The sequence below is a fragment of the Dipodomys merriami genome, unplaced genomic scaffold (assembly GCF_024711535.1).
Source record: "Dipodomys merriami isolate MVZ:Mamm:240054 unplaced genomic scaffold, mDipMer1.0.p SCAF_1172, whole genome shotgun sequence".
In the NCBI taxonomy this organism is placed as follows: domain Eukaryota; kingdom Metazoa; phylum Chordata; class Mammalia; order Rodentia; family Heteromyidae; genus Dipodomys; species Dipodomys merriami.
Window position 1 is genome coordinate 136,373 of NW_027202463.1, and position 72,089 is coordinate 208,461.

General features: G+C 43.3%; 1 long non-coding RNA gene across 6 annotated transcripts; it reads right to left on the reverse strand.

Moving 5' to 3' along the window:
- Window positions 1–10,191: 10,191 nt before the first annotated feature.
- LOC138822910 (uncharacterized) lies at window positions 10,192–50,811 on the reverse strand. Of its 6 annotated transcripts, XR_011370674.1 has the most exons (12): window positions 50,779–50,811; window positions 50,473–50,550; window positions 48,705–49,067; window positions 44,454–44,575; window positions 42,901–42,939; window positions 36,502–36,568; window positions 36,138–36,241; window positions 33,323–33,487; window positions 29,402–29,564; window positions 28,220–28,304; window positions 11,776–11,996; window positions 10,192–10,724 (listed from the first exon to the last, which is right to left on the reverse strand). It is a non-coding gene; the product is annotated as an uncharacterized lncRNA (long non-coding RNA). The 6 variants fall into 6 exon arrangements; XR_011370676.1 differs by lacking the exon at window positions 42,901–42,939; XR_011370677.1 differs by lacking the exon at window positions 36,138–36,241.
- Window positions 50,812–72,089: the final 21,278 nt, after the last annotated feature.

A 72,089-nucleotide genomic window follows, 5' to 3' on the forward strand; every position in this document is an offset into this window, starting at 1 on the left:
AAACCTTGAACAAGGACATTCTCAACTTCACCCCAGCATAACCATTGAAGTGAGGGATTTTAAACACTTATACATTAGTACTGCTCATACTCCCCTCAGACTTCAGGATCACACATCACTTTTGACTATCAAGCCTCACTGGTTACCTGGAACTCCCAACAACAGTTTCTGCTTTCCTTTTACTTGGAGACCTGAAACTTGAAGATTAGGATTTACTTTGTTCAATTTTGAGTCTCCTCGGTATTTTTCTTTAATTTTTGTTAATCAGTTTTTAACTTGAAGTGATATTCTGCTAAGATCAAGGCAACCTAAGATATACCATATCATTTTTAATTATCTCTTTGCTTAGTTTACTTTAATCAAGGGATTAAGAAAGCTATTATAAGGTTTTTGGTGGGGGTAGCATTGAGGGGAAGGGCAAATGGACAAATGTGGTCGAAGTACTTTATGTGCTCCTACAAAAGTAAACAATGAAGGTGGGGGAAAGTGGCTCACAACTTTAATCCTATCTATTCAGAAGGTTGTAAGCAGGAAAAATCAGTGAGTCTTATCTCCAAAAAACTACCAAAAGAAAGGAAATGGATTGTAGCTCATGTGGTAGCATGCTAAGATTAAGCAAAAGGAGCATAGATATGGTACTCAGGCCCCGAGTTCAAGACCTAGAATAAGCACAAAACAAACTAACAAAACCTGCTGAAATTGCTTTAAGAAGGGTCTATGAGAGAAAAATGGTTAGGGTAGATTTGATTTGGGAACATTTGGTATCTGTCACAGTATATGCGAATAGATCCACTACAGGTTGCTCTGGAAATATTATTCCTTGTTCCATTATGAGCTATTTGGATTCACTATTTCAGTGTGAAGTGATATTTCTTGAGAGAAAATTGTCAGTTGGGAGCCCAGCACTGCTGGATCATGCCTATAGCCTTAGCTGCTCAGGAGGTGGAGATCTGAGGACCAATGTTTGAAGCCAGCCCATGAAAGAAAGTCCATGAGACTCATCTCCAAAAAACTACTAAAACACTCCTGGAAGTGGTGCTGTGACTCAAGTGGCACAGCACTAGTCTTGAGCAAAATTAGCTCAAAGACAGCACCCAAGTCCTCAGTTGTAACCCCAGGATCAGCATATACACAGAAAAATTTTAGTATGACTTCTGAACGAGGTTTTGTACCATTTTTCCATGAGTTCATTTTCAGACAGCACTATGTCCTGTGGGAGGCTTATGTGTTCTGGCTTACATGGCATTTCTATTAGATGATATGTAATAGGCATCTACACAAAATTCCCTCACTCAAATTATATTCTTCAGTTAACAATCTAACAAAAAGAATTGAATTTCCCCATTTGTTTAAGTACTCAATGAATTTAACAGTATAAATTTGTAGATTCTATTTAAGTTAGATTCAATTTCTATTAATTTACTCTTTTAAAGTTCTTATTCTTAGTTTATGTAAGTATGTATGTATGTATGTATGTATGTATGTATGTATGTATGTATGTATTTTGTTGGCCATGGGGTCTGAACAAATGGCCTGGGAGCTGTCCCTCAGCTTTTCAGCTCAAGGCTAGTGCTCTACCACTTGAGCCACAGTACCATTTTCTGCTTTTCTGCTTATGTGGTTCTGAGGAATTGAACCCAGGGCCTCATGCATGTGAGGCAAGCACTCTACCATTCAGACACCTTCCCAGCCCCTCTTTGTTTAGTTTTAAAGTGCCTTTAATGACCTTTCTTATTATAAGATGATATAATTCTATAACTATATCTAGTTTTTTTAATAGGTTGATGATTTCCCATAGATTCACAGCCATCAAAAGATACAAAGTATTTCCTTCACCCTTAAAAGAACAGCCAACTTCTGTTTCCTCAGAAGTTGCACAGAGGTTCTTCCTGCAGAGTATCCCATACTTATATCTAACACCATGTGACAGAACAGACAATAACAATGTCTTCTTATTCTGTTATCCTCAGAAAATAAAATGCTATTCAAAAAGACTTTGGACCTTTGTTTCTGTAAGGTCCGCTCCTGGATGGCCAGTGGACTCCACCCTCCTCGCAGCAAAGTCTCCACCCAGTACCTGCGTTACCTAGGCAACTAGGATACCTGGAAGGGGTCACATCTGCATCCACTGAGGTCACATCTGAATTTGATGTGGCCACACCTTTCCCCGCCCATACCCTACATAAGGCCTAACCCAGGCCCAGACGCTCTCTTGCTCCTGCTCCTGCTCCTGCTCCTGCTCCTGCTCCTGCTCCTGCTCCTGCTCCTGCTCCTGCTCCTGCTCCTGCTCCTGCTCCTGCTCTTGCTCTTGCTCTTGCTCTTTTCTTGCTCTCTCTCTTTCCCAGCCACGTGGAGTGCCAACCTTGCCTGGTCCCAGCAGGTCTACCCCTTAACCTGAATACCACGTGAGTGCTACTGTTCTTACCCCTCTCTCTGCTCTTTTCTGGCTCTTTTCTCTCTCTCTTTCCTCTCTTCCCAGCTCTCTCTCATTCCCAGGCCTTTCCCAGCCACGTGGAGTGCCAACCTTGCCTGGTCCCAGCAGGGCTACTACTATATACCACGTGCGTGCTGGTGCTGTTCTTACTCGGCTTACCTCTTTTTAGAAACCTAACATAAATGGTACCGTGACTCAGATAAAGGCTTATAGTCAGGATAGCTGGGATTTCTCTGTTTTTTGCTTCTTTTTTCATTTTTTTTGTTCTTCCCTTTTTGCTCTGATGGCCTTTTGCAAACCCGTCTGTCTGCGGCGGAATCAATGCATTGATACCATTGCTGCCTTCACATCCACGTCCACACCACTTCTCTACTCTGGTGAGTGGAGCTACTCTCTACGGTTCTCTGTTGCTCTCTCTAGAGGGCTCTGGGGGATGTCGGGACGCCGCTTCTGCCTGGTCAGCTCTCCCTCACTCACCAGACTGACTCTCCTACTCATTAATCGGGTGCTGCGAATCACGCCCAAGCCGTGAAGCCCCTTTGAAATGTCTCCTGCGCTCCCTGGAAAGCCAGAGAGCCTCATTTTTATGCCGTTCTCAGAAGTACACAGTTTTTGCTACTGCAATGGTAAATGATCAGAAGTCTGTTTACTTTCGGGCTCTCTTTGCTCTCTCTCTGCCATTCATGGGCAACTTTCTACCCTTTTTTTTTTTTTTATAACTTTTTGGCCTGTGTCTTGAAGAGTGCGACGCAGGCTGGGTCCCAGGGACCCCCCCCCCTCTAGGTTCCCTCTCAAACGCTAGCCAATGTAGGCTTAATCTATTCAGGCTTTCTTTGCATTCTTTCAGAGATTCGCCATCTTGAATTCGCCATCTTGGCCATGTGGTGGCTTAAGGATTTGGCCCCATCTGACCCTTCACCTTCCACTAAGTTTACTACTCCATCTATTCTAAGGTGCCTTGCTAACAAGTTGCTCTTTTCACAGGCCCTGGTAATGGACGCCCAACCAGCTGATATGCTTTGTTAGCAAAGATGTCTAAATGTTGTCGAAATTTTAGGTTTTAAGTTTTGCCTTTTTTGTTTTGTGTTGTGTATTCTACTACTGACTACGTGGTTCTAAAATACTGGGTATAAAATGTCATGTCAAAACCAACTTTACAATGTCGGTGTGGGGGGGGAGGGGGGTATAATTGGGTGGGGGGAGGGGGGAGGCTGGGAAGGGAGGTGAAGGGTAAACAAAGGAGGAGGCTGCAATGCTTGGTAAGAAATGTATGCATTATCCTGCCCATGTAATTGTCGCCCCTCTGTACAGTATGTTCTCAAATAAAATAAAATTAAAATAAAATAAAATAAAATACTGGGTATATCTGTGCTAAAATTCTCATCACATCTAATGAGTTTTGTCATTTCAGAATATTTGTTGGCAATTCTTGATAAGAACCAGGTAAGCTCTACTTATTCTACTTGAAATCCTTGTTGCTTTAATTGGAAATAATAAAGGGCTTTTGTGGCAAAGATTTCAGTTCAAAGCCAGCTTGGGCTAAAAAATTCCTAAGACTCTGTCTCCCAGCTAAACTCTGCAAGTGGTACTATAACTCAAAGTGGTTCCCTGCTAGCCTTGAGCAGAAGTGCTCAGGGACAGTGCCCAGGCCTTGAGTTCAAACCTCCTTGAATACTAGTGGTACTATAACTCAAAGTGGTTCAGTGCTAGCCTTGAGCAGAAGTGCTCAGGGACAGTGCCCAGGCCTTGAGTTCAAATCTTGAATACCAACTGGGACAAGCCATCCCAGCAACGAGCACCTAGACTCAGCCAGTCTGGGGAACAAGGGAACGTGGAAAGGAGTAAGAGGAGATGATGTCACATCACCTACTTTGTGCCTGCCCTTTCAAAATTAACCTGAGCCTGGAGGTCAGTAGAAGTAAGAAGCCTACCCAGCCAGTGTCTATACCTGTCTACCTATTAACTGAACAGGAATTTATATTCTTGCCTTTGTCACTTGACTTCTCTACCTAGTCGCCAGATGTCAGAAGTAACTAGGGACATTTCTAACAACATTTTCAGCCCAAGTCCTTCCCCTTGCCATTTATTTGCTCTCTAGTATTTTTTTCCAGCCCCTCAATGCTCATGAGACTTCTCCAGATTTCATCTAAGGACTCACGCCACCAAGGGACAGCTGCTGCTCACTGCCTTCTCTGGGAGGAGACCAAATTCCAGCCTTTTACCCCTATTGTCGACGCCCCTTGTCAGCAGGAAGTAGCCAGAGAGAATCCTCGCCCTATTTCATGATTATTAAAAGGCTGGAATGTAAGGTCCGCTCCTGGATGGCCAGCAGACTCCACCCTCCTCGCAGCAAAGTCTCCACCCAGTACCTGCGTTACCTAGGCAACTGGGATACCTGGAAGAGGTCACATCTGCATCCGCTGAGGTCACATCTGAATTTGATGTGGCCACACCTTTCCCCGCCCATACCCTACATAAGGCCTAACCCAGGCCCAGACGCTCTCTTGCTCTTGCTCTTGCTCTTGCTCTTCTTCTCTTCCTCTTGCTGCTCTTTTCTTGCTCTCTCTCTCTTTCCCAGCCACGTGGAGTGCCAACCTTGCCTGGTCCCAGCAGGTCTACCCCTTAACCTGAATACCACGTGAGTGCTACTGTTCTTACCCCTCTCTCTGCTCTTTTCTGGCTCTTTTCTCTCTCTCTTTCCTCTTTTCCCAGCTCTCTCTCATTCCCAGGCCTTTCCCAGCCACGTGGAGTGCCAACCTTGCCTGGTCCCAGCAGGTCTACTACCCCTTACCTGAATACCACGTGCGTGCTGGTGCAGTTCTTACTCGGCTACCTCTTTTTAAAAACCTAACAGTTTCCTCATGTTATTTATAATTTAAGGAAGCTCAATGCCAGACATTACTATTTTCTGTAGTTGTATGTTACAAGATCTACATTCATTCCCATGGAATGTTTTATTTTTGTTGGGTGTGGTGGTCCTTGTACTAGGGCTTCAACTCAGGACCTGGTAATGTCATTTCAGTTTTTTGCTCAAGGCTGGGACCCTTCCACTTGAGCTACCTCACTGCTTCTGGCTTTTTCGTGTTAACTGGAAATAAGACTGGGTAGGTTATGGAGGGGGTATGACTGTGATACATTGTATACATGTATGGGAACTTCACAACCTCCTCCTTGTACAACCAATACTTGCTAATAAAAAGAAAGATAATTAGAGGTCTAATTGTTCACAGTAAGTTTCTTGTAATTTCCCTTCTTAAATCTTTCTCATTTTTTTCATGCTAGCATGTGCTCAGTGCTGACCCTTAGCTCTTTTTCTTATGGCTAGTAAGTACTTCAGCCACAGCTCTAGTTCCAGTTTTTGCTAGTTAATTGGAAGAAAGTAACTATCTGATATTTGTGCCTAGGTTGTCTCTGAACCTCAGTACTCAGATCACAGCATCCTGAGTAGCTAGGATTACAGGTGAGAGCTACTCAGATCCTTGTTGTCTCCTAAATTATCCCATGTCCATTTCACAATGGCAGTCCATTTCCATGGTTCCCAGCTTTGCAGCAAGCGCTTAATTATAATCCAACACCAAGTCTAACCTCCACCACAGATGCTATTTTTTGTGTCATACTCTGACTATAGACACCCTTCTCCTGGCTGATGCATTGCATCAACCTAGATGGCTCTCATACTAGGCCACAAGGATAGAAAGCCAGGAAACACTAGCTTAGAAGCTGTTAAATCAGAGGAGCAAAAAGATATCATAGTGCATTCTGCTGTGATATTATTCTGACTTAAACAGCCTTGTCATCTATTACCGTAGCTTTGACATCACATTCTGAGTAGTGACTGGGTGTAAGCTGGTGTGTCAGAGCTGACTATAGTATTGTCCTGAGCCTGTGCAGACTGAAGAGACAAGCCAGTGCCAGTAGCACACACATTGGAATAACAAAGCAACCTATAGTTAGGCATTGCCATTCTTTGTTCTAGAGTAATGAATGAATGACTCTCTAATTTCTTGACAAGAAATTCCTGCAGACCCATATGCAGCTGCCTCATCAGAGCAAGTAAAGAGCCTGGTGCTGCCTGGAGGAAACACTGTGAGAAGCTGCCAGAAAGCATCTGTTTACTGGACTCATGGGGCTCCTCTGTCCTCTAGAATTAATGACAAATAAGGAGCAAACACCTCCCCCTCTAGGCAGACATACACAGGAAGAGCATTGCCACGGCACAACAGGGGACTCCCAAGACATACACCTGATCTGTGCTGTCAGAACTGAGAGGGTTTTTTTTTGGGGGGGGAGGGTCCGGTTGTGGGGCCTGAACTCTGGGCCTGTGCCCTGTCCCTCAGCTCTTCAGCTCAAGGCTAGTGCTCTACCACTTGAGCCAGAGCGCCACTTCCGGCTTATTCTATTTTGCTTATGTGGTGCTGAAGAATCGAACCCAGGGCCTCAGGCATGCAAGGCAAGCGCTCTACCACTGAGCCAACTTCCCAGCCCCAGAGCTGAGAGTTTTTAATGACACTTCATCCCACAGTGCTCTCTAAAACCCTCATCCCAGCCCTGCTCATTTCATGTCCCTGACAATGTTTATAGGCATCCCACATCCAGACTGAAGATGTTCCTTCATGTTTGGAGTAAGTCTGATCAGACTTTATATGGATCCACTGCTCAGTCAGGACTCTCGATCCCTCCCATCCCCTTTTTGATACTGTCTGTCTCTTGACCTATTCCTGTCTTCTCTTTTCAAGATTCAGTCAGGGCCGGGTACAGGTGGCTCACACCTGTAATCCTAGCTACTTAGAAGTCTGAGATCTGAGGATCGTGGTTCAAAGCCAGCCCAGGGTGGAAAGTCCGTGAGACTCCTATCTCCAATAAACCAGCAGAAAACCAGAAGTGGCTCTGTGGCTCAAGTCATAGAGTGCTAGCCTTGAGTTGAAAAGCTCAGGGACATCACCCAAGCCAAGCCCAGAGATCAAGGCCCATGACTCAAAATAAATAAATAAATAAATAAAAGAATGCAAAAACATATAAAGCTCAGAATGGCAAGCAGCTGAAAACAGGATGGGATAAACCAACATTATCTATGACAGTTTTCAGATTATGCAGAGAAATGCCTGCATTGTTGGAGCCCAAGCCCATCTGATAGCTGAGTTTTAGCTGGCTGGCATGCCCATGATGCCAGGTAATGGTATTCACAAGTTTTGTGATATTATTGGATGACACCAATAGGCTTCAAGTTGGGAACCTGAAATTTTTCTATTGATCTAAGAGGAGAAATATATCAGGACAAGAAATGGGATTAACACAATGCCAAAAGCAAAAGGCCATCCAATCCAAGGAAGACAGAATAACTCTGTCTCTGAAAAGATGATTCTCTCAAAGGAATCCTGAGCTGAGCATGGTGGTCTATGTTTGCAATCTCTGAATTTAGGAGGCTGAGTCAGAAGTTAGGTCGAGACTAGCCTAAGTTCCATGCCAAGAGAAGAACACAAAACCAAACCTCATCTTACAAAATAAAAGAAGGATTGGGAATGTGGCTTAGTAATAAAGTGCTGGCCTAGCACATACATGAAGTCCTGGGTTTGGTTCCTCAGTACCACATAAAGAGAAAAGGCTGGAAGTGGTACTGAGGCTTGAGTGGCAGAGTGCTAGTCTTGAGCAAAAGAAACTCAAAATGAATGGTGTTAGGAAAAATGTAAAATTAATGAAATAACATCTCTCTCCCTCCCCTATATCCCTTCCTGCTTTCCTCCCTCCCTCCTTTTCTCAGTACTAGGGTTTATACAAAGGATTTCATGCTTAGGCAGGTGTTTAACTCTTAATCCACACCACGGCCTTTTTGTACTTTAGTTTTTAAGTTAGGGCATCCTGTTTTCTTCCCATCCCAGGACCAGCCTCCCATCTAGCTGAGATTATTGGAATCAGCCCAGCTTGATGATTGTGATCAGATCTCACTTTTTGCCTGGGTTGGTCTTGGATTGCAGTCCTCTCAATCTATGCCTCCCAAGTCGATGGTACTACAGGAGTGATCTATCATGCTTAGCCTTTAAAATGATCACTTAGAGCTGGGCGCAAGTGGCTCCTGCCTGTAATCCTAGCCACTCAGGAAGCTGAGATCTGGTTCAAAGCCAACCAGTGCAGGAAAGACCATGAGACTCTTATCTCCAATAAACCACCAAAAAACCTAAGTGTTCCTGTGGCTCAAGTGGTAGAGTGCTAGCTTTTAGCTGAAGAGCTAAGGGACAGCAGCACCCAGGCCCAGAGTTCAAGTCCCAAGACAGACAAAAAAAATCACTTAGGAAGATAAAAAAAAAAAACCTCCTGAATTCTCACATTTATTTAAATAGCGGCTGCCAGTCATATTTTATAAAGCACTTATGGGGCCCATGAAGTCTTTTATTTTTAAAATACAATAAAATAGTACTAGAGCAGTTGGGATATTGTTCTGCCAGTAACACTACTGTAAGAGCCTCGGAGGGAGCAAGCAAGCCGGCTACAGGCCAGCGCCGCCACCGCCGCTTCTTCTGAGCAACAGTGAGAAGCAGCAAGCAGCCATGGCTGGGGCACAGGCTCCTCAGGCCAGACCCTGCAGTCAGGGAAGCCCCTCCAAATCCCTCCAGTGGCTGACCTCAGGCCTCAAAGGCTCCAGCGCCGAGCTTCCTGGGCTCATCCCTAGGCTGGAGGTGCAGTGTGAAACAGCAAAGGAGTCAGCGAGACTCCTCCAGTGTCAGGGCAACCAGGCAGGAGTGGAGCCAAATGGCCAAACTTGCAGCAGCGACTGCAGCAGTTGTTGCTGCCTCGTGCAGCATGGGCCAGGGCTCCTGCAGCTGCTCAGGCACAGCCAGAGGCGGAGAAAAACTCCAGGATTGACACAACCCCCTTCCACCCAATCGGCCTAAGATCTGGGAGCTGGATCTGGAGCAAAAGGAGAGGGGTTCAGATGGGTGTTGGAGGCATAGGCCTACAAAACCCCATCTGAGCACCTGTGTGCCCTGAGGGTGCATGCAGGCATGCATTCTTTCCTTCCAATTTATTTATTTTTGTTGGTCGTGGGGCTTGAACTCTGGGCCTGGGCGCTGTCCCTCAGCTTTTCAGCTGAAAGCAAGTGCCCTACCACCTGAGCCACAGGACCACTTCCAATTCTTCTCGGGGAGGAAGGGACACCCCTTCCTCCATGCTGGGCAAAGGTTCTGCCCCCGGTGCAAGACTCAGGTAATGGTTTGCTCAAAGTACCATTCCTGCTTCATCTACTTAACCACGTAGAACAATGCCTGGAGACTCCCCCTATGTGTAATCACCTGTGCTTTACCTACTTTTACAACCTTGATTAGTGGAACTGCTCCACATTTGTTGACAAGGATTAGCTTTTTCTGTTTAAACTCTCATTGCCTGTGCTCCCATAAAACTGTTTAACTCTCTGCCCCTGACTGAAGATTTACTTCTCCTGCTTGTGTGCTGTATATAAGCATGTGATGTTTCAATAAATTTTGTCTATACCCACATGGTGTAGTCCCTTCTTGCCTATACCACACATCGTGTCCCCAGATCCCACTGTGGAAACAGCAACAAATGGGGTTATGCCAGTCAATGCCTCTGACATCTCCCCCCTTTTTTGTTTTTTAAGTACAACTGTAAGCAAGAGATCCTTTGCAGGAGGGATTTGCAGAAACTATTTTGGAATGTAGACAGCAATATCTTGACAAGACATAATGCAATCGATCTGTAGAAACACTATGTTTAAAACTGTGCCACCAGGTACGAGGGTCCAATTGGTTTAGCACAGATGCAATTCCCTCAGCCAGACCTTCATATCCCACCCCAGGGAGTTGTGCCAAGAAAGTCTCAATGACTTCCTGCTGTAACTAGTGGATGTCCCAAGTCAAATTTCCTTGCAAGACTGGCAGGTGGTAGTGAAGTCCCTGCCAAGTAATGTTAGAAGTGTTGAATCAAGTAGGAGTGATGCACAGTTTATTGAGCTCTAATCACACTTGAAGGTTAGCTGTTTCTGCAGATCAATTATCTAGTCTCCCATCCACTGCACCCTGTGTTGCAGTGTGTTCAGACGGGAATCAATGTCCTGTTTAATATTGTGCTGATGAGTCCATAGCTGGTGACAGTCCAGCCACTTCTCTACAAAGTCCTTGGTTTGGATGGAGGAATGCAGGGCCACTCCAGCAGTCGCAGCAGTCATGGTGATAGCAATCATTTCAAGGATCACAGCTACACTCAGACCCAGGAATCTCCTAGTTCTCTTCAGCAGTTGCTGGAAGACTCCTTTCAACAAACCAACAGTGGGGCTCTCCTGCCAAGGTCGGGTGAGGTTAACAGGCACCCAGACCCCTAAGCGAGATCTTAATATCAAGAGAGACTGAGAAGGCATATTAAAAGAAATAGTATGATTTAAGCATGTAAAGAGTCCTGGCTGCGTGGGTTCTCATTGATTGACACTGTCCCTGTGGGCTAGTACATAGGAAAGTTTAATACAACCCTGTACAGTAGAAGAATGGTTCCTGTAAAATGTATAATTTGCCTCATGGGCCCTAGTAAAGTGACCAATCCAATTCTGAGTTGTATAAAATTGGGTGGCAAGTTTTATAAATGCCACTGCTCAGGCCCTAAGTGTCCCCTGAAATTTATATGTGGCCTACGAGGCACAAGGCCTCCATCATGTCAGGTGAGCAAGCCAATGGGTTCTACATGATTTATAACTCCATTGTATAGACGTCACCGTCAGAAGAATTATTAGTATACCAATCACCAACATGCTTTTCAGAATAATTGGCAATGAAACATCCATGAGGACCTCAATCTATAAATGAGATGTTATCATTATGCTGTATAATCTTTCCTCTAGGGTTTTGACACTGAGACCACTGAATAGAAACATAAACCCAATTCAATAATTAATGTCCTGGCATACTAGGTTAGGTGGTTGCCCAGTCTTATTTGTATAAGAATGATCCTGACCAATAAAATTTAAGGAACTTGTTCTGAATAGCCCCATATGATTGTTGATCTTATCATCAGGCAAGATGTATGCCCATACCTGTCTTCTGGTTGGTAAGCAAGGTGATGTCCCTAAACACAGTGGTAAAGACTCAAATCCTAAGGAAATAATATAAGGTATTCCTTCCTCACCTGGATGAGTAGGGTCTGCATGATCCCATGGTGGCGGAAAATACGTGCTGTCATTTGTATACGCCACCGGACCTTGGTCTAGCTAATCCACTAATTTTAACAATGGTGGGTGAGGGACATAGGCCCAATATGCATGTTCACTGCAGATGTATTCACAAGCAGTGCAATCACGGCCAAAACAGATATTCAGGTATTCTAGGGGTTTTTGTACTGACCAGGGTGGCTTCGGTCTTGTGTCAACACCTTATTCTGACCCCATGTTGGTGGGGTCAAGCTGGTTTTCTTAAGATAAGGATGATGGCTTCCTCGGGACTTAAAGCTTAGGTCTGCGAAGCTGCGTACTAGATCTTCTTCCTCAGGGTTGTGTTGTGTTGTTTTTGCTTCTCTGGAGGTCGGATGAGTCAAAAAGGGACCCAGATGTTGCCAGTGGATCCATCTGGAATGATAGAAACACTGTTTTCCCTTATGGGGCATTACTCTTAGTCTTCATTGATTAAATTTTTTAAACCATATGGGAATAGATAGTGAGGTGGTGCTAGAGGGATAAAATGCTTTTCAGCTTTAGTGAAAGGATCACTTTGAGTGAAATTTTAAAAATTTAAATAAGGTGAAGGCAAAAGTTTCCCTTGGGGATTCCCCTTTTTCGTTTTTTTTTTTTTTTATAATTGAAGCTTAAATGTTTTATGGGTGTGTAAACAGTTGGCATTAGTCTACACAGGTTGATTAAAGAAGTTTTCCTAGGGACTAACTTTAGTAAACTCCCCTAATATTTTTCTGGTTGTACACTGGCTTTTATAATATGGTGTGGGGTAGTTTGTCAAGGTGACAACTTTTTACTAATTACATTTTATTCCAAACTAGAGTTTAGACATAATTTTTTAACTTTTAATAGCTGTATGGACCCTGTTGGGGGGGGGGGCTATAGCAGCATAGCCTGTTTAGTACTTTGGTTTGTAAAAGATTTAAATAGTCTAGGATGTTTAAAGGTAAGATCCATAAGAAGTTCCACTTGTAGGTGTTCAGTGGCAGTTTTGTAATTGACAAACAAGTTATAAAAGCAGAACTAACAGTTAGTGATTACAAATTGCATTAAGGCAAATAGGGTGGTTGAGTCCAAACAACTGCCTGTAGACATCCTGGTATCTAGGCTGGAGATGGGGGCATTGTACCCAGCTTCAAGGCCTGGAGGTGGGACAAGTCTTACCTTGAAATTCTAGGAAAACATTACCTCCCCAAATGGGCGAAAGCATTGTTTAGCTCCTCAAATAGCCTAGGTGGGACAGCCCATCCTTTGGCATACAGATGTTTAGTGTAGCTCCTGGTGCTTAACTCTCTACTTAAGCCCTTATCTTTGAAAATTTAACATTTGGTCTAAATCCTGATATAAATGATCTTTTTAGTAATTATCAGACCACAATTTTGTTTTATTTTGGTGTTTATACCAATGTTTCTCTGCTTACCTGGGACTTATTTGTCTCAGTTAAATTTGAATTTTCTCCTTCCTTGTTCTAATTAATACCCTATCTGTTTACTTTCGATCTGGTCCTAACAATTTCATATTTTATTCTTAAACAAATTTATTTGGTTAGTGTCAGCCCAGAATTTACTGCCAATTAGGGTCTTAAGCACATACAGAGCAGTTTGGATTTAAGCTATTCCCCACATTTCACAAACTCAGCCTTTTACAGCCAACTATTACAAATGGTTGACAAGTTTTTGCCCAGTTATGCATGCTTATAAACTAGCTTGCCATGACCTCCAGCTCTGATCAATTTTAGAAGAGCCAAACATTATTGCCAAAGTCCCAGCAGTGCCTCTTTCTATGTTAGGGTAAATGCAACCTTGACATTTCCCTTGGTCACTGGACTTGAACTTAGTGCCTGAGTGCTGTTTTTCAGCTCTCCAGTACAAGGATTGCGCTTTGCCACTTCGGACTCCAAAGCAACTCTGCCCACTTTTTTGGCACTCTGCTGGCTAGTTAGAGATGATAATCTTTCTCTGCCTGGACTGGCTTTGAACTGCAGTTTGTAGATTGCTCACCTTTGGTCCTCAGCTCCACCCACATCTGGGCCCCCTCCCATTTCTGGAGTTCCCTCCATACAACTGGCCTCTCCCTCTCTCCACCCAGACCCACCAGAACTCCTATCTACCTCACTTCCTTTTCTCTCAGATACTTCTGCTACCAGGATGGTGATGGAGGTCATGTGCTCCCTCTTGGGGGAAATATGGCTCCTCTAATAAACCTTGTAATCTTTCTCCTTTGCCTGCCTGCCTCTGCATGGTCCCATAGGATGGATGTGTCTGATCCTCTTTCATTGGTGGCTCCATACTGGGATAGGTTCCCCAGTGCATTTGCTCCCCCTGCACCTCAGAAGGGAGTTCAACCAGCTTCCCTGGGACCTATTCTGAGATCCTTCACTCCAGTCACCAGAGGACCATCAAGGTAACTTCCTCCTGACTGAGCGCTCTACCAGCCCATCCAGCCCCACTAATTAATTCCCACTCCAGGGTAAGTGACAAGTTTGTCCGAGGTCGGGGTTTCTGATTCCAATATCAGTGGTAAGGCCACCTGAGCCTTTCTGGGCTAACTGAGCCCCACCCTCACCATCTGACCAAAAACTTGGCCAAGTGCTAGAATTAGCCACTAGGGGCCTACCATGGCCCAAGGACCCACCTTGGACCAACATAAGGACAGTCTCCACTGGTGGGGCCACCACCTATTCAGGAGCCAACCTGCACTGTAGAGGACACTCTACTGTAGGCAAATGGCTTCAGGTCACTTACCATGGGAAGGACACTAAATTTCTTTACATTAAGGCCACCTGGCCTTGGAGGGCTGTTGGTTCCCCATCAGTTAAATTTGGCCCAGATTTAAAACTCCACTTCTGAGAGTGCTTGAGCAAGTACCTCTCTCTCTCTCTCTCCCCCTCCCCTTAAACTCTCCCTCTTGCCAAAATTACCTGCTTGTAACCTCTTTCACAAGTATTTCATATGCTAAACGCGTTGGTTAAGCCCTGGAAGAATGTAACCAGTAATTGCTTGTTTCTACTCATTAGATAGAAAATGGGTGAGTTTAAGTCTAAACTCACCGAAATAAAGGCCAACAAGTTTGGATATTACCAAAAGTGTATTAATCTTCTCTCTAGCACTGAGCAAGTGGTGGATGTGCCAAATTGGCATCTTGGTACTTCAGCTTGGTACTACCCCTTCCCCCTCCCCTGTCCTGTGGTGCCATTATGCTAGGCCAAGTGTATGTTCCTATTGCCTCCTGTTCATTTGGTTTCTTGTTGGCAAAGTTTTGTATTTTAAACTGACCACATGGTTCCTTCATAATTAGAAAAGTAGTTCCACTAAAATTTCAAAACTTTAAAAGTCTATTTTAAAATCTAAGCATGCTCTATAATCTGTGCACAAACATGTCTGTCTGTGTCTTATTTGACTATATGTAAGTGATTATGGTTTCAAGGTTACTCTGCCTACTAAAAATCTTTGTCAATGGAAGCTGTGAATTAATCTAAATTGCTTTAAAACTTTGTGACCTGACTAAGCCAAAGAAAAAACAGGCAGTTTTAAAAGACCTTGGAAAAGGACTTAAAAAAGACAATGTCCTTTACAAAGTAAATGAAATTGGTAACTAAGTTGGCTGTGAATTATGTCATTCCTATGTCCATCTATGCTAAGAGTTAACTATTGTACACTGACCATGGCTAGTAAACTAAAGCTAAGGGTTTCATTCTCTGTTTTCTCCCCTGTGTGCCGATCAACTTCAATTAAGATCAAGGGAGCAGAGTGACTATGCCCAGGCACAGCTGCCTAAACCAGTGGCACCAGCCTGCAAAAGACAATGTAAACCAGGTCTCTAACCAGTATATGTAGAAATATTGCAGGTTACCAACAGGAGGTGCAACAGTCCATACATGCTGGGAGATGCCACAGTCTCTCTCAGACTCTGGCCTTGCTTCATCTTACATGACCAAAAGCCTGTTAATTAAGGGTAAAACACAAGCCACATTAGATATTTGGTTCTGTAAATGTTAATCGCCAGAAGTTAGACCATACAGGGTGTATGAGCAAAGGATAGAAATTGATTTCTATACTATTTTACAATTGGAGGTAAATTCCTAAATGTAACTCAGACTGCAGAAAAAAAATATGGCCACTCTTTCTATTCACTGCCCACAGGACAGCCTACAGGCAAAGAATATACAGCCCAGTGTTTCAATGATGCATTTAAATGCAAATTAACATAACTTCACAAAAAGGATTTAAAATGACATCCCCCTTGTAAAAATTTGAGAAGTTGTGGGGAGTGGCTGACCTCCCAGACAAGTTTAAAAGATAAAATTTTCCTAAAGGTTTATTTCAAAGTAAAAAAAAAAAAAAATAGGATTATTCAGGTTTGCCCCTAAAGTTTTTTGTAACAGTTGCCGGAAGGCCCACAGTAAAAGATAGGACACGTTTGTCAAATGTAATTTAATAAGTAAAACCATGCTTATAAAACTACTTCCAATGACCATCTTTGTTGCTTTTAATTGGAGTAAAAGTTGAAAGACCCCCGGCGTGGGGTGTCCTTCAATCAGAAGAGACCCTTCCCCAAGGAACAACGAGACCACTTGTGCGGATGCAATCAGCAAGAGGTTTATTTGGGCAAGCCCTCGGCTCCCAGGTGCACTCAACCTCGAGATCCACAAGGTTCGGGTTGAATGTCTGAGAACCGGTTACACGGGTACCCGGGGCGACATAGTCTATCGGGAGACTTGCGCGCCGAGTGCTTGAAAGCACCCTCTTTTTATGGACAGCAGAAGCAAGGTTACAGAAGCAAGATGCTTGGTTACAGAGTATTGATTGGTTAATTTCAAATTACGCTCAGGGTGGGGATTGGTCAGGTTAAGCTGGCCAGATGGGGCAGGTGGGGTTGGGGGAAAGCTGACGTGTCGGTACTTGCCCCGGCAAGTCTGTGCTGGTCGTCATGCACCGAAACTGTTCGTTCCCTAATTTTGACAAGTGATTTATTACCTCCTGACCTACCCTGCCATTATAGCTAAGTTTTACAGGAAGGGACGGGAGGGTCGGCTATTTTTCAGGAATGCCTGGTTTTAGGGCATGTGTTAGAGTCATGCTGAGGTCTGCAGGCGGTGACTCAGTGGTTAATGACTTGCCTGCGTCCTGCTTGCTCTCTTAGCTATGTAGGGGAAGGGGCAGTGGTTTTTCTTAAAGAGCTCAATGGATGAACGTATTCTGGGGTCTGGGGTCTTTTCATTCCCCCATTTTCTTTTTGCCTGAATGAAATCCTTCATTCAACTGGAGATTCCTCCGTTAATTTAAGTTGATGATATTGTTGGGTTAATACTAGGGCCTGCACGACCGATAGGCGGTCCTGATTACCACTCCTGTTTTGTTAGCATAAAAACAACATTCTTCCTTTAAGGCTACACATAGGCCCCCTTCCTTCTTTCTTTACAATTCCTTTCCCAAGGCTTTCATTACCACCCTCTTTCTTTACAATCTCTTGACCATCTTTGTGGCTGTAGTTTAAAACTGCCCAATTTTCCTTTGGCTTGCGGAACCTTTATCTTAGAACAGCCTTAAGGCACCACCGTGATGCAGAAGCTTGCTAGATTTTAAGGCTAAGAGTATTACCTCTATTGATAACACACTCAGGTTATTACCATATTAGAGTCAAACTAGGCTGTGAACATAGAGTGGATTTCCAGTTACTATGCACTGGAGTGCCTAAGACAAGCAAGCCAGTGATATCCTTGTCCCCAATATCCACTGTGGGAAGAGAGGGTTTCTGGATATCACCCAAAAGAATGTCCCACAAGATCTTAGATTTAGCAGCAGTCAACCATGAAGCAGACTTAGGTGATGGAATCAAGCAGGAGTTCCTCCAAGTGACTGTCAGGCCGTCAGGCAGCAGCAGCAGCAACCGGAACAGCAGGGTCTCTCAGTGGCTCCAAGGGACTGTTGTCACACCTCATGCTGGGCTGTAAATTCCTACACAGACTGGTTAAAGATACATTGCCTAGGCTTGGCAGGCTTTGATCCTGCTGGTTTTTAAGATCTTTTAAACAATAGCTCAGGACAATTTACCAAAATCACAACTTTTTACTAACCAGATATTTTTGTAAATAGACACAGAAGGCAGTTAACACTATTTTTTATGCCCTTATTAAAAATTATTTTATCTATTTCGCCTCATTTTTCAAAAACTGACTCTGGACTCTTGATCTTAAAATGGGGGTAGAAGGGCGAAGGTCCATCTTCTGTAACTTCTTCAAGCTGACTTTAGGGGCGTTGATCTTACCTAGCCAGGAGCCTATAACCTTAGCCTATTTTACAAAGAGGCCATCAGGGTTAGAAGTCATTAAGAACAATATTTAACTTTTGACAACTGCACAGACCTTTTTTCCAGCTATAGCAGTATAGCTTGTTTAGCACTCTGGTTTGTAAAAGCATCTTTCTGGATGACTTAGGAATGTGATCTTTAGTAACCCTAACACAATGCCTGAGTTACCTTTGCAGGCCTTTAGACAGATATCAATAGAAACACACTCTCAGGTTTACAAACTTTTTCCTGAGAAGATGAATTTCATGTAACTGGTGTCAGCTCAATATTACTGCCAATTAGAGCTTTTGGCACATAAAGGGGTTAAGATTTAAACTACCCCCCACATTTTATAACATTAGCTTTTTACTATCACAGAGGACTGGCAAGTTCCTGTCCCTTACAAGGTAGTCATGAACATTAGGCATGCTTCCAAACTATCTTCCTATGACCTCCCGGCTCTGATCAGTTTTGAAGGGCCACGCACAAATGACTCTAGGATCTGACATTTCTGCCATCCAAGCAGTGGCTTACTGCCTCTGGATGCTCCACCATTGCTTTTTGTCCCAGGAGTGTCTTCTCTACATTGGGATAAATGCCTCATTGGCATTTTCCTTAGCTGGTTGCTGGACTTGAACTCAGGGCCTGAGCACTGTCTCTCAGCTCTACAGCTCAAGGCTAGCACTCTGCCACTTTGAGTCCCAGACTCGGGGCTTGAATGCTGTCCCTTAACTCTTCAGTCCAGGGCTAGTACTCTGCCACTGTGAGTCCCAAAGCATTTCTGCTTGCTCTTTCAGCACTCTGCTGGCTGAGTAGAGGTGACAGTCTCACAGGGACCTTTTTGTGCCCGGGCTGGCTTTGAACCGGTTTGCAGATCAATGAGTCTTACAAAAGGCCATTTTACTCCAATTAAAAGCAACAAGGTGGTCAACATAGAAGTAGCTTTTAAGCATGCTCTTACCTGAAACTTATTAAGAGTCAAAGTTACATCTGACAACTTGTAAGAATCCTCTGTGCTTTGCTTTGGGCTTGCTGGAAACTTAAAAAACCTAGAAGAGCAAACTAGAATAGCAATTATTTTGATAATCCTAATTTTTTCTTTTTTCCTTTTTTTTTTTTTTTTGCACATTGAGGCCAATGTCAAGAATGATTTTACATTTAAACTTTATATCCAAAAATCCATTCCCTATTTTTTTAAACCTCTTATTAATCACCTTTAATATTTTATACTTTAGTTTTTATTTGCATTTTGAAAAGATCCCTTGAAATCTTGAGGCCAAGTGTCACTCATTGTCTCTTGGCTGCTTGTTTTAAAACAGACACACATTAAGATTTTTAAACTCAAATGACAATTTTCCTTAATGCAAGAATTACAGTCACCTTTACTATACCACAAAGCTAGATTTAACATCTTTATAACTTTTTAAAAACATCCTAATTGCAGAACATAATTGAAAGTAAGCCACATTATACAAATAACTTTTTACCCTCTTTTTAAGGCCTTCCTAATTTTAATGTTAACACATCCAAGGGAAAGTTTTAGTAATACTAATCAGATCATCACATCATTCATTTTAACCATCATGTTTTCAGTGCCTATCTGCAGGGAAAAGAGACAGAACAATGATGGGCCACTTGGCCCCTCCTATGGAATAGGCAGGCACACACCCAATCTGACTCTTTAGGGTTAGATGAACTGCGTTTGTGCCAGTTTGCCTCATCATGCTTGGACTCCTCCCAGGGCCTGTCCCACTGCATGACCAGCTGAACTGCACTTCTGCTTGTTCACCCTTCACCCCTAAAGATAGGTCTTCTGTTGGTTTCTAAGTTTTTCCCCGTCTCTTCTCTTGGTTCTCAAATGAAATACAGTTTTAGATAGAACAGGTAACATCTTTGACAGTGTTAAACTAACCTTTACATTTAAATTTCTAATTTTTATCCCCAAATTTTAGCCAAGGGAATTAGACCCCAAACAGCCAATGCATTTTTGTTAAGCCAGATAACTTGATTACAGTATAAACAGACTTATGCATTTTAAAATATTAGTTTTTAAAATACCAGATTTTCTAATTTGCAAGTTAAAGAACCTTTTAAAAAGCCATTTAAAACAATGTGAAGATTTTTAAAAATTTTGGTAATGTCCAAACCTCATAACCTTTTGAAATTTAAATTTAAATCACCCAATTGTTACAGCATGCTGACAATTTTTTTTTTATCTTTGAACACGTTCACAGACACACACAAAACACACAGATCTTAAAGCGCGCAAAAATCAAAATCAGTTGTACGTACACTTTCTAAAGGTTTTAAACAAAAAAATTTAAGACAGTATTTCTTTTAGAACTAGGTACCTTTGTTGTGCTTCATTTTCACAGAGCTTGCTTGTTAGCAAGGCTTATGAATCTCTTCTGAGTTGGAGGAGGGCTGAGGGAGGGAGTCACCTAAGACTAAACTGGCCTGATTTTTTTTTTTAACCCAATTTTAGACAGAACTAGCTGAAAAGTCCAATCCAGGTACACAGCCTTCTACGCCCTCACCTGTCCTCCAGCAGCCTCCACTGGGAGAAGGTGCAGCCTGAGGCTTGAAGGGAACCAAACTAGCCCAGTAACCCTTCATGCCTCGTGGGGAGGGTGGGCATAGCAGGTCTGTGACTAGGCCCAGCTGGAACTTTTATTCCCTCAGAGATGTTTAAATAAATAAATAACAAAAACACAGATAAACACAAAAACCAAGGATCCACATTTAAAACTGGTACCAATTCTAAAAACAGAACTAGACAAGAACTGAAGGCTGAGTTGGGGACTAATGGGCCCCAGTTTATCCCTACCGGAACTCTGTGCTGTTCCCACTCAGCAAGCTGAATCCAGAGTCTGCTGGGTGAGCCTGCCACACTCACCCAGAACTTTCCTACCCCATAAAACAAACACACTAAAGTTAACAAGACAAACATGTGGCCACAAAGACAGAATCAAGTCTCAGTGAATAGGGCGACATCTCACCACCATTCACTTACCAGGGGACTCAACCCCCCTACTCACCTCCGGAGGATTTTTCTCTTAGAGTCCTGCAGACGTTGACCCGGGGGTCTTCCAAGGCAGAGGCGAATTCCCAGTCATCTTAGGGCAAGGGAAGGAAGTCCCTAGCGGCCGTTCCCTCAGACTGACAGGTTCTCCCCCACGCTCAGACCCCCCTGAGCCAAGGCCCGAGGCTGAGATCTAACTGAGGCCACCTGCAGATGGTCAGTGGCAATTTCATAATTGACAAACAAGCAAGTTCCCAAAACCTGACAATCTCGGCTCAGGCTGTGACTTCCAGTGATCTATAGTCAGACTTAAGGGGGTTGTTAGTTGCTGCCCCATCCCTTTAAGGACAACAAAACAGACAACAGAAACAATTAACACTAAACAGAAACACAAAAACAGACAGGCGCCAAACAGAAAAAGCGACTTCAGATGGGAGTGGCCGACCATGGCTAAACTCCCGGGAAGGAGAGAAAGCTGAGGTTGGGAAATTGGAGAGGGAAGGAGTGGGGGAGAGAGCTGAGGGGCAGATGGAAGGGTTAAGGGGGTAGGGATTTGGGGGGCCGGGGTAGATAAGAAGGGTTTCATCCACGGGGGAGGTTCTAGAATAAGAGCTTCCCAAGTAACAATATAAGGGACCTGGTCTGGGTGTCCGTGTGGTCCCGGGTCCATAACTTTGGCCTTGATCTGTAAGGCAATGGTTAGGTTAAAGGTTCCTTCACGTGGCCAGCCACAGTTGAAAGTGGGCCATTCTGATGAACAAAAAGTTATCCATTTTCTTTTTTTTTTTTTTTTAACTTCTACTGAAAGATTGTGAGCTGATGTTTGCACATCCCTCCAGTTCTGTAAAGTAAGGTTAAGTGGTGTCGCGACAGTTTGTCCCATTTTAAAACTATTAACGAACACAAGAACAACAATACAATACAGGCAACACTTAGCTTCGCTGCGCGCTGTTGCTAGTAAACCGAAAGCAAAACCTGGCAGAGACCTGTGTGGTTTTGAGGAATGTTACAAAACTATTCACAGTAGCACACTCTCCCAAAGTTTCCACAACGAAGGCAAAGACAGCAGATCAACAGGAAAACAAACCACAAAGGCAAGAGCAGTGCGAGCAACCAAAATTCTACAACAAACATCACAATTATACTGGTCACGCTACTTTTTCACTACGCTGTTTTGACAATAAGCCAAAGGCAAAAACCAGGCGGAGACTGTTTTGAGAGTCTCCCAGAGAAATCACGCGTCTAAAGAGGACTGAGTTCCAGAAAGCAGATGGGTCACTGTTTCAGACCCCGGATGGGCCACTGTTTCAGGCCCCGGATGGGTCACTGTTTCAGACCCCGGATGGGCCACTGTTTCAGGCCCCGGATGGGTCACTGTTTCAGACCCCGGATGGGCCACTGTTTCAGGCCCCGGACACCTCCAGGACGTCTCCTGGGGGCTGCGGTCGGGAGTATGAGCTCGTCAGCTCCTCCACGGGTCCGCCAGATGCAGACGAGAACGGCCGAACTCACCAGATTCGCAAGCGCACACACAGATTGACTTTAGACAGTACACAGACAACACACAGACAACACAGAGACGCTGGCCAGCTTACCTCCCGAAAATGGGTCGGTGGTCCCTGGGTGGGGGTCTCTATCCCGGACGAGCCCCCAGATGAAAGACCCCCGGCGTGGGGTGTCCTTCAATCAGAAGAGACCCTTCCCCAAGGAACAACGAGACCACTTGTGCGGATGCAATCAGCAAGAGGTTTATTTGGGCAAGCCCTCGGCTCCCAGGTGCACTCAACCTCGAGATCCACAAGGTTCGGGTTGAATGTCTGAGAACCGGTTACACGGGTACCCGGGGCGACATAGTCTATCGGGAGACTTGCGCGCCGAGTGCTTGAAAGCACCCTCTTTTTATGGACAGCAGAAGCAAGGTTACAGAAGCAAGATGCTTGGTTACAGAGTATTGATTGGTTAATTTCAAATTACGCTCAGGGTGGGGATTGGTCAGGTTAAGCTGGCCAGATGGGGCAGGTGGGGTTGGGGGAAAGCTGACGTGTCGGTACTTGCCCCGGCAAGTCTGTGCTGGTCGTCATGCACCGAAACTGTTCGTTCCCTAATTTTGACAAGTGATTTATTACCTCCTGACCTACCCTGCCATTATAGCTAAGTTTTACAGGAAGGGACGGGAGGGTCGGCTATTTTTCAGGAATGCCTGGTTTTAGGGCATGTGTTAGAGTCATGCTGAGGTCTGCAGGCGGTGACTCAGTGGTTAATGACTTGCCTGCGTCCTGCTTGCTCTCTTAGCTATGTAGGGGAAGGGGCAGTGGTTTTTCTTAAAGAGCTCAATGGATGAACGTATTCTGGGGTCTGGGGTCTTTTCAAAGTGACTGTTTGTAAAAAAAAAAAAAACAACTCATTGATCTGTCGTTCGAAGCCAGTCCAGGCACAGGCAGACTAAAGTCCCTGTGAGATTGTCATCTCTAATCTGCCAACAGAGTGCTCAAAGCTGAGTTGTTTTGGAGTTTAAAGTGGCCAAGTGCTAGTCCTGAGCTGGAGAGCTGAGGGACAGTACTCAAACCCTGAGTTCAAGTCCGGCGACTGACCAAGGAAAGTGCCAAAGATGTATTTATCCCAACATAAGAAAGGCACTCCAGGGACCCTGACAATGTTAAAACATTCAGAGGCAATTACAAACAAATGTTTGGATGACAAAAGTGGTATCAGGTCCTGAGTTACTTGAGCTTTGTCTTCCAAAAAATTGATCAAGCCAGAAAGTCATGGAAAGATAAGTTTTTAAACATTCCTATCACCCATGTTGGTGTAACTGGGCAAAACTTTCCAGAGATCTGTGATAGTGGGTAGTAAAAGCTAAGATTGTAGAATGTAAATCCCAAAACCCCTGTATCTGCTCAAAGTCCTAATTGGCAGTAACTTTTGAGCTGGTTAAATTCATCTGTTGAAAAGCTTGTAAAGCTGAGATTATGTTCCTATTGAGATCTGTCTAAAGGCCTACATAGGTAGGCATTCCTCTGCCAGACAGAAAATGCTTTTATAAACCAGGGTGTTAAACAGGCTATGCTGCTGTAGCCCAAGAAAAGGCCTGTACATTTGTTATAGGTTAAATGTTGTCTATAAGCCACTTTAAACAGGCTACCCAGAGGCAGTGGGCTGTACTTAGAGTGCCAATCAGTCTCAGGTTAAAAGCATCTACTGGGCTTTCTTTTAAAAATCTCTGACAAGTAATTGTTAGTCAATTGTTAACAAGTTATAGGTAACCTCCATCTCATTGATCTCCTTGTTGCTTTAGCTGGAAATAAAAAGAGCTTTTGTAAGAAAGTTCAAAGCCATCTTGGGCACAAAAAAAATCCTTCTAAAACTCCATCTCCCTACTAATCAGCACAGAACCAGGACTATCCAGCCAAAGGCTGAAAGTGGCATTGTGACTCTAAGTAGTAGAGCATTAGCCTGGAACAGAAGGACTCAGGGACAGTGCCCAGGCCTTGAGTCCAAACCGTAAATGCCAACCGGGACAAGCTATCCCAGCAATGGATGTTGAGACAATGGCCAGGACAAAGTCAGTCCTGACCATGGAAAACCATGGAAAAGAATAAGAGATGATACCCTAAATGGAGTCACTTTATGCTTTATGCATTGTTTCTGGCAAAACTGGAGCTTCAGCTTCCACCCCCACTACAAAGGCAGAGGAGGGGTCCCGCAGAGCAGTGGGGACCTCACAGATGAAGTCCTTCAGGGGTGGGGGCCTCACAGAAGAGGCTGCAAAAAGGAGTATACCTCACTGGGAGGCCGCAGGAGTGAGGGTGCCTCGTGGGGAAGGGCAAAGAAGTGAGGGTGCCTTGTGGGGGAGGCCGCAAAAGAGGGGAGGGCCTCACAGGGGAGACTGCAGAGGAGGGGAAACTGCAAAAGCAGTACACAGAGGAGGAGTTTAAACTTAAACTCATCCATACTTTTACCTTCAGTTGCAAGGGAGAGGGAAAGAGGGAGAGGGAGAGAGGAAGAGAGGGAGAGAGGGAGAGAGAGAGAGCCAGAGCTATCTGCCCAAGCACTCGCAGAAGTGGAGTTTTAAATTTGGGGCAAAATTTGATTGAAGGGGCTCAGAAGCCCTCCAAGGCCCAGGTGGCCTTAATGTAAAGAAATTTAGTGTCCTTCCCATGGTAACGGACCTGATGCCATGGGCCTATATTAGAGTGTTCTCCACAGTACAGGTTGGCTCCTAAAGGGGGTGGTGGCCCTGCCAGTGGAGAATGTCTTCATGTTTGTCCATTTGCATTCCTTGGGCCATGGAGGAGGGGTCCTTGGGCCAAGGTAGGCCCCTGGCACTTGGCCAAGGTTTGGCTCTGATGAGGGGAAGGGGGGCTCGGTAAGTCACAGAGGCCCAGGTACCCTTACCACTGAGATATCAGAATCAGAAACGCAGACCTCAGATAAACTTTTCACTTACCCTGGAGTGGGACTTAATTAGCAGTGTTGGATGGGCTGGTAGAGCGCTCAGTCAGGAGAAAGTTACCTTGGTGGTCCTCTGGTGGCTGGCGTATAGGATCTCAGCATAGGTCCCAGGGAAGCTGGTTGAACCTCCTTCCGAAGTGGAGGGAGGATCAAACCCACTGGGGAGCCTATCCCCACAGGGGCGACCAATGTAAGAGGATTAGACAAAAATCCATGCAAGGGGACCATGCAGAAGCAGGAAGGCAAAGGAGAAAGATTATTACAAGGTTTATTAGAGAAGCGATATTTCCCCCAAGAGGGAGCACATGACCTCCATCACTATCCTGGTAGCAGGAGGATCTGAGGGAAAAGGAAGTGAGGTAGATGGGAGTCCAGGTGGGTCTGGGCAGAGAGAGGGAGGGGCCAGTTGTATGGAGGGAACTCCAGAAATGGGAGGGGACCCAGGTGTAGGTGCTCATACTTCGAGCTCATGACTCTACCTGATTCTGGGGCCTGGATGAGTTGCCTTGATCTCTTCTAAGTCACTTTACCACATGAGGCTTTTCTGAACTCATACATCACTGCAAATTGCTAACATTCCTCCCTAGCACATCACTCAATATATTTTTTCCATCATATATTTAAACATATTTATGTGTATACATTCCCTACCCTCTCCCAACCCCACACACAAAGGCATAGACCTTCAAAACAAAGCTTTTCTTTTTTTCCTTGCTACAGTGTCTAGAACCTAATAAACTCAATAGATACAAAAGAGTGAGTTGGGTACTAGTGTCACACCTGTTATGCTAGCTATTCAGGAAACTGAGATCTAGAATCACTTTTTCCATTTATTTCCCGTTTTCATTAAAATTTAAGCATTAAAGGAACTTTTAAAGAGAATCAAGACTTCCTTCTTTCTGGAGGTTTCCTTCACTCCCTTTCACCTAGTCCAGCTCAACCTATGTCCCCCTGGGAGTTTTGGCATCCCAGAAAATCCACAGTCCCTCAGACCCCAGTTAAATTCAGACAGAATCCAGCATTGCCTTTACTCATGTGGTGGGCAGAGCAGAAAGCATACACCACGTGTGCTATCCAACACCTCAAATCCACACCTGTGCCACTTCCATACTCCCAGCCACATGAGCAGAATTGTGTCACCAACGCTTGCACTGGCATAGGCTTCCATGGTCATCAGGACAGATGTCCTGAGAGTTATTTCATCTGCATAAGGTGACATTTCCTGGGTCCAGGTATATTGCTGATCTGTGAAATCACTGGCATTGGAGCAAGCCAGGGCTGCTGCAACCGCACTGTAGGATGCATCTCTCTGCAGCAAAACCTGAGGCCCTTCCTTCCTAGACACAATGGAGATCCTAGAAAATTCCCTGCTTGTCCCTAGGTGAGTCCATGAATTTATCCACAGCCCTCATCTGTCAGAAATGAACAAAGAGTACAGAATTGTTCAAGTCATTTTCCTTCTTCACAGAAGGGTGCACTATCATCCTGGCCCCCCAGAGCGAGGCAGCACACCAAATGGGGGGATCCACTTGGTTTTCATCCCAACCTAGGAATGATATTGTCCCTTCTCATGTTGCTAAGGTGTCAGGATCACATCTTTGTAAACAATCGGTTACCAGGGTAATAGGGTCATAGAAGGAAGACAAGTCATTCTAACCATCAGTGGACCATCCCTAGTCAGGAGGCAGTGTACTTTGGGAGGCTATTGCTCAAAAGCAAACATCCTTTTTACCTGTTAATGAAACTGCAACTCCACTGCACCTCACCTTTGTCATTACAACAACAACAACAAAAAGAAAAAGAAAAGGGTGTTTTGGACTTTCTTGTCAGGACTGGCTTGAAAACACAATCCTCAGATTTCAACCTTCTGAGTAGTGCCAAGGTTTTTTATGAGACAATTCTCTCAAATTAACCACCAAGAAAGAAGCAAAAAGAAATAAAGAAAAGTCCAGGACTTGAGCTGAGGTTCAACTGGAAGATCATGGACAGCACCCATGCCCTGATTTCAAACCTATGACCAGCACATCATCATCATCATCATCATCATCATCATCATCATCATCATCATCATCATCATGTGAATAAAAAGACTGTAAGAGCCTATTAAGAATATTAAAATTGAGGGCTGGGAAGTTGGCTCAGTGGTAGAGCTCTTGCCTTGCATGCATGAGGCCCTGGGTTTGATTCCTCAGCACCATATAGCAAAAAAGAAAAAAGCTGGAAGTGGCTCTGTGGCTCAAGTGGTCGAGCGCTAGCTTTGAACTGAAGAGCTGAGGGACAGAGCCCAGACCCAGAGTTCAAGCCCCATGACCAACCACAAAAAAAAAGAATATTAAAATTGAGTGAGCCAGGCACTTTTTGGTGGCTGACATGTAATCCCAGTTAGGAGCATGAAATCTCAGGATGGTGGTTAAAAGCCCACCTGGGCAGGAAATTCCATGAGGCTCTAATCTCCAACTAACCAGCAAAAATGCCAGAAGTAGAGCTGTGGTTCAAGTGGTAAAGCAACAGCCTTGAATGAAAAAGCAAAATAACAGTGACCAGGCCCAGATACATAGGGTAGGACTACTAATAATTAATCAATTAAATACAAAACACAAATAAAAATCAGAGTGGAAGATGAGCACAAAAGCCAAGAGAATTGGTGGTTTACACCTGGAGCTCAAGCTACACAAAAGACAGAATTTGAAGATCTGGGTTCCAAGGCATCCCAAAAGTCCCTTACGAGTTTGTGAGTATGTATCAGGTAGGGGTCTTGAACCCAGGGCTTGAAATAGAAATTCTTTTTTCTTAAAGGTAGCATTCTACCACTTCCTTTCTTTGGGGGATGAAATGGAGATAAGTTTTACGGACTTACCTGCCCGGGCTTTCAACCCCAATCCTCAGATTTCAGTTGCTGATACAGTACTCTTATATTCTATGAGATTTTTATCTTCCATGAACTGCCAAAAAGTAAAAGAATCCAGAAGTTGATCTGTGTGGCTCAAGCCACAGAGACTGCTTGCTTTGAGGGAAAACGAACAACAAAAACCCTCATACACAGTGGACCTGCCCTGGTTTCAAACCCAGGAAGTGACCAGGCCCTATGTTCAAGCCCTAGGACCACCACCACCAGCAACAAAAGAATGACTCAGGGACAGGGACTAGGCCCTGAATACAAAGCCTAGAAACAGCATTAAAAATAAAAGTAAAACAAATTCAGAGACTGTGGCTAGGCTCCAGAGTTCAAGGTCTAGAACAAGCACCAGGACACACACACACACACACACACACACACACACACACACACACACACACACACACACACACACACACACGAAATGAACAATATAATAAGAAGGCAAAAGAAGAAGAGAGAAGTCAATGAAATATTTTTAAGTAGTGGCTCATGCCTATAATCCTAGCTACTTTGGAAGCTGAAATTTTAGGATTGTGGTTCATAGTCAACCTGGGCAGGAAGCTCCATGACACTAGGTTTTATGTGTGCTAGTCCTGGGGCCTGAACTTGTGCTGTTTTGCACAAGACTAGAACTATTCTACTTCCATGCTCTTGGTGATTAATTGGAGATGAGAGTCTCAAAAACTTTCCTGCCCTGGCTGGCTTCGAATCACCATACTCTGATTTTAGAACCTGGCTAATGTCCCTGTCTTCCCATGAGAATCTTTCTTTTTTTTTGGTTGGTCATGGGGCTTGAACTCGGCGTGCACACTGTCCCTAAGCTCTTCAGCTCAAGGCTAGTGCTCTACCACTTGAGCCACAGGGCCACTTCTGGTTTTCTGGTGATTTAGTGGAGATAATTGTCTCATGGACTTTCCTTCCCAGTCTGGCTTTGAACTGCAATCCTCAGATCTCACCCTCCTGAGTAGCTAGGATTACAGGTGTAAGCCACTGGCACTCAGCTTTTTTTTTCTTTTCTTTTTTCGTTTTTGTGGGTTGTGGGGCATGAACTCCAGCTCTGGATGGTGTCCCTTAGCTCTTCAGCTCAAGGCAAGTACTTTACCACTGAGCCACTTCCCAGCTCCTCCATAAGAAACTTACCCCTTATGAATCACCAAATTTGTTTTACAAAGCCAGATGTTGAAATGTGGCTTAAGTTTTGGAGCCTGCCAGCCTTGCTCAGGACACGGGAGAGAGACTCCAGCACAGTGACCTTGCCCTGATTTCAGGTTTAGGAAGAGTCACCACTCCCTGTGTTCCAGCCCTAGGACCAGAACCAAATAAATAAATAACTCCCACATTTTCACTGTATTTGATGTTGGGGTAATTTGTGAAGGTGAAGGGAAAAAACAAATTGTTTAAATAGGGTTACAGCTAGACCTATTGCAACAATGAGATGTACAAGAAATTATTTCAAAAATGAACTTTACAACTTTTGCCTGGTGGGGGTGGTAGAGAACATTATATAAACAAAGCCATTCATGCAGCTGTTGCTCAAGCTGTTAAAGTATGCTAACCTTGAGAATAAACAATACAAAAAATGCTTCATTCACAATGGCCCTGCCCTGACTTCAAGCCTCAGGAGAGTGGCCATGTCATGAGTTGAAGCCCTAGCAACAAAAATGAAAATAAATAAATAAATAAATAAAGCCAGAACTTTATCTGTGGCTCAAGCCATAGACACTGCTAGTCTTGAGAAAGAAAAGGGAAAAACCTCAGACACAGTGGCTCTGCCCTGATTTTATGACTAGCAAAAGCTAAGGCCCTATGTTCAAGCCCTAAGACCAGCAATGAAGAAAAAAAAAATACAGCAACAACAAAAACTCAAAAAAAAAATGCCCAAGTCCTGAGTACAAACCATAAGAGCATCACCTAAAATAAATGCAGAAAGAAAGAAAAATACATAAAGAGCCACAATTTGAACTGTCTTGAGGTGGGAAGCCTACTAGTCTTGAGAAAAAATTAGGAATAATGACCAGGCCTGGAGTTCAAGTACTATAACAAGCTCAAAAAAAAAAATCTGTTGAGATCCAAAAGGAGTCTCTCAACATGAAGATAGGCTTGACTATCTCACTGGAACATCTTGTGGCTGAGTTTACAGAACCACTCTCAGAAATCCGACCCTTTCATCCTGCCTTATGCAAACATCCTGCAGCTGCTAATGACCAACCTTTCACCCTGCCCTACGCAAACATCCTGCAGCTGCTATGGCCAATGAAAAAGCTTCCTTAATGGCCAATTTAAAAGCTTCCTTATTCCAAGCGTATAAATACCCCTGTGTGAAAAATAAAAATTTGCAGCTTGATCAGAATCCCTGTCTTGCTGTCATTCTTCATGTCTCTTGTCCCTTCATTCCTTCTCGTTTAGGTTCATCGCCCTCATTGACGTCCTGCAGGTTGGGACAAAAATCCACAAAAAAAAACTTCAAAACAAAAACCTCAGAAACAGTGGCCAGCCCTAATAATAAGCTGGATGACCCAAACTTATGAAAAAGTGAAAAAGAATAATAAATTAATGAAAAGAAGGACAAAAATATTAGAGCCAATTCAAGATTTTAAAAATATGGTTCACACCTATAATCCTACCTGCTCAAATAGCTGAAATCTGAGCATTTGTGGTTTGAATCCAGCCTGGGCAGGAAAGTAAATGAGAATTCTTTTCATTTATGCTACTCCTGGGCTAAAACTTGAGTTTTACTCAAGGGTAGAGCTCTACTGCTTCCTACCTGTTGCTGGTTAATTGGTGAAAAACGTCTCATTGATTTTCATGCCTAGAATGGCTTTGAACCTTGGCTCTCAACTTTCTTTTTTTTCCTTATTTATTTATTTTATTTTATTTTTATTTTTTTGTGAACACACTGTACAGAGGGGTTACAATTACATGGGCAGGTTAATGTGTACATTTCTTATCAAGCATTGCAGCCTCCTCCTTTGTTTACACTTAACATCCCTTCCCAGCCTCCCCCCCATCTGCCCACCCAATCCTCCCCGCTAGCCCCCCCACCAACATTGTAAAGCTCGTTTTCGACATGACAATTTGTACTTCTCATTGTTGCAACAGGTCTACCTGTATCCTTAAACGACTTGTTTTTTCCCATCTCCTACACAAGTTATACTGACATCAAATATAGTAAAAGCAGGGTTATACTGTGGGGGAGGGACATACAAAGCTACAAAGAGATAATCTTATAAATGCGTTAGAAACAAATGCATGAAAGGAAAAAAAACATTTGAATACATATCTAAGGATTCATTTTCCTAACATCACATTATCTGACCTTTTCCGCTTGACTCATACATATACTAGATATTGCAAATAAGGGAAACCATGGGACCTATGTTTCTTTGGGCCTGGCTTACTTCACTTAATATAATGTTTTCCACGTTTTTCCATTTCCTAACAAATGGGGCAATGTCATTCTTTCTGATGGAGGCATAGAATTCCATTGTGTATATATACGACATTTTCTTGATCCATTCATCTACTGAGGGGCATCTGGGTTGGTTGCATATCTTAGCTATGGTAAATAATGCTGCAATAAACATAGTTGTGCTAGTAGCTTTAGTGTGGTCTTGTTTGTAAACATTTGGGTAAATGCCCAAAAATGGGATTGCTGGGTCATAGGGGATCTCTATGTGAAGTCTTTTGAGGAACCTCCATACTGCTTTCCAAAGTGGTTGAACAAGTTTACATTCCCACCAACAATGAAGTAAGGTTTCCTTCTGTCCACATCCCCTCCAGCATCTGTTGTTGTTAGAGTTCTTGATTTTAGCCATTCTAACTAGAGTGAGGTTGTATCTCAATGTTGTTTTGATTTGCATTTCTTTTATGGCTAGGGAGGTTGAGCATTTCTTCATGTGTCTATTGGCCATCCTTCTTTCTTCTTCAGAGAAGTTTCTCTTTAAGTCTTTAGCCCACTTATTTATTGGGCAGTTGTTTCTTTGAGGATTTGTTGTTGGGGGATTTAATTTTTTGAGTTCCAAGTATATTTTAGATATGAGACCCTTGTCTGTTGTATGGCTAGTGAAGATCTTCTCCCAATCCGTGGGCTTTCTATTGATCTTGCTAGCTATGTCCTTTGCCATGCAGAAGCTCTGCAACTTCATGCAATCCCATTTGTCCCACCTTTCTTTGATTTGTTGTGTTTCCGGGTCTCTATTCAGAAAATTTTGGCCTGAGCCGAGGAGACCTAGGGTTTCTCCTATTCCATCCTGTAATGTTTTCAAAGTGTGTACTTTGACTTCGAGGTCTTTGATCCATTTGGAGTTGATTCTGGTGCAAGGTGATATATAAGGATCTAGCTTTAGTTTTCTACAAGTAGTTAACCAATTTTAGCAGCACCATTTACTGAAGAGGCTGTCTTTCTTCCATTCTATTGTTTTAGCTCCCTTATCGAAGATTAGATGTCTATAGGTCTGTAGGTTCATTTCTGGGTTTTCAATTCTATTCCATTGGTCCTGATGTCTGTTCTTATGCCAATACCAAGCTGTCTGGATAGTCATCTTGGCTTCCTGTAGTACTTTTTTTCTTTCTGTATTTTTTGACTGTTGTGGGGCTTGAACTCAGGACTTTTGTGCTGTCCCTGAGCCTCTTTGTACTCAAGCCTTGTGCTCTACCATTTGTGCCATAGCGCCACTTCTGGGTTTTGAGTGCTTAATTGGACATAAGAGTCTCACAAGGACTTTTCTGTCTGGGCTGGCTTCCAACTGAGGTCCTCAGATCTCAGCCTCCTGAGTAGTTAGAGCCATAGGACACTTATCTCACTTGTTAGGTTTTAAAAAAAGAGATAGCCGAGTAAGAACAGCACCATGCATGTGCTATTCAGGTAAGGGACTAGTTTTATTCAGTAGACCTGCTGGGACCAGGCAAGGTTGGCACTCCACCTGGCTGGGAAAAGCCTTCGAATGAGAGAGAGTTGGGAAAGAGAGGAATGAGAGAAGAAAGAGCTAGAAAAGAGCAGAGAGAGCAGAGAGAGCAGAGAGAGAGCAGAGAGAGAGTGTCTGGGCCTGGGCTAGGCCTTACCTAGGGTACGTGCAGAGAAAGGTGTGGCCACATCAAATTCAGATATGACCTCAGTGGATGCAAATGTGACTTCTTCCAGGTGTCCCAGTTCCCAAGGTAATGCAGTTACTGGATGGAGACTTTGCTGTGAGGAGGGTGGAGTCTGCTTGCCATCCAGGAGCGGACCTTACAATATTAACCACCAAAAAAAAAAAAAAAAGATGAGCTATGGCTCAACTTGTAAAACTTCCATCCTAGAGGGGGGAAAAAGCCCAACACCTCAAGAAGACTGGCAGGTCAAGCCCTAGGATCACCATAAAAAATGAAAACCAGGGCTGGGAAGGTGGCTCAGTGGTAGAGGGCTTGCTTGCTTTGGATGCATGAGGCCCTGGTTCGATTTCTCAACATCACATAAGCAGAAAAAAAAGCTGCAAGTGGTGCTGTGGCTCAAATGGTAGAGGACCTGGAGCTGAAATGCTGAGGGATAGCACCCAGGCCCAGAGTTCAAGCCCAATGACCAGCCAAAATAAATAAATAAATAAAAGCCAAATACAAAGAAATAAAAACAACAACCAAAAATAAAAAGGAAGAGTTGTGCACTGGCTAAAGATGTAGTGCTTGCTAACTTGGGGGGGGGGGCGGAGGGGGAGAAAGCATGGAGACTGGAGACTGGCCAGGCCACTTTGAAGCCCTGGGATTAACACAAAGAATAAAAACAACAACAAAAAGGCAGAAAGTGAGCTTTGGCTCAAATAGACTATCAGCTTTAAATAAAAAACAAAAACTAAACAACACTGACCAGGCCCTGTGTTCAAGCCCTAGGTCCAGAACCAAAACATAAGAAAAACCTAGCCAGGTGCCAAAGGGTCACACCAGTAATCCTAGCTACTCATACTCAGGAGGCTGAGTTCTATGGATCACAGTTTGATGCAAGGAAGGAAAGTCCGAGAAACATAATAGACTACTTAGAAAAAGCTGGAAGTGCTGCTGTGGCTGAAGTGGTAGAGTGTTAGCCTTGAGCAAAAGAAGCTCAGGGACAGGGCCCAGGCAGAAGAGTTCAAGCCCCAAGGTCGGCAAAAAGGAACAAAGAAAAAAGAAAGTGAGTAATTAAGCTGTGGCTCAAGGTATGAAGCCTGCTAGCCTGGAGAAAAAAGGTAAAAAATGTAAACAAAAGTATTAAAAAATTATTCCCAGAACCACATGCTCCAGTGCACATTTCCCTACATCCTTAGTGTGCAGACAACCAGGCCAATGCCCCTGCTATATCCTGTATCTCTATTTCAATTTGAAATTATTTGAAATTTCAATTATTTGAAAACTGCCTTCTGAGAATTGCCACATAGGGACCACATTGAGAATTATTGACCTCAAAAATATTTATTAACATGATTTCTTTTATTCTTGTGATTTTTCTATGTCCTCATCATTACTTCCCTAGCACCTAGCAAATTACCTAGTATAAAAATATAGAGACATATCTGCTTATTGAACATCTACATGTATATTTGGGATAATAAGCTAGTTTATATAGGGTCATCAACACTGAGCAATTTTTACAATGGGCCTCATACTTTGTAAAAAACAAAAACAAAAACAAATAACACAATTTAACCCTCAAGAACTCTACATTTGCTAGTCAGCAGTCACTCATACCTCTAATCCTAGCTACTAAATGGAAGCAGGTGCTTGTGTTGTTAAAAATAGTAATGTTATAAAGGAAAAGCAGAGAATTATTATAGACTATAGGAGATCAAGTATACACAACTATATATAATTCATGATCATGTACTGGTATTAGTACTGGAGAAAAAAATGAGAGGGCAGAATTGAGCCAATTGTCAAGACTGAAATATAGACAAAGATTAAGCAAAAGTATGGCATTGTGATTAATTTACTGAAGCCGGTAACTACTGTGGATATGTAATAACAGGACATTTTTATCCTGAGGAGAGCAAGATTAAAATATGTAGGAATAGAGGACTATGATATATACAAGTTAATCTCAAATGTATGTCCACAAAGAGAACATACACACAAATAAGTGATTAAGCGAAAGAAGGAAAATGTTAACTATAGTGAATTTTCATAAAAAGCACACAAATACTGTTTATATTCTTTTTATGACTTTTCTTAAATTTGACCATTTTTAAACAATACTAGATTGAATAGTGAAGAGATGCACTTGAACTGCAGAAGATGAGTTCCCGAGGAGTGTTCTGAGAGGGTTTCATGGAGAAAGCAAACATTAGGGGATAAGAATAAAAGATCAAGTGTTACCATATGAAAAATTATGGAAATCCAAACATTCAGACTACAACAATAAAGTACCAAGAGTAAGAAAGTTCACAGACACAGAAAATAACTCAGGGCTACTGTGGGTTGAGGTAAGGAAAGAGGCATGAATGGTTTAATGGCCCAAAATTTCTGTCGAGGGTGATGGATATGTTTGGGATAAGATAAAGGTGATGGTTCTACAATACTGGAAATGTACTGAATGTCACTGAATTGTGGTTATAATAATAAATGTTATTACTATTTCCCTATAAAGAAAAAAATCATCCCATTTTAGAGGCTACTGTTTCCAGGAAACTCTCTGACATTATATACTCACAGGAAACTGTACTCTTTTTTTCTTACATTCAGTAGATTTTAAACATGTATTTCTTTATGTTTTTTTTTTCTTTTTGAGTTATAACCCTGCTAGAACAGGCTGGCCTGGAACTTTCTGCTACTTTGTTGCTTGAGGAATGTCTTTCTTTTACCCAAGACATTCCATAACAAAATTTATTTTCTAATAACAACAACAACCAAAAAGATCAAGTATTAGGGTCCTTACCCTAGGACTTAGGAGCAAACAGGACATCCTGATTATATCAGTTCCCTCTGTCCAGAGAGCATTGTGTGCCTGGGGCGTACTGGTTTACAGAATGTCTCCTGAGCCTGGGAAAGATAGGGATAAAAGGAAAAAGCATCCCATGTCCTGTGCATGAGCAGGCAATGGAATATATGTTGTATTAAATATTTCTCTGGATATAGCACCTCCCTGCCCACTCTGACCTTGGATATGCACATAGCTCACAAGTCACCAACAAAGAGCAAGGCTTTCGCTCTTACTTCCATATCGTAAATGGTTACTATCTCAGTTTTTATTCACTGAAGTGTCACAAATGAATCTCAATCACCAAGAAGTAATAACTTACCCTGGCCAGTTTGTCTGATTTGCAGGAGATGTGTTGGTAAAAACATCTGTTATCTCTTCAGAAAAATCTTCATCCCATGAAAAAAAATAAAGTTTTACATGAAAAACATTCCAGAAAAACTGCTGAGGATCACAAGAAAGGTGAGAAGGAAGAGGAGTGAATGCAGCAGAAGTATGCATAACAATTTAATGAGCATGGAATATGAGTGCTTATAGAATTTTTTCCTTTCCTTCTCAAGTTTTTATGATGCATTGTTATCATTATCCAGTCTTTTACTATTAAACTTAAATGCCCAATTAAGACAAACATTTCTGAGACTTTTCTTCCACCACTGGTTAAGCTGAAGCTACAGGCGTTAGGGATAATAATAATCACTCGGCCTTCTGAGATTTCTGGGCAGACTTTGTGGCCTTGCCAGCTCCAGCAGACTTATTGTCCACAGCTTTGATGCCACACAGCAACTGTCTCCTATCACAAACAGCAAGATGACCCAAAGGAGGATAGTCAGAGAAGCTCTCCACATACACAAGGCTTGCTGGAACCATATGAACCATGACAGCATCACTAGACTTCAGGAATTTAGGACTAGCTTCCAACTTCTTACAAGATCTCTGTTCAAGTTTCTCTTTCCACTCAGGAAACTTGCAAGCAATTTAAGCTGAATGACAATCCAGGACAGAGGCATAGTTAGCACTGATTTGGCCTGGATGGTTCAGGAAGGTCACCTGAGCAGTGAAGCTAAATGCTTCCTTGGGATCATTCTTGTTGTCATCACAAACGTTGCCACACCAAACATCTTTGGCTGACATGCTTATAGAATTTTTTTGTGTATAGTATGTCGATAGATGTTCTTAATGGGCTTATAAGAGAGGTGGGCATTATCACACGTTGGCAATAAAGATAATGAAGGCTGGAAGAGGTCAAGAATTTCCACAAGATTTCTTAGCAAAGGTTAGGAGTTAAACCTTGGCCTCCACTCTCAATGCTCTTTGCGTCACATTACAGAATAATGAATGGAGAGTATGAAGCAGATATTGTATAAAGTAAATGGAATTCAGGGCTGGGAATGTGGCTTAGTAGTAGAGTGTTTGCCTAGCATGCATGAAGCCCTGGGTTTGATTCCTCAGTACCACACAAACAGAAAGAGACAGAAGTGACCCTGTGGCACAAATGGTAGAGCACTAGCCTTCAGCACAAAGAGGCTCAGGAACAGAACCCAGGCCCTGAGTTCAAGCCCCAGGACCAGAAAAAAAGAAAAGAAAAAGAATTTAAAAAATGGAATTCAAGTTATGGGAAGAGTTTCAGGCAGAGAAAATGAGTGCCAAGATTAGGGGGTGAAAGCATAGCAGGAAGTTTAGTATGATCACAGCATTTAATGTAAACAAAGGAAAAAAACAACAAAGTAGGATCCAGCAAAGACTGGGCCTTTACACCCTAGTAAGATTCCAAAGATTCTAACGAAGAGATGAGGAACCACTGAATGATTTTTAGAACAGAGACAAGTAAGATCAAATTTAAATCAAAGGAAGATAATTTTAGTGGCTGAGTAGAGAACTGATCAGCACTAATCTAGGAACAAAAAAGGAAGTAAAATTGAGGGAATAATCCATGATCCAAGTGAGCAAGGTGATGTTTAAATCAGCGGGAGAAAGGATTAATGTTGGAAGGGTGCTAAGGAAAATGTTATCTTGATGATGGGAAAGCAGAACACCTCACTGAAGAAACATGCAAACATATGGGTAAGTCAAGAGCAAACTATAATCAAGACAGCCAAACATACTGTCAGGAAATATTCCTTCTCTCTTTACACAAATAAATCCTATCCATTCACTCACTTTGAGACCAGCCTAAGGTTTTAGCCTTTAGAATCTATATATTTTTTAATCAGCAGTCTATAGCTTAAAGGGCAAATTGTTACTGCTTTATCTGACCATTGTCCCCAAAATTTCCCGGGATTGGCGGGAAGAATGTATCATAGCTCATTTGTGCCTCTCCCTTGGCATTTAAGAGAAAGAATTAAAATGACTTAGCAATCCCAAGTATAAGATGGATTGTGAAGCTGATCTCATTAATACCATCCTTACCAATGTAACTCATTTAAACAACATTTAACTATATCCTAATATGAATAAAAATCTAAAACCTGACTCGTAGGTTGTCATCCAACTAAATCCTACTGGGTGCAAGAAATTAATCTGAAAATATAATGACATACCTATATCACAAAATATTGACAAAATGATCCAATAGCATGCAGAATTTTTTTTCACTTATATTTATCTCATTCTGTTCTAAAAAATTATTTAGTGTGTACTTAGAATGTAAATAATATTCCAATATATACATTTAATTTACAATGTTCAGATATACAATGTATTATGTTTGAGTGTTAATAAACTTATTTTTTGGTAAGTGTTGTGAACAAAATGAGGCAGGTCACTGCTGTGGCTCATGCCTGTAAACCTAGCTATTTGAGAGGTTGAGAATGGAGGATTATAATTTGAGGTCAGCCTTGGCAGCACAGTTTGTGAGATCCCTTCTCAGCCATAGCCTGTTATATTAGTATGTGCTCATCCTCCAACACTAATGTGAGAGTCCAAAATTAAGAGGATCTCAGTTCCAGCCCAGCATGGGCAGAAAATTTTAGGAGATTCCATCTCAACAGAGAGGCTGGACACAGTGGCAAGTGTCTGTGATCCTAACAATGACAGGAAGATGAAATCGGTAATTGTAGTTCAGGCATGCATCTTCCGATTTTGGGAGAGTCCTTCCTTTTTCCAAAGTCCCTCCAAAGCCCACACTTTATTCCTTTATTTATTTATTTTGTTATTGTTGTTTTTGGTGCCAGGACCACAGCTTGAACTCAGCTGATGTCTTACTAATCTGAACCACAACACCAGTCTGTCTTTTTCTTGCTAAGTGGAGATAGATCTAAACAGAATTTTCTGCCTGGCTGGCTTTAAACGTCCATCCTCCAGGTCTCAGCCTCCTGAGTAGCTGATTATAGTCGTGAGCCACCAGCACCATCCTACATAATTTCGATGCAACTTCTCCTCATCTCAATGCCAGTCACCAAATGCAAAGCCTCAGGCAAGTACTGTACCATGGAGTTACACCCCTAGCCTAATACTGGGCCACAATCCTGCCCAATATATACTTAATTCTGTGGAAAGTATTTGGTAGTGATCTTCCACCATTGTTTTACTTTGTTATGATGGTACTGGGGTTTGAGCTCAGCTCACTCAAACTTAGTAAGCAGACACTCTACCACTGAGCCATGCCTTGGGCCCTGCTTTCCCTTGACTATTTTCAGGGAGAGTATGGTTTCCTGCCTGGATGCATGCCTGAACTACAATTACCGATTTCATCTTCCTGTCATTGTTAGGATCACAGACACTTGCCACTGTGTCCAAAAATGCTGATAGAAAAAGATGACCAACACTACCGCAACAGCAGGTTCCTACATTTATCCCCCGTCAGCTACATCCGTTTTTATAGTACTTCATTGAGATATCATTAAATGCCAACATCACTGCTGAATTCTCAACAAATATCACTGAGGAGGGCTGGCACAGAGTGAGAGGAGTTGGGCAGGAGTCTCTTTTCAGAGTCATTTCTGGTGAATATATTAGACAAAAATCCAACTGTTTAGAAAATCCTTCAGAGTCCTCTGAATGGTATTTAAAGTTCAGGATTCCCATTCCTACACCAAACAGATGCTGATTACATGAACAAATGCAGTTAATTGCACAAAAAAAGTTTATAAATAACACAACTGTCATATTGAGGACTAATTAGAAAGAATGCAACTATCTAAACACATCACAATGGCTTTATGTGTTTCCTAAGTTAAGACTTCTAAAAAGCAGATTTTTTAATCTATTATATCTTTGGAATCATTAAAATAATTACCATCCCTTGCTTATGACTATTATGCCACTTATTGAATACATTATTTCATTTTTGTTTTGTTTTGTTTTGTTTTTGCCAGTCTCGGGGTCTGAACTCTGGGCCTGGGCACTGTCCCTCAGCTCTTCAGCTCTTCAGCTCAAGGCTAGTGCTCTACCACTTGAGCCACAGTGCCACTTCTGGCTTTTTCTGCTTATGTGGTACTGAGGAATCGAACCCAAGGCCTCATGCATGCAAGGCAAGCACTCTACCACTGAGACACCTTCCCAGCCTCTGAATAAAGTATTTCATTTAGTACTTATTTTAACAACCTGTAAGGAATTAGATTGGGTTACCTTACAGATGAGAAAAGAGCTCAGTATCACAGGTCACATGGCTTTAGTAAAAGACAGATCTTTATTTTGACTCAGTGGATAACTCCAAAGCCCATCATAGTTAACTGCCATCTCAATACTTCAGAAGAACATTAAGAACTTATGTTCAAAAAATCTTTTTTTCTTTTTTTGTGCAAGTCCTAGGGCATGAACTCAGGGTGTGGGTGCTGTCCCTGAGCTTCTTCAGCTCAAATCTAACACTCTATCACTTGAGCTACAGCTCCATTTTGGGCTTTTGGTAGTTACCTGGGGATGAGTCTCACAGACTTTGCTGGTGAGCTGGCTTTAAACCCATCCGGGGTCTCAGTTTCCTGAGTATCTAGGTTTACAGGTGTGAGCCACCAGTACCTGGTCAGAAAACATTTTCTAATCAGGAATCAAGCTTTTACATAGACTAAGGAATCATTTATTAGTAAGATGTTATACAATTGTCTAGTCTGACTTCTTAAACACGATGCTGAAGACAACAAACAAAAAAGAAAATGTCCCAGTCTGCATAAAATCCATACTAAAGGAGTAAGAAAAGTTTCTCACTGAGAAATATTTGCTTTGTAGAAAACTTGAAGACTAGTTATTTTACAGTTGATGAGAAATAGAAAAAAATCAAATGAGGTTTAGAGATATCAGTGGCAAGCACACTGACAGTTCAAAGAAGTAAAACAGAGAGCCATCTTTAAAAGCACTGACATTTGGAAAATTTTAATCTGGCAGCTCTCAAACATGCTCGTCTCAGGACCTCTTAATACTCTTAAATTTTGAGAGCTCCCAAAGAGCTAATTAAAAAGGTAAGGTGGCTCAGTGGTAGAGTGCTTGCCTTGCATGCATGAGGTCCTGGGTTCGATTCCTCGGCACCACATAAGTAGAAAAAGCCAGAGGTGGCACTGTGGCTCAAGTGAGAGAGCGCTAGCCTTGAGCTGAAGAGCTGAGGGACAGTGCCCAGACCCAGAGTTTAGGCCCCGCAACCGACAAAAAAAAATGTAAGTAGAGCCAGGAACTGGTGCCTCTCACCAGTAATCCTGGCTACACACTCAGGAGACTGAGATCTATAGATTGCTATTAAAAGGTAGCTGGAGCAGGAAAGTCAATGAGATTCTTATCTCCAATAAACCACTCAGAAAACAAAACAAAACAAACCCAGAAGTACAACTATAACTCAAGTGGTAGACTGCAGCTCCGGATCAATGCCTAAGTGCTGAATTCAAGCCCCAGGACTGGCACAAAAATAAATAAATTAAATAAAAAATAGGGGATACACATGCATTAGCATGTGCACGCACACACACAAGAGAAACAGACAGATATGTTAAAAAGTAGAACTCAGGTAATGAGCAAAGCATCAGGTATTGAGTCCTAGTTTCACAACCCAAACAAAAGAAAATTTAGAACTCAAGTGCTTATGGTAGTTTTGTAAATTTAAGAACAAAAACACTGGGGATGGGAAGGTGGCTCAGTGGTAGAGTGTTTGTCTTGTATGCATGAGGCCTTGAGTTCAATTACTGAGCACCACATAAGCAGAAAAAGTTGTAAGTGGCGCTGTGGCTCAAGTGGTAGAATACTAGCACTGAGCTAAAGAGCTGAGGGTCAGCACCCAAGCCCAGAGTTTACTCCCCACAACTCACCAAAAAGAAAGAAAAGAAACACTACTTATTAATATACGCTTATTGAAAAACACTGTATTTTCCAAAAAAGGTAAAATTTCAGCAGAATAGTCCCATTGTTTTACATCTTTAATAAATCTCTTCATCCTTTAGCCTAATGAAAGACACCTGTATTCTCTCATCTGCTTTTATACTGTCTGTTGGGTTATGTTGTTTCAAGTATATGCAGAAAAACTACCTTACAAAGTCACTTAGTTAGAAAAGGAAGAAGTATTTTAGTTGCCTTCTCAGATTATCAATAAAGCTAATGCTGGCATACTCCTTAATATTACACTAAAACTCAACTAGTGGTCATCTCTTAAAATTTAGTTGTAATGAGATACATAGCAATGAGCCTGAAGCTATACCATAAGATTTTCTGCTTGGATGTATTAAATTAAAATCAGTTAGTCTTTTCTTTTCTTTTGCCTGTACATGATTTGCTAACATCACACATTAAATAATGGGAAAATACTCACACCGAGTGACACAAATCTTCCAAATGCTGACCAACTGTCCTGAAATCAATGAATATAGCTGTTATTATCAACACAGATTTCATCAGCATAGTCTGTAAACAGCACTGGGAAGCTACAAAGCTCAACAGAGCAATAAATACATTCTACAAAATTGAAACTTAGTTTGAATGTGTATCATGACTCATACATCGTTGCTTTTCTCATTGAAAAGGCTCATTTCATTCACTTTTAAGAAATGTTCACCAAATAAAATTCTAGTCTCTATGACCACTTGTATACTTCAGAGTGAAAATGTCATTCCATGGCAAAGTAAATAGTTCATTTAAACACTACAAATGGGCTAGGCACTGGTGGCTCATGCTTGTAATCCTAGCTACTGAGGAAATTAAGATCTAAGGATCATGGGTCAAAGCCAGTCCAGACAGAAAAGTCTGTGAGACTCTTATCTCCAATAAACTACTCAGAAGAAGCCAGAAGTGGTGCAGTGGTTCAAGTGGTAGAGCACTACCCATGAGCAAAAAAGCTTAGGGCAACATCCAAGCCCTGAGTTCAAATCCTAGGACCAGCTTTAAAAAAAAGACAAAACTTAGTTCATTGGATTCCACTTTCTTAAAATAGCCAATTAGCAGAGAATATGTCTTAGAAATATATCTAATTAAATGTTAAAATTAAACAACCCTTAAGATTCATTTGTCCAGAAATTACATTTTATACTAACTGCCACATTACCTAATTACTATAAAAAATGAGCAGCTTCAACATTCATATTTTCTAAGAGATACAGGCTTTAAATTGTGGAGGCAGGGAGGGGGAAGAGTGCCACTCACGTTTTAGGTACTACCAACTTTTCTGCCTCAATTCAAGATGGAATTAAGGATCCCACAAGTCATGAGGCACAGATGAAGTATCCAGAGATATAAAGAAACATCAGCCAAACTGAGGACAAACTCTGAAAAAGCAATCTTTAACTGTAATCACTGGCAGGGGTGTATGAACAATATCAGTATGAGGGATGATAAGAGAAGTCTGACAGGGAAAAAAAAAAGAAGACATAAGCAAGAGGCTGACGTGTTTGAACACCTAGATGGGGGAAAGTTGCAAAAAAAATTCTACATGAAAATTCTTACTGCAAAAAAGAGAGAGATGCAGGGTACCAGTGGCTATCCCTGTCAGACTGCTACTAAGGCAGCTGAGATCTGGGGATCATAGTTGGAAGCCAGCGTAGGAAGAAAACTCCGTGAGACTCCTATCTCTAATCACACACAAAAAAAAGCTGGAAGTAGAGGTGTGGCTCAAGTCCTTAAAGGTCTAACTTTAAGCAAAGAAGGTCAGGGACAGCAAGCAGACCTTGAGTTCAAGCCCCAGGACCAGCACAGGTGTTGTGCGTGCACACACACAAACACACAAATCACTCTAGTAATAATAAATAATCTAGTAATAATAATAATAATAATAATAATAATAATAATAATAAATACCCTAGTAATAATAAATACTCTAGTAATAATAAATACATTGCATCTTCCCACTCCGATTCTGAATTTTCATATTACCTTTTTTCTCTTCTTCCTCTTCCTCAAAAAATTCTGCTAGGGAAAATGCTTCTGAGTTGTTCTAATTCAAATATTAGAGCCTCTAATTCTTCTCCACTCAGAGAGTTAAGGAAAGATTTCACCTGAATGAAAATAATAAAATATTGTGTAAATATTAATGAAAAAAATCTCATAAGGAGAAAAGACTGAAGAGCTCATGCCAGCACAGCTCTGTGTGTGTGTGTGTGAGTGTGTGTGTGTGTATGTGTGTGTGTGTTTGTGTTGGTCCTAGGGCTTGAACTCAAGGCCTGGGTGCTTACCTTTTGTGCTCAAGTCTAGCACTCCATTATTTGAACCACAGCACAACTTCCAGGTTTTTGGTGTTTAATTGGAGATAAAAGTCTCACAGACACTCTTATCTGAGCTGGCTTCCCACCATAATCATCAGATTTCAGTCTCCTAAGTAGCTAGGATTGCAGTACCCAGTTCTAATTTTTTTTTATTTTTTACAGATCCTGGAGCTTGACCCGGGAGCTATCCCTGAGGCTCTTTGTTCTCAAGGATAGCGATATACACTTGGAGCTACAAGACTACTTCCAGCTTTCTGAGTTGTTTATCAAAAATAACCTGTCTGGTCTGGCTTTCAATTAACCTCAGATCTCAGCCTCCTGAGCTAGGATTAGAGCCAGAACTAATTTTTTTAATAACCGTAACACTAGGATAGTGTTTATTACTAGGATACGGTTTAGTAACAGTAGCACAGAAGACGCTAACAGAGCTAAAAACAAGAAACCAACATCCCTGGCTCTTTCTCCCTCCTTTCTTCTCCAACCCTTCACTTCTGAGCTAAACCAGCAGCTGCCCACAGAGGCTGATTCTCTAGAGAGATGTATGCATTCTACGGCTGTATCTAAAAAATGCCCCCGGTTGTTTCATTTCTCCTATCTCTGCATGGTGAGTGGGGAGCCCAAGGCCAGACAGTTCTTTGCTTCCCAAAGTAACATGCTCTGCTACACTGGATTTGCCCACCAGGGGTGCTGTTCGCTGAGAGCCCTGCCCACAGAAATTCCACAGGCCACTCAAGTCCCCTCCCTGGGCCTTTGGCTTCCCTACCCCAAAAACTCAGGTTGAAGGAATGATTGTCAGTCCACATTCCCTACAACCACATGCTTTCACCATTATTCACCATATTCCACCCATCTCATCTATTAGGATCCCTTCCATCTTTCTACCGTTTCTCTCACATTTCTTTTTTTCTTTTTTGGCCTCGGTCGTGGGGCTTGTACTCTGGGCCTGGGCGCTGTCCCTCAGCTCTTCAGGTCAAGGCTAGCGCTCTAACACTTGAGCCACAGTGCCACTTTAGGCTTTTTCTTTTTGCTTATGTGGTGCTGAGGGCCTCAGGCATGCAAGGCAAGCACTCTACCACTGAGTCACCTTCTCAGCCCCACACATTTCTATGACCTTTTTAATTACAAAGAAATCAATAGAAGAAAAATAGAGCCAAAAGAAAGCATTACGAAACTCTGAATACTTTCCATCTCTTTTCCACTTGGAGGAGAAACTGTTGGTGTTCAGGAGAAAGGAATTGAGGTTCTCAGGAAACTACAAGAAGGCAAGAGGGCTGACAAGAGAAAGAAAACCATCCTTAAACATGAATGCAAGGGTAGGAATGTCGCTTAGTGGTAGAGTGCTTGCCTAGCATGCATGAAGCCATGGGTTGGATTCCTCTGGACCATATACACAGAAAAAACTGGATATGGGGCTGTGGCTCAAGTGGTAGAGTGCTAGCCTTGAGCAAAAGGATCTCAGGGACAGTGCCCAGGTCCTGAGTTCAACCCCCAAGTCTGACAAAAAAAAAAAAAAAAGAATGCAGCCAGGTGTCAGTGATACACACCTGTAATCCTAGCTACTTGGGAGGCTGAACGGATCTGAAAATCACTGTGCAAAGTTTGATCCCTTTTGCCCAGAGACACCGGCACCCATTTATCTCAAGGAAAAGCAACAAAGGCCCTTCAGGGATGCTATAGGTCTCTAAGATTGAAGCCTCCCCGCCCCCACTTCTGAAGGACATGAAGGAGACACAAAGCTATTGTGCAGATGGCATTATCTCTGAAGAACACCTGGCTATTGTGGGAAGGAGATGCACAGGGGGTCAAGGATGGAGATGATCTACAAAGTGCGTTCTGTTGGAGATCAAAGAAGGATCGCTTCAGAGGAACTTCACACTTGGAGAATCCAAAAAGGAACTTATGTCAAGATGGAGGAAACCCACACTTTCCTTCTGTGGCCATCAAAGAGATGCCAAGGTCTCTGCTGTGTGCTTTCCCATTTTCTCACATACTGCCTGGGTCCTATAATAGCCCACACTATGTAATCCTCACCACTAAATTCCCATGAGAATTCACCTCAAGTGAAGGTAAAGTCTACTTTGTACTGTGTGGGCTATGGCCCTAAGCAGGATATAAATCCATCCAAGACATGTTTACAATCTGGATCTGAAGCAAAAACAAAACAAAACAAAACAAAACAAAAAACCCATGGCCTGAATCTGGATGCTAGTGGCTCATGCCTATAATCCTAGCTCTTCAGAAAGGCAGAGACCTTGGTTTGAAGCCAGCCTAGGCAGAAAAGTCTGTGAGAGCCTGATCTCCAATGAATCAGCAAAGAATTGGGAACAGGAGCTGGGAAGGTGGCTTAGTGGTAGAGTGCTTGCCTACCATGGCTGAATCCCTGGGTTCAATTCCTCAGGGCCACATACACAGAAAAGCCAGAAATAGCGCTGTGGTTCAAGTGGTAGAATACTAGCCTTGACCAAAAGAAGCTTAGGAACAGTGCCCAGGACCTGAATTCAAGCTCCACGACTGGCAAAAAAGGGTTGGAAATGGAGCTGTGGTTGATATGGTAAAGTACCAGTCTTAAGCAATAAAAGCCAAATGAGAGCTCCAGGCCCTGAGTCCAAGCCCTAGTACTAGCACAATTATAAATGCACACGCACACACACACACACACACACACACACACACACACACACACACACACACACAGAGTTTAGAAGGGGGAAGAAATGAATTAGAAAGGGTTGAGAGAAGGTTGAGACGATATGAATTCCTGCTGATCTTGTCACCACAGTGAGTCAGGCAAAAGTTCTGTTTCCTTTCCAGCTATGCTGACTCACTCCTCTAGAGGTAGAGATAGGAGAACCATAGTGGAAGGCTAGCCAAGACAAAATTTAGTGAGAATCTACCGAAAAAGGAGGAAGAGGAGGACGAGGAGGACGAGGAGGAGGAGAAGGAGGAGGAGGAGGAGGAACAGGAGGAGGAAGAGGGGGAGGGGAGGAGGAGCAGGAGGAGGAGGAGGAAGAGGAGGAGGAGAGAAGGAGGAGGAAGAAGAGGAGGAGGAGGAGGAAAAGACACTGGTGGCTCACATATGTACTACTAGCTATTAGGAGGCTGAGATCTGAAGGTCAAATTCTCAGCCAGCCCAAACAGAAAACCCTCTGAGTCTTATATCCAACCATCCAGCAAAAGACAGGAAGTAGAGGTGTGGCTCAAGGGGTAGAATGCCAGCCTTGAGCCTCAAAGCCCTGAATTCAAACTATAATACAAATACTTAAAAACAAATCCAGACATGATAATGCATGACTATAATCCCAGCTACTCTGGAGGCAAAGGTAGAATGACTGTGGTCCAAGGTCAGTAGGAGTAAAAACATGATACCCCTATCTGAGGGAAACAAAGAAAGAAAGAAACCCCAAAAGTAAACAGGACTGAGGGTATAGGTAATATAGTAGAGTACTTGCCTGGTAAATGTGAGACCTTAAATTCAATCCCAAGCACCACAAAATAATCCAGTTTTGTTTGTAGTTTCTTAGGTATCTCTGGGAAGGTATGTGGAAAAGAGATTTCCCAAATAGAAAAGGGACCCTCTGGACACTGGTGGCTCATGCCTTTAATCCTAGCTACTCAGGAGGCTGAGATCTGAGGATCACAGTTCAAAGCCAGCCAATGCAGGAACATCTGTGAGACTCATCTCCAATTAACCACCAGAAAACCAGAAGTGTGCTGTGACTCAAGTTGTAGGGAACTGAAGAGCTCAAGATCAGTCCCCAGACCCAGAGCTCAAGTCGCATGACTGACAAAAAAAAGAAAGAAAAAGAAAGAAAAGGGAACCCTACTAGATTTTCCATGCCCCACTGTGACCCTTGAGGAAATTAGATTAACAATACAAGCTTGAAGTCATTCACAAAACCTCACACAAGTTAGCTGATAGTACCTTGCCAGTTGCCAGGAGTGGGAGAATTTGACGGCTTCTGCCAAACAGAGAATTAGGGGCTTCGTAAGTGACCTTCATGTCTCTATGTGGGTTGGAGCTCCTCATTCACAAACTGGTCACTTGGATGAAGGGTAGCCTAGCAACTTCTCTATTATCCTTTTATTGTTTTTCTTCTTTTTTTTTTTTTTTGCTACTGTTATGCAAGAGTGGCACAGTGGATCTGGATTGGCAAAGGAGTTTTGTGACATGGAAGTCTGCTCTTCGTGATCCTATTTAAGATATTCATTCTGGTCATAGATTTACCAGAAAGAGTCACTTTTTATTCCCATACCTATTTACTTCTCTGAGGCAGAAATGTTTACTCTACATGTGGAAAAAAGAAAAAGAAAAAGAAAGTGTTAGAAAGAAGGCAGTTCTGTGGGTTTTTGAAACAGTTGACTCAACTTCTTGTGGTTCAGCCCATTATTTGTTGTTATTGATGTGGGGCTTGAACTCTGGTCCTGGGTGCTGTCCCTCAGCTCTTCAGCTCAAGGCGAGCACTCTATCAGTTGAGCCATAGTGCCACTTCCAGTTTTCTGGTGGTTTACTGGAGATAAGAGTCTCACAGACTTTACTGCCCACGCTGGCTTTGAACCAGGATCCTCAGCTCTCATGTCTTCTGAGTAGCTAGGATTAAAGGTGTGAGTCACCAGCACCCAGCCAGACTGTTTATTTTTTAGGCGGGTTATACCCTCACTCCTAATTCCAGCTTAATTTTTTGAATATATTTTCTAACTTCCCTATTACCTTACCCTGCCTATATTATCCCAACTATGGTTTCTTTTGAATTGTTAATAGATTGCAGAAAATTTAGTAGAAATCATATCTTGAATTTGGAGGGTAAGCTCATGCAAACATGTTTGCCAGTCCTGGGGATTGAACTCAGGACCTGAGCACTGTCCCTTGATCAAGGCTAACACTCTACCACTTGAGTCATAGCTTCACATAGCTTTTTGGTGGTTCATTGGAGATAAAAGTTTCATGGGCTTTCCTGCCTGGGTTGGCTTTGAACCACAATCCTCATATCTCAGCCTCCTGAGTAGCTAGGATGACAGATGTGAGCCACCAGTACTTGGCTCATATATTGAATTTTCAATGTGAATCTTTTCTCAGGCTGATGAATGGGATTTTCTCCTGCAAAGCTGAGAAGAGACAGTACCTACAACTTCAGATCAGCCCAGCAATTCTGAGTTAATAACTAACCACTCTAGCACACTGTTGCTAGGCAAAGATATCCAGTAGTCAGGGTGAATTAAACACATTTTCCAACACACAACATTTTTGCTTATAATCATCTTTTCACATACAACTCCATCACACATTAGGGAGCACCTGAGAAAACTCAAACAAGGCTGGGGAAAAGAAAAAAAGACAATTACAATTCGGGCACTGATGGCTCACAACAGTAATCCTAGCTACTCAGGAGACTAATATTTGAGGATCATGGTTCAAAGCCAGCCCAGGCTGGAATGTCCTTAAGACTTTTATCTCCAATGTACCACCAAAAAGCCAGAAGTGGAACTGTGGCACAAGGGGTAGTATACTAGCCTTGAGTAGAAAAATTCAGAAACAGAGCCCAGGTCCTGAGTTCAAGCCTCAGGACCAGAACATGCACCCGTGCGTGATTGCGTGCATGCATGCGTGCACATGTGCACGCACGCACGCACACACACACACACACACACACACACACACACACACACACACACACACACACAAAATGGCTCACCATTTCCTTCCCAAGATACCTGGCTCCAGAAAGCACCACAGCATCACTATTTGCAGTGCCCATGAGACAATCGACATCCTATAAAAGACAAGTGTTGTGTTTAGATCAAATGTTTGCTCTTGTATGTAAAGCATGGTTACCTTGACAATGAAGGCCACCCGTATGAAGCACTAAGCACTGTCCCGTATGAAGTTTGCCATGTATGTCAATTCACTTCATCCTGGCAGTAATTAGCTTGAAAGGAAAGCTATGATGCTCTCATTTAACAGAGCAGAAAGTTGAGAATGAAGGAATACAGGATCTTACTCATAAACAGTCCTTAAGATGGTGACAGGCCTGTAGCCTGGGTAACCTAGTTCTGAAATCAAGTTCCAAAAAGAATGTCCTCATTATAATGACCTCACAATTCTAGTTGACCAAGAACTCAGGGAGGGGCAACGATGTGTGCCAGGGGAAGGCAGCAAATGTGATAATCTTGGTGATGGGCTGGACCTATCAGTTGTGAAATAACCAAAAAACAACTTGGAACACATAGGAGTGAATTCAGCAGGAGCATCTGCTCCAGGTCTCAGCAGGAAACAAATGCCCCATGGAAAGCCCAGTACTAGTAGATCATGCCTATTATCCTAGCTATTCAGGCAGCTGAGGTTTGAAGATCAAGATTTGAAGCCAGCCTTGGCAGAAAAGTCTGTAAGACTCTGATCTCCAATTGATCAAAAAGGAAGAAGTGGAGCTCTCTTGAGTAAATCAAAACAAGCAAGAGAGACTCAGAGTCTAAGTACTTGTACACCCCCCCACACACACAAACAAATTCAGTTCACTTTTGTGAACCAACTGGAAGAAAGAAGTGATGGGTAGGAGATTAAAGAATAAACAAGGGCCACTGAGCCACATGGAGATTGGCAGCAAAAGAGAGCTGTGGATTCCCCGAGGTCAAAGGAGATGAAAGCTCAGAAGAAGTGCTATCAGAGTCCACAGAGAGTCAGATTTGTGCACCAGGGGCCCTCCATCAGGGGCCACAAAGATGGAACCCATGATGATTACCAGTGTCACACTGAATCAAGAAAGCACTAGAGAAGCGCCTAGGCCTCCTTCCTGCCTCCCACCGACCCAACCCAGCCAAACACATTCAAGTGTAGTAGTTCACTGGCCCCTTTCCATGTGAGACCAACCAGCAAAACTCATCCAGGTGAAGTGTTCTAGAAGGACCAATCTCCCAGGAGAGGAAATGGGTCAGAAGAGCTTCAAAATAGATTTGGAGAGAGCTGAAAACTCAATTATATAAGACAGCTTTGGCCGAGGAATGGTAACCCAGTGGAAACTTTCACTGTAACCTTCACCGTACAATGTGAATGGTTGACACCCGCAGAGAAAGGAGAGGTTCCCCAATGCCCCACTGAGCAGCATCAAGCAGAGAAAATTAAAAGATTCTCTTCATTTGAATGAAGGTCAAGCACATCTCTACCAAATCTGTAGAAGAGTGTGCTGTAGCATACTGCTTTATTTTGTTGTTGTCTTCTCTGGAGGCTGGCACTGGGACGTGAACTCAGGGTCTGGGCTTGTCCCTGAATCTTTTTTGCTTGTTTGTATGTTTTGCTCAGGGCTACCACTTTTCCACTCGGGCTACATCTCCATTTCTGGCTTTCTGGGTTGATTAATTGGAGATAAAAATCTCATGATGGAGCTGGGAAAGTGGCTCAGTGGTAGAGCATTTGCCTTGCATGCCTGAAGACCTGGGTTCAATTCCTCAGCACCACATAAGCAAAAAGAAAAAAGCCGGAAGTGGCACTGTGGCTCAAGTGGTAGAGTGCTATACTTGAGGGACAGCGCACAGCCCAGAGTTCAGGCCCCACCACTGGACCCCCCCCCAAAAAAAAATTAAACAAAAGAAACCACCAGAAGTGGAGCTGTGACTCAAGTGGTAGAGTGCCAGCCTTGAGCAAAAAATAATTCAGGGACAGTGTCCAGGACTGGTACAAAAAGAAAAAGCAAGAAAACAAACAAAAAAACAGCCAATAATAAGCAGAAAGCCCACAAGGGTGAAAACAAAGATGGGATGAATAAATCTTTTCAATGCTAACAAAGCAATTGTTCCCAGAGAAGGATAAATGAGTAGATAAACCTACTGGGAGCTTCTATTCTGGATGCTTGGGTCTCTGCAGAGAACAGAAATTTTAGAAGAAGAAAAAGCAAAGAAAGATGGAAAAGGAAGTAGGAGGCGGGCTTCACTCTGAAGCTTCACCTCTTCCTCTTCCTCCCTGTCACTCTAATGCCTCCAAGTCCATTCATCCCCAGGACCTAGGTTTGCTCAGGTAAGGGATTTGCAGAGAAAGAACTCTCCCATCTCTCCCCTGTTTCTTGTCTGTGCTTTTTGGTGGATTAACTTTGTTGGTCCTGAGTAATAGCCTAAAGTTCATCTGTCATGCAGCCATCAAAGATAAATAAAACCAGGTGCCAATGCCTCACACCTGTAATCCTAGCTACTCAGGAAGCTGAGATCTGAGGGTCACAGTTCAGAGCCAGCCTAGGCAGGAAAGTCCATGAGATTCTTATCTTCCATAAACCACCAGAAAACCAGATGTGGCGCTGTGGCTCAAGTGGTAGAGCACTTGCCTCGAGCTGAAATGCTGAGAGACAGTGTTCAGGTCCAGAGTTCAAGCCCCACAATCGGCCAAAAAAAGAGATAAATACAAGAGTCCTGTGTGCTGAAAGTAAAAATGTTAAGCAAAAATGGAGGAGGTCTGCACACACCATGAGTGGCCTAATTACTGTTGTGTTAAAATACTGGGGGGAAAAGAATTTATTAGATTCATCCAAATAAAATGTTGAAGTAAGCACTCAGGAATCTTAAGAACGATCATCTCTGAGGTAAATGAGACGCCATGACATAGAGATGCAGAGAACGCCTTGTCTTTTGTGCCAGTACTAGGATTTGAACTCAGGACCTTGCACTTGCTCTTGGCTTTTTTGTTTCTTTTGCTCAAAGTTGGCAGTCTACCACTTGAGCCACAGGGCCACTTCATATTATGTAAACAATGCCTACTCTGTCTGTGGTGGAGGCTGTGTGACTCTGATACAGTCACAAACCTTATCTGGGCCTCATGTACTTACTTCTAAGGTAAAATGATTGCCTCCATCAGGTGTTATAAATGATTGGGCCATCAAGTATGAAAATGGCTAGACAGGTCAAGAGGACTGGAAATAGAGAGTTCTGGGCAAGTGCAAAGCAAGGTGTATACACATTCATGTGCACACACACCTATGCATACACATGCACACACACACACACACACACACACACACACACACACACACACACACACACACCCTGACACTGGCGGACAGAAATTTCTCTGTATCCAATCACAGGCCTCCTGGGAATTAGCCTCAGAGACCATTACCACCTAGTGGGTGCTGAAGTATGTTCTCATTAGACTCAACATGTTATTTAGTTAATTAAATGCTCTCCTTTTGATGACATTAATTAGACCTATTGCTAATTCCTCAGAAACCAAAATCAAAACAAAAAGGGAAAACTTTGCTTCTATCCCAAGAAGGCTCAGTAGAGCAAAAGAAAAGTCATTCTCTCTCTCTTTAGCTTTGTCTCTGTCTCTATCTTTCTCTCTGTCTCTGTCTTTCTGTCTGTATGTCTGTCTCCCTCTGACACTCTCTCTCTCTCTCTCTCTCTCTCTCTCTCTCTCTCTCTCTCTCTCTCTCTCTCTCTCTCTCTCTCTCTCTCTCTCTCTTCAGACAGAATTAGTTCAAATGGGGCCAGAGTGAGGTGCTAGTGGCTCACACCTGTAATCCTTGCTACTCAGGAGGTGTAGATCTGAAGATCACAGTTCAAAGAACAGCCCAGGCAGGAGAGTCTGTAAGACTCTTATCTCTGAATGAATCACACACACAAAAAAACCCTGCAGAAGGGAAGCATATGGCTCAAGTGGTAGAGTACTGAACTTTGAAAGAAAAAGCTAAGGGACAGTGCCTAGGCCCTGAGTTCAAGCCCCAGGATTTATACACACAAACACACACAGTTCAAATAATACTTGAAGCAAATTAAACTTCACGCAGTCATTTTTCCTGTGAAGATGTGATAAGGTGTTTTGACTGAGATGAATATGGCATTCTGTGTAGTATTTTAGAAGTTGCAATGGAATGAAATACGATTTCTCTCTGAGGGAACTACAGATCTAAAATCTAAGAGTCAAAATGATGGCCAAGCATTGAAAACAAAAGGACAAACCTGAGGCAAACCCAAGGCTAGACAGACTTGACCCAAGATTCCCATGAAGAACCAATTTGCAGACACAAGTGGCCAAGTCTACAAGACAAATTTTCTTGTGTGTATGTGCTAGTACTGGGACTTGAACTCAAGCCCTCCAACTCCATTTGGCTGTTTTGCTCCAGGCTGTCACTCTACTGCTTGAGCCATACTTCCACTTCTGGCTTTTGAGTGGTTCGTTGGAGATGAGTCTCATGGACCTTTCTACCAAAGCTGGTTTGGAAACCGTAATCCTCAGGTCTCAGATTCCTGAGTAGCTAGGATGACAGGTGTGAGCCCCAAGAAGATAAGGAAGGCTGGAAGATAATTCATTGAAAGAGGGAAGGAAGACCTGTCTCTCTTGCCTGGTAATCTTGAGTAAAAGATCCCTTAAAAGGACCAAGTGAGCCCTCAAAGAGATTCAGTCCTGATGCTAACAAAACCAACATGGAAGCAACATTTGAGATTCTAGTCCACCAGGTCTTTCTGCACAGAAGAACCGAGATCTGAGTGTTCAAAGCCACCATGGATGGTGTGGGGACAATGTTATCATTTAATGGAAGACGTGTTGGAGACTGCAAACAGGAACAAGTCACACAGGATCCAGCAACCTCTGGCTCACAGAGGAGAAGGGTCAGCATCACGGACAGGGCCCTGTGCTCTGCAGCTTGACATCCACCTGCTGCCATCTGCCAACACTGCCCTCCACAGCTGACTCCTATTTGCTTAGAGTTTCCAGAAGAGTCCTAATTCTCAGCAAAGGAACCAAATGGGACAGCTAGTCTGTATCCTAGCAACTCAGGAGGCTGAGATGTAAGGATCTCAGTTCAAAGCCAATCCAGAGCAGGAAAGCCCATGAGATCCTGATCTCCAATAAACTACTCCAAAAAATTCTCAGAAGTAGAGCTGTGGCTCAAGTGGTAGAGGACTAGCCTTGAGCACACACAGGTTCAAAGACAGCTCCTGGCCCTGAGTTCAAGCCCCAGGACTGGCAAAAAAAAAAAAAAGACTAGTTTCATTTTCCAGAGGCTATTATTATCAACCCTATCTCCACCCCAGTTGCAGCAAAAATATAGAAGAAAAAACCCGATTCCATTAGTATCAAGAAATCTACATTACAACACCAGATATGTCATAGAATTTCTGTATATTTGGGTGGGAGAGGCAATCACTACTTCTTTAAGTCTCGATTTAATCCTCTAGGAAGTCATCGGAGTTTGGAGTGGGGGTGTGTAGTACACTGACATTTTTCTACCTTAGTATCATAGTCTTTTATGGTTCTGTACAGTGAGATTCCTCTAAAATTCTAATGAGACCTGGAGGCGGTCTCATCAAAGTTATCAATTGGGAAGACAATGATCATCTAGGCAGGTTGTCACAGAAGAATTTCATCAGCCTAATAATTCATGGGTCAATTCCAGTATTTGTATTTACCTTGGGTGATCAAAAGTACAATAAGACTTTTAATGCTGAGCCGGGTGCTGGTGGCTCACGCCTGTAATCCTAGCTACTCAGGAGGCTAAGATCTGAGGATCGCGGTTCAAAGCCAGCCTGGGCAGGAGAGACCGTGAGACTCCTATCTCCAATAAACCACCAGAAAACCGGAAGTGGCACTGTAGCTCAAGTGGTAGAGCGCTCGCCTTGAGCTGAAGAGCTGAAGGACAGAGCCCAGGCCCAGAGTTCAAGCCCCACGGCCGACCAAAAAAAATAAAATAAAAGACTTTTAATGCTGAGAAATCCTGATATTGAGTACCTGGATCAAGCCATACCTGAAGCCAAAATAGTCTAGATTTTATCATTACATGTGTCAGTCAACTTCCCTCCCCCTGCTTTTAACTTCTGTGGGTTTAAAAGTTCCCCATTCTTGATTAATACTGCTGCTTTCCAGTTGTTTGTAACTGTGCCATCCATCCAGAAAAGAAAATTGCTTCCTCAGCCTAGATCTGGATTTAGATGTTTTTCGCAGGTTTTCGTTTATATAGGTCAAGAGACACAACGTGGTCTATGTCAAGAACCTACAAGTCTGGATTGCAGAACTGAGATGACCTTTGGGAGAGTCACACTGAGCAGTTCTAATGAGCAAGTGTTCTTTCCTCACAGGTTTAATGGCAGAAAGCTGTTTCTGCATCCCATAATATAGCATTGTGGAAGTTGGCAGAGAGGCCTCTCTGCCAGCTGATCAACAGACAGACAGACAGACAGACAGACATCTCAGAGAGGTGCCGATGGAAGGTTGTGGACAACAGATAGTTGAAGAGGAGGGACAGCCATCAACTGAAGGCCTACTGTGTGCTGCCCATCCACACAATGATCCTGACTATGCAGCGGGCTCATTCACAAACTGTAAAGGTGACGTTCAAAGTCAGAGATATCAAGTAATTTCCCAAAGTCAATGGTTAAGTCTGCATCCGATGAGCATTCTGCCATTCAAGCCACTTTCCTCTATGAATGAAAATAACTCTTCTTATAATTCCCTTCCTTCTTTCTTTCTTTCTTTCTTTCTTTCTTTCTTTCTTTCTTTCTTTCTTTCTTTCTTTCTTTCTTTCTTTCTTTCCTTCCTTCCTTCCTTCCTTCCTTCCTTCCTTCCTTCCTTTTTTCCTTTCTTTTTCCCTTCCCCCCTTTTCTCTTTTCTTTTGTCAGTTTCAGGGCTTGAACTAAGGGCCTAAGTTCTGTCCCTGAGCTCTTTTGCTCAAGGTTAGCACTCTATCACTTTGAGCCACAGATACACTTCCTTTTGCTGGTGGTTCATTGGAGATAAGAGTCTTATTGGCTATCTTGCCTGGGCTGTCTTTGAACCTCGATACTCAGATCTCAGCCATCTGAGTAGCTAGGATGAGAAGCATGAGACACCAGCATCCAGCCAAACTGTTATTATTACACCTCTCAAACATAACTGTGTCAAAAGAGTGCCTTCCAAATTGTACCTCACCTTTGCAGCTCAGACGGTTTGGCTACGCTTTAGATAAATACCCATGGCCCTATGGATTTGGACCAGCCAGAGTTGGAACTTCCATGTCTTTCCACACTGCACTAATTATCCCCAGCAATATTTACTGTTTATCTATCTTCAAATTTTAATGACAGAGAATGCCTGCCCCCATTGTGATTTAAGGCACAAACACTCCCCTTGACAAACATTCTGATCAACTTAATACTGCCCAGAGTAATGCTTAGATGCTTTTTTGGCAGAACTGAGATTTGAACTCAGGGTCTTGCATTTGACAGGCAGGTACTCTATCACTTGAGTCACACCTCCAACTCTGGTACACAGATTCCTAAAAGGTTCACCTCTTCATTCCTTTCAGGTTTTCGGTAGAAAGCAATCACTACTTCTTAATTTATTCTTTTTTTTTTGTCTGTGTGTGCCACTATTGGGGCTTGAACTTGGAACTTGAGCATTGACCCTGAGGGTATTTTTTGCTCAACGTTGGCATGCTACCATTTGAGCCAAAGCTCTGCATCCAGTTTTCTTCTGGTTCATTAGAGAAAAGAGTCTTACAGACTTTCCTGCCTGGGATGTCTTTAAACTATGATCATAAAATCTCAGCCTCCTGAACAGCTAGGTTACAGGTGTGAGCTACTGGTGCCTAACTATGTTCTTATAATAAGAAATTCTAGGCTGGACGCTGGCGGCTCATGCCTGTAATCCTAGCTTCTCAGGAGGCTGAGATCTGAGAATCGTGGTTTAGAGCCAGCCCAGGAAGGAAAGTCCTTGAGACTCTTATCTTCAATGAACCAGCAGAAAACCAGAGTGTTGCTGTGGCTCTAAGTGGTAGAGTGCTAGCTAGCCTTGAACAAAAGAGCTTAGAGACAGAACCTGGGCCTTGAGTTCAAGCCCCTTCACTGACCGCCCCCCCCCCAAAAAAAAGAAGAGAAAAAGAAAAAGGAAGGAAGGAAGGAAGGAAGGAAGGAAGGAAGGAAGGAAGGAAGGAAGGGAGAAAGAAAGATGGAAGGAAGGGAAGGGTAGGGAAGGGAAGGAAGTTAGGGAGGGAGGAAGGAAGCAAGCAAGCTAGGAAGTTTTCACATAGGTTCTGAAGCCTCTCCTGTTCTTGTCTCTGCTCTGAGATTGCACTCTATTTCTCTGAACCAGAGGAATGCCTGTTCTCTCCTCTCCTATTCTCCTCTCTGCTTCTGCTCTCCTTGGATTTAGGAGTATTTCTGGAGTGTTCTCTGCCCCTGGCTGAGCAGGTCAACACAGCCCTCTGCTTTCTCAAGGTGATCTCAACCCCGCAGTGCCTCAGATTAAGAAAGGAGAAGATGAGAGAACAGAGGCACCTCTCAGGAGCTCAGATTCCCCATCAGAAGGGGATGGGGTTTAGACTACACAAGGCCAAAGGCCCTCACTTGCTCTCCCAGGCTCTCCCATGACTATCACCACACCTAGCTATTCACTCATAAAAACTGTTGGCAGTCAAGAATGATGCATGGTGGGAGAAGTAGATGTTTACCTGGGCTTTGGGCTGGTCTTGTCCTCCCAGGAAGGCCACATGGAGGGCCACATCTCTCACCTCACAGAAGAACATGATGGCGTCCTTCCTGGAGCAGCATTTCGAGCTCCTCTACTCTCATCTCTAGTGTGAGCAAGCCAGAAGAAGGGTTTTCTTTAGAGGCTGGCTAGCAGAGGCCATGCTTCCATCATATCCTAGATCTTGGCAAAGCCATTACTCCAAAGACAATGTTCTATGTCCCATCTTACAGTCCATAAGTCTATTTATAGGTAAGAATAGAAATGAATATTATCTTCTGCGAACCGTGGCTTATGTCTGTCATCCTAGATACTCAGGAAGATGAGGTCTGAGGATCCTGGTTCAAAACGCGACCAGGCAGGAAAGTCTGTGAGACTCTTATGTCCATTGAACCACCAAAAGAGCCAGAAGTGGAACTGTGGTTCAAGTGGTAGAATGCAAGCCTTGAGTGAGGAAGCTCAGGGTCAGTATATAGGGCGTGAGTTCAAGTCCTCATACTAGAAGCAATATAGATAGATAGATAGATAGATAGATAGATAGATAGATAGATAGATAGATAGACAGACAGACAGACAGACAGACAGACAGACAGACAGACAGACAGACAGACAGACAGACAGATAGATAGATAGATTGATAGATAGATAGATAGATAGATAGATAGATAGATAGATAGATAGATAGATAGATAGACAGACAGACAGACAGACAGACAGACAGACAGACAGACAGACAGACAGACAGACAGACAGACAGACAGACAGACAGACAGATAGATAGACAGACAGATAGATAGATAGATAGATAGATAGATAGATAGATAGATAGATAGATAGATAGATAGATAGATAGATAGATAGATAGATAGATAGATAGATAGATAGATAGATGAAAAATTGAAAATTAGAGAGAGACATTGGAACCTGGCATGTACTTACTTTGCAGTTCACTCTTCATTCTGGCAATAGGGAGTGATTGAATACTTAGGAGGAAGGAAGGGAGGATGCTGTAGAAACTGGAGTCTGGCAACCATGCTCAGCTTATGACTGGAAGGTGCATGGAGACCAGAGGCAAAGAAGCAGGCAGGAGGTTGCCTCATCTTCTCTCCCAGGACTCTGTAACAAGGCATTGATTTAAGGCAGCACATAGCTGCCACTGTTGGGAGAAAACAGAGGGGGAAAAACAGATGTGAGAGAATTCCAAATTCTTTCTTCAGATTTTTTTAAGTGGGCTAAAATTTAATGTGAGCGTTAGGCACTGGTGGCTCACACCTGTAATCCTAACTACTCAAGAGACTGAGACCTGAGGACCATGGTTCCAAGCTAGTACTGGCAGGAAAGTTTGTGAGACTCACTTATCTCAGATTCACAACCCAAAAGGTGAGAAGTGGAGCTGTGGCAAGCACTAGCCTTGAGTTAAAAAAATGAAGGGACAAGGCGCAGGCTTTGAGTTCAAGCCCTGAGACTGGCACACAGAAAGAAAGATGATGAGGAGGAACAAGAGAAGGAGAAGAAAATGAGGAGGAAGAGGAGGAGGAGAAGACAAAAGAGGGGAAGAAGGAGCAGGGAGTAAGAGAGAAGAGGAAGGAGAGAAAGGTGGGATGAGGAGGGAGGAGGAGAAAGAAGGAGGAGGAGGAGAAGGAAGAAGGAGGAAGGAGAAAGAAGGAAAGAAGAGAAAGGAAACAGGAAGAGGAAGGAGGAGGAGGAAGAGAAAATGAGGAAGAGGAAAAACAAAGAAGGAAGGAAAGAATGAAGGAGGGATGGGAGAAGGGAGGGAAGGGAAGGAAGAAAAGCTAGGAAGGGAAGGAGGGAGGAAAGGAAGAAAGGAAGAGAGGAAGGGAGGGAGCTATGAAGGGGGAAGGGAGGAAGGGAAGAAAGGAAGAAAGGGAGGAGAATGCTTTGTCTCATTTTCTTTACTAGACCCACTATAAATCAACAATCAGTGTTGTGGGGCTGATCTGTGACCCTACAGTCTGGCAGGAGCGCCCCCTCTCTGTCATGAGAAGACCCTGTAGGATGTCAAATCTTCTGCTGATAAAGGTAGAAATCGAGCTTGCAGGTTTCCACCCTAGGGGAGCTGTGCATGGTGCAGTCCCTCTGTCTCACAGCTTCAGACTCAGGCTGAGTGTTATTACTGCCCATATATTTACCTTCCCATAGGGTCAATGTGCTGATGGAGGTGGTTTTGCAGGGCTGTGGAAACCCCATTTCTACTTCACATGATGATAGAGATGAGGATACCTCCTAAGAGCATGCACGCTACTATCATTACCTGAAGAACTCAATAAATGCTTTGCACCACTTGGAGGGAAGGCAAGGACTATAAAACTCACCCCACAGCTCAGCCATCAAGGTTTCAAAAATGAGTGTGGGGTCACAAAAGAAGTTTGAGAAAGGCCTGACTTTTGTACTCCTCACTTCCACTCAATATCCCCTAATAGCTCAATCGCTTCATAAAGAGAATTCCAACAAGTAAGAGCTAATTCAGAGATTAGAACCATGATTGCATCTATTATTGTTTTTATTTTGTGCTTGTCCTGGGGCTTGAACTCAGGGCCTGGCTAATATCCTTGGTCATGTTTTTTTGTTTTGTTTTCTTTCCTTTTTGGTCAATCATGGGTCTTGAACTCAGGGCCTGGATGCTGTCTCTAAGCTCTTTTTGCTCAAGGCTAGCGCTCTACCACTTTGTGACACAGCACCACTTCCAGTTTTGTGGTGGTTCATGAATCCCATCGACTTTCTTACCAGGGCTGGCTTTGAACTGCAATCCTCAGATCTCAGCCTCCTCAGTAGCTAGAATTACAAGCATAAGCCCCCAGGGCATGGCTGACCAACATAATTTTGAAGACCTGAGTTCTTTCCATTTCATTTCCATATAACTAACCTTAGTCTGGTGTCTAATTCCATGTGATTCCTAAGTAAAATACAAATTAGAATTCATAACAGCTTATGCTGTTAGCTCCAGGCTATATATTTGGAAAGCTGGCTTCATGAATCTTTTTATTCTAGTACTCAGAAATCACAATGATGGCCTGGAAATAATAACAAGATACAGAGGACAAGCTGACACTTTTGTTCACAGTGTGTTTAATTCTTTTCAGGAGAATGAGATAAAAATCCTAGAAAAAGCCACGCACCGGTGGCTCATGCCTATAACCCTAACTACTGAGGAGGCAGAGATCTGAGGATCACGATTCAAAACCAGCCCAGGCAAGAAAGTCTGTGAGACTCTTATCTCCAATAAAGCACTAGAAAAACAGGAAGTGGTGCTGTGGTTCAAGTGGTAGAGTGCTAGCCTTAAGCTGAAGAGTACAAGGACAGCGCCCAAGCCCAGAGTTCAGGACCCATGACTGGCAAAAAAAAAAAAAAAATCCTAGCCATCATCCCTTCTCCCTCTATCTAAAGTTCCTGGCCTGTTTCCTGGTCCTCATGTGATTTCACATGGTAGTTCTTAATCTACCTGCTTAGTACTCAGAATGTTTTATATCAGAGATGCAGAAAGTGAGATCGCTGTGGTATGAGTGCACACACACACACACACACACACACACACACACACACACACACGAGTTCACACGCTGAACACGTAATCCCCATCCTCTCAGTGTTAGAAGGTGGTGACTTGGGGAGGTGTTTATGCCAGGAAGGCCATGACCTTGTGGAGAGATTAATGCTATCAGAAAGGAATCTAAGGGGAGTCTGACCCCTGGTGTCCATGTTCAGCAAGTGTCCATCCCCTTCCAGAAGATGCTGTGTTCCAAGCACCATGTTGGAAGCCAACTGTAGCATCATCTGACAATTGAGCCTCTGACAACTGGGCCATGAACTAATCTCCATTTTCAAGGCAACAAAACACAAGTTTCTCTTGTTAATATAGTGTCTAGCTTCTGGTATTTTGTTATAGTCATACCAATGGACTAAGACGACAAAGATGGGTCCCAGAGCCATGGGGTACACTGTGGAGGCTCTCCTAAATATCTAACAATGTGCAAGTGGATTTGGAATGCATACAGGGCCCAAGCTATTAGGCACTGGGTTCTGCGAGAATAAAGTGGTAGGGAGGGAAAACAAATGTGTTCTCAGCAGATGTAGTCAGGACTTAAAATCAGCTGAAATGGACCCTCAGTTAGACATCCTGAGCAAAGTGTGAGAAAGAAACAAGAGGAAAGGCCAGCCTTGCTGTGAACTTGCAACGATGCTGGGTGAATTCTGTCCCTCTCCTCGGATGCTGTAGAAGGCAGAATGTGTGGGGTAATGCTCTGGAATCAGGCAGGAGAAATCTCTCCAGGCAGCAAAGGTTCAGGAACCTATGTGGCTTCTCTGAACAGCTTCTTGTAAAATGCAAGAAGAGAGGAATGATCAAATGATCTGAAGCCTAGAATTTACACTCAGGAGGGAATGAGCATGGAAACATCTGGAAAGTTCAGAGACAGTCCATGTAAAGAGACATAAAAGCATGTTCAAGCTGAGCACTAGTGGCTCATACTTGTAATCCTAGCTACTCAGGGAAGCTGAGATCTGAGGATCACAGTTCAAAGCAAGTCTGGGTATACAAATCTATGAGACTCTTAGCTTCATCTAATAAGCCAAAAAGCAAAGCCAGAAGTGGAGATGTGGAAGTGGCGCTGTAGCTCAAGTTGTAGAGTGCTAGCCTCGAGCTGAAGAGCTGAGGGACAGCACCCAGGCCCGAGTTCAAGCCCCACGACTGACAAAAAAAATTGCTTCAGAAGTGGAGATGTGGCCCAAGTGTTAGAGCACCAGTCCTGATCATAAAAGCTAAACAAGAGCTCAAAGTCCTCAGTTCAAGTCTTAGTACCCATGCAAAGAGCCAGAAAGGGGGGTGTGGCTCCAGTGGCAGAGCACCAGCCTTGAGCGAAACAGCTAAATGAGAGCACCAAGTCTTGAGTTCAAGCCCCAAGACCAGCATGCACACATGCGTGGATACAAGTGTGCGTGCACACACACACACACACACACACACACACACACACACACACACTCACACACACACACACATACACATACATACACAAATGTGCTGAGAAAAGCAAAGTTGTAACCAAGTAACCATATGGAGATCAGCAAAAGATAGAAACAAGCTTCTAGAAGGCATGCCAGAGATTTCTAGGGTTACCTATCCCCTCACAGGCTCAGAGTACCTGTGGGACATACTGGGCTCATTACCCAGAGTTTTTCTAGTTTCTGATCCCCACTTTCTGCCACAGAACTCCTCTGCCATACTCCCAGCTCTGGCTCCAAGGGCCAAGATTTGCCTCAGGCCACCACAACGCAAGCCTTGTTTATAAAATGTCCACATACAGTGAATTCCAAGGCAATCTGAAGGTAGGAGCTATGGAGGCATGGCTTCGTCTGGCCAGATTTCAAAGGATGCTTGCAAAAGCCTTGAGGACCAGGCAGGGTCCTACTTCAGGGACAGAGCTGCTATAGAGAGCAGGCTGTGACACTGGAGTCTTATCAAGATCTCTGCTAGGACAATATTGAGAGGACTGATGGAAAACCGGCTACACACACACACACACACACACACACACACACACACACACACACACACACACAAACAAGCATAGAGCTTCAATGTACAGCCTCAACCTAAAGAAGTCATAGGCATGAAATTTCAGCATGAGCAGAAACTTGAGCATGACCAAGGAAAGTCTTCCTGAGGCCTTGAGTGTCCATGAAATGGAATTTCATTAAGATGACTCATCTCCAGCTTTGAGATTTAATGTTGCTTACTCTGTTGGATTTGGGAGACTTAATGGCTATTCCTTTCTTCTGTTCTATGTAGCCCTCTAGAAATGGGGATGTCTATTCTATGCCAATCCGCCGTTGTGTTTTAGAAATATACATTGGGTTCCGCTGGCATACAACCTCAGAAGGAGCATGATTTAAAGCTGGTCTGTATGTGACTTAGGTCATACTAGGGATTTTAGACTTTAAAGTTGATGCTGGAATAAGTGGCGAAATTTACTTTTTTGTGGGTGGAGGGATAGGGAATACTAGGATGAAGTTAATGTATCTATTTTGTTTTCTTGGGGGGTTTTTTTTGGTCATGGGGCATGAACTCTAGGTCCAGACACTGTCCCTCAGCTCTTCAGCTCAAGGCAAGCACTTTATCACTTGAGCCACAGCACCACTTTTGGTTTTCTGGTGGTTAATTGGAGATAAGAATTTCATGGACTTTCCTGCCTGCGCTGCCTTTGAACCATGATCCTCAGATCTCAGCTTTCTGAGTAGCCAGGATTGCAAGTGTGAGCCACTGGAGCCAGGTGAGTTAATGTGTTTTGCAAGTAGAAAAGACATGGTTTAGGGGCACAAATGAGTGCCATTGTATGAATGTCTGCCTTACAAAATATGTGTCTCCCTCTACCCTCCCCAGTGCACGGGTGGGGGGGAGAGGAGGCCGTCACCTGTTAGGAACCATTTGACCATAAAGGCTGCCATTATTAAGGGACATGACAGAGTAGAAAGTTATATGCTAGACAAAGAGACAGTCTAAGATTGAGGATTCATTTTAGCACTTTATTGTCCAACATTGAAATTAATATTTTATGTTTGTTTAACTTCATTTAGAGATATAATTGATTGCTGGCCACTAATATCTCATTTCTGTAATCCTAGCTACTCAAGAGGCTGAGACCTCTTGCTGTTCAAAGCCAGTCTGGACAGAAAAGACTGTGCAATTCTTATCTCCAATTAACCAGTAAAAAAAGGGCCAGAAGTGAGGCTGTGGCTCAAGTGGTAGAGCACCAGCTTTGAGAGTAAAAGACAAAGGACAGTGCCCAGGTCCTGAGTTCAAGTCTCATAACTGGCACCAGGAATAAACAAATTTTTTAAATGTTTTAAATATATAGTGATAGAAAAGCAAGAGGACAAGAGTGGGAAAAGAAAGAGGACAAGGCCAATGGGACTGGAGAAGAACATAGAGATTGCTAAGCATGAACTCCATTGTTTGAATGGGCAAACAAACAGCCAGGAGACAGAAACAAGGTCACAGAGCTGATGGAGATTCTAGTCTAGCCCATGCTGTCTCCCGTCTCAGTGCAACTGCATTATGGTCAGTTACAGTGCAACCCTGCTGTGCTCAGGACAAGCAGCAAGCCCTACCTCTTCTGTGTACATGCAGACTTCCAGGTTGTGTAGGTTAAGGACCTGGATGGTAAAGTGGATTTTCAGTTCCTGGGTGTCTGGAAAGGAACTCACCAAGGCTAAGTTTATTTCTGCAGAAGAATGCACCATCAGTCAAAAAGCTGGCAAGCAACCGCACAGAGCAGGCAGGCTGGCTGCTCCCTTTTTATCCCAGATCCAGGAGGCCCCACCCCTCTGCTCCCATTGGCTGAGATCAGGCTCATAATGTGGAAAGAGATGTAGATGTAATTAAAATTCAAGGAGCTTCTCAGGTGCTGAGGAAAAGGAAGTTTGTAAGTAAAGTGTACATAACAAGGGCCAAGCCACCTGGCCAAAGCAGGGACACTTCAGAAAAAAACACCTGTAAACCTAGCTACTCAGGAGGCTGAGATCTGAGGATCACAGTTCAAAGCAAGCCTGGACAGGAAAGTCAATGAGAATCTTTATCTCCAATAAACCACCAGAAAACCAGAAGTGGCGTTATGGCTCAAGTGGTAGAGCTCTCACCTTGAGCTGAAGAGCTCAGAGACAGCACCCAGGCTCAGAGTTAAAGACCCATAGTGGACAAAATGGAAAAAGAAAAGAAAAATCGCTCAATATTAACAGAAATGAAGAAAACTCCTTTGATAGAAAAGACTTTTTCTCACATTAGTGCTAATAGCACATGTCTCTAATTCTAGCCACTCAAGAGGCTGAGATCTGAGGATCAAGGTTGAAAACCAGCCAGGGCAGACAAATCCATGGAAAATTTCTCTCTAATTAACCAGAAAAAGGTCAAAATTGAAGGGGTCAGTCGAATGGTGGGTAAAGCACTAGTCTAGAGCAAAACAAGCTAAGCAAGAGCATGTGGTTCAGAGTTCAAGCCTCATTGCCAGCATAAGCATATTTCTTTGTCTGCACATTTAATAGATCTTTGGAGGAGAGAAGGGTGAAGGGCAAAGTCTGAGTTGCAAGTAGCCTGCTTCATGCTATAACAAAGCCTGATCCTTGGTCCTATGTGTGTGGATGTCCTTGAGCTGCAGGATGAAGTGGGCCACAATGGTCACCTGTGTGTACAGACGTGTGGTGCACGCCATAGGAAATGCATTGCTTCTGCCCTTCTACGTGATGTCTCTGCATTTCCAAAAGATCAGAAACAAAGGGAAGATGACAGGAGCAGAGAGAGAGAGAGAGAGAGAGAGAGAGAGAGAGAGAGAGAGAGAGAGAGAGAGAGAGAGAGAGAGAGGGAAGAGCGAGCACTGCAGAAACAATGCCTGAGATGCAGAACATTAAAAGGCAAGTCATATAAACCAGCAAACCTGCACCACCACAGCCATAAAACACCCACGCCTGCCATCATACACAGCCATGCACCCCACCTGGCCGCACTGCTCCACATTCTGAACCAGGCTGTTCTAGAGCCCATGTTATAGTTCCATGGAGAGTGTGAACCCATACTTAGCCAGAACCTGATTGCTTTCCTCCTCCTCCTCCTCCCCTCCCTCCTCCTGCCACCCAGGGTAGGCCCCACATGCTGAGATGGGAAGGAAAGAGGAAAGCAGCCTTGGTCTGTCACCTTTATGATTTTCCTAGACAACAGGACAACAGCACTTGGAATTTCCTACCATCCATCTATCCTCTCTACCAACCACCTTCTCCCACCTGGGCCACATCCATTCTCACATGGCCAGGGCCTCCTCTGCCCACGAGCTGCTCCTCCCAGGTGCACTGCTATTTCTTCGGTCCTGACCCTTCTGCAGCTTCTTTCCCCAGCAGCTACCACAACCAAGCAGCACCCAGAAGACCTGGTTTTACTTAGCACTTAGGGACTGTCGTGAGCACCTTGCTGAGGGCTACACCTGCACTGCCTTCAGTAATGTATGACAGGTACTATGGTTCCAGTGCTGTAGCATTGACAATCAGTAAACCAAGACAGCTAGAAGGAGATCGAGGCGTGTAAGTGAATGGTCAGACTCTGTTCCCTTTTGTGCAGGTTTGCATTTTAACCAGAATCACAATTATCTTCTTTGGGGAAAAATAAATAAATAAGTAAATAAATCTTATGGTGGAATTTTTAATTTATACTAGTGAACTGACAAGGATCTATTGACCAAAGTGATCTCTCTGGGCTCCTTGAAAGCAGTGCTAGAACCATCTGAGCCCCAGGAAATATCTACTTCTTGCTGAATGGAGCCCCTGAACATCATCCTACAAAATTAAATTGGCCAAGATCCATTTGATCTTACAGAAACTGTTCTGGCTCCATTCATGGGGGTTGCAAGGTCAGCCATCCATTGTGGATCTAGAAGGGTCTAGAAGGTCTTTATCACAGGAATGTTATGAAGTGAGGAGTGGACATGAGGTGGTGGAATGGAGGGGTGTGGAACAGGTGACATGAAGGGCAGGCAGGCTCAGCCACTGGCTGGTTGTGTGTGTCACACTAAGCGAATAGCCTCACTCAATGAAACCTCTTTGCTTTCTCTGAAAAATTGTGAATCATAATGGTCTCCTCCCTCTGGAGGAGTCATGAGCATTGAACGAACTAGTGACTGAGAGTATGAGAACACCCTTTTGAAATTGTAAGGTTATATGTATATGTGTGTGTTTCTGAAGTGTATAGAGTTATTAAATTTTTTTGTCAGTCATGGGGCTTGAACTCTGTGCCTGGGTGCTGTCCCTCAGCTCTTCAGTTAAAGGCTAGCACTTACCACTTGAGCCACAGCCACTCTGGATTTTCTGGTGGTTAATTGGAGACAAGAGTCACGGACATTCCTGCTTTGACTGTCTTCAAACTGTGATCTTCAGATCTCAGCCTCCTGAGTAGCTCGGATTATAGTGGTGCCTCCAGAAAATAAGTTTGTTTGTTTAAGAAAAGCATTTGCTCCTTTAGCCTAGAAATTCTAGCACTAAGAAATCACCCTGTAGAAAGAATCGCATGTGCTTTCATTACTGAGCTACCACTGTGCTATTTCAGATCCTTTTTAAAAGGCAAAAAAAAAAAAACAAAAAAACAAAAACTAACCTGGAAACATCATAAACTGTCTAACTAGATAAATATATCATGGAGCTAGCTGGGTGCCTGTGGCTCATGCCTGTTTTCTGAGCTACTCAAGAGTGTAAGAAGTAAGACTCGTAGTTCCAAGCTAGCCAGAGCAGAAAAATTCTTGAGGCTTTTATCTCCAATTAATCACCAAAAAGCCAGATGTATAGCTCTGGCTTGAGTTGTGCTATGCCAGCATTGAGCAGAACAGTCAAGCAAAAGCTCATTCTCTGAGTTAAAGCCCTACTACCAGCACACACACACACATACACCCACATACACGAAAGAAAGACCCATGACCAGCAAAAAAAAAAAAAGAAGAAGAAGAAGAATCTCAGATTTGTCTGTCAAGGCTGGTTTTGAACCTTGATCCTCAGACCTCAGCTTCCTAAGTAGCTGGGATTACAGGTGTGAGCCAGCGGCACCTGGCCTAAACGTCCATCTTTCTTTTTCTATCATTTTTGTCAGTTGTGAGGTTTGAACTTAGAGCCTGAGTGCTGTACCTGAGCTTTTAGTCTCAAGTCTAGCACTCTACCACTTGAGACACAGCTCCACTTCCAGTTTTCTAGTGGTTAATTGGAGATAAGAGTCTCGTTGATTTTCCTGCCTGGTTTCCAACCACAATCCTCAGTAACTAGGATTATAGGTGGGAGCCACCATTGCCTAGCCTAAACGTGTTTTTGTTGTTGTTGGTGGTGGTGGTCATGGGGCTTGAACTCTGGGCCTGGACTCTGTACCTGAGCTCTTCAGCTCACAGCAAATGCTCTACCACTTGGGCCACAGTGCCACTTATGGATTTTTGCTGATTAATTGTAGATAAGAGTCTCTTGGACTTTCCTTCCTGGGGTGGCTTTGAATCATGATCCTCAGATCTCAGCCTACTGAGTAGCTAAGATTACAGGCATGTGCCCGGCCTAACCATTTCTTAATATGGGTCTTGGTAAAAACTATTCAAAGCCAAGTATGGTGGTATGTGCTGGTAATTAGGAGAATCAGAAGTTCCAGGCCAGTCTGGGCTATATAGTGAGACACTGTTTCAAAATCAAAACAAACATTAAGGAACAGTATAGAGGTGAAACTATTCTTTTAGCCATCTTTGGAAAATACACCCAGCCACTTAGCAATGTGGGTTTCAGAGAAAGCACTAGTGATGGCAGCTTCATTTTGCTGTCTGAAGTGTCTGCCTGTTGAGGGGCTTGGATGGTGGTTGTCATGGTGGTGGTGGTGTGAGTTTGTGTGTGTGTGGTGTGTGTGTGTGTATGCGTGCGTGCGTGCGTGCGTGCGTGCATGCACACACTCATGCCAGTCCTGGGGGTTGAACAGAGTCTAGGTGCTGTCCCTGTTTTTTCACTCAAAGCTGTTACTCTACCATTTGAGCTCCATTTTTGCCTTTTTTGGGTTAATTGGAAATGTCACAGACTTTTCTACCTTGGCTGGCTTTAACCTGTGATCCTCATATCTCAGTCTCCTGAGTAGCAAGGTTAATAGATGGGAGCCACCAGCACCTGGCTTCCTCTCCTGTTCTTTTAAACAGGGTCTTGCTATGGAGTTCCAGGTGGCCTGGAACTTATAATTCTCCTGCTTCTGCCTTATGAATGCTGGGATTACAGACACACACCACCTTGCCTGGCTCTCTGTTCAGGAAGACATGTGATAAGCCTACCTGCCTGCCTGCCTCTCTGCCTGCCTTCTTTCCTTCCTTCCTTCCTTCCTTCCTTCCTTCCTTCCTTCCTTCCTTCCTTCCTTCCTTCCTTCCTTCCTTCCTTCCTATCTTCCTTTCTTCCTTTTTTCCTTCCTTCCTTCTCCTTTTACTTGGGGTCTTGTGCTCTTTCTGAGCCTTTTTGCTCAAGGCTGGTGCTCTACCACTTGATCCACAGCTCTGCTTCCTCTAGTTTACTGATTAATTGTGGATAAGTGTCTTTCAGGATTTTTCTGCCCAAGCTGGCTTTGAACTGCGATCCTCAGAGCCCAACCTCCTGAATAGTTAGGATTACAGGTATGAGCCACCAGCATCTCCAGGTTTTCTCAATAATTCATGGACTTGGTTGGAGGGCATTTCTTGGTAAATGTCTTATCTCCGTCCCGTGACCACCATAGCATAATTTTAAAAATTATTCTTTTTGTTTCTTTTCCTTTTTTTTTTTGTCTGCCCTCAGGCTTGGAGCCAAGGCCTGGGTGCTGTCTCCAGATGTCTTTTGTTCAAGGTGAGCATTCTACCACTTGAGCCACAGTACCACTTCTGGCTTTTTTTTTTGGTCAGTTGTGGGGCCTGAAATCTGGGTCTGGGCACTTTCCCTTGAGCTCTTCAGCTCAAGGCTGGCACTCTACCACTTGAGCCATAGCACCATTTCCAGCTTTCTCTGCTTATGTGTTGCTGAAGAATTGAACCCAGGTGAGCCACAGCACCACTTCTGGTTTTCTGGAAAATATGAGATAAGAGTCTTATGCACTTTCCTGCCTGGGCTGGCTTTGAACCGTGATCCTCAGATCTCAGCCTCCTGAGTAGCTAGGATTACAGGTGTGAGCCACGAGCACCCAGCTTTAATTTGGCTTTTTCAGGTAAGTTCTCATAGCTTTATCCAACTGATCTATGGACCGTGACCCTCCCATTACCTCCTCCCAAATAGCTGGGCTCCACCAGCAATACACCAGAACCTTTCCTAGAGCCCTTATCATTTTAGGTTTCCAATATAAGTTTTTGAAAATAACTGAAGCCCATTTATTTT